The sequence below is a fragment of the Lithobates pipiens genome, unplaced genomic scaffold (assembly GCF_037356315.1).
Source record: "Lithobates pipiens isolate NorthernLeopardFrog02 unplaced genomic scaffold, aLitPip1_a1.2 Scaffold_16, whole genome shotgun sequence".
Classification (NCBI taxonomy): Eukaryota; Metazoa; Chordata; class Amphibia; order Anura; family Ranidae; genus Lithobates; species Lithobates pipiens.
In genome coordinates, this window is record NW_027507748.1 from 366,581,684 (window position 1) to 366,653,772 (window position 72,089).

General features: G+C 43.3%; 1 protein-coding gene across 1 annotated transcript; it reads right to left on the reverse strand.

The window, feature by feature from the left end:
* Positions 1-22,351: 22,351 nt before the first annotated feature.
* On the reverse strand, positions 22,352-56,452 carry MFSD2A (MFSD2 lysolipid transporter A, lysophospholipid). The gene is made up of 14 exons (XM_077482079.1): positions 56,242-56,452; positions 48,661-48,789; positions 48,378-48,502; positions 39,050-39,173; positions 38,869-38,947; positions 37,449-37,621; positions 35,301-35,391; positions 35,062-35,183; positions 32,422-32,505; positions 31,866-31,949; positions 30,792-30,904; positions 28,249-28,392; positions 27,335-27,511; positions 22,352-23,347 (listed from the first exon to the last, which is right to left on the reverse strand). Exons 1-14 carry the CDS (start codon positions 56,314-56,316, stop codon positions 23,293-23,295), a joined length of 1,575 nt encoding a protein of 524 aa, XP_077338205.1. The 5' UTR covers positions 56,317-56,452; the 3' UTR covers positions 22,352-23,292.
* Between the last annotated feature and the right edge of the window lie 15,637 nt (positions 56,453-72,089).

A 72,089-nucleotide genomic window follows, 5' to 3' on the forward strand; every position in this document is an offset into this window, starting at 1 on the left:
TAGACGCATACACCAGTTTCCAGTGGCAAGAATCAGCAGATTTTTGTGGCTGGAATGACAGGTGTATGCAAATAGCGGCCGCCACTCAGCCTGTACAAAGTATTGATTGCATTCAGGCTTGAACACCTTTCCCTTACCACAGGTAACTGCTTGGTGTGCAGCTACATATGAACAGTGGTGGTTGCTGTCAGCCTGTCAATTCTATGTATAGGCTGAGTGGACAATGCCTTTCTCATGCACCTGTCATTCCATTCATGAGAATCCGCTGATTCTTGCTGCTGGAATGCATGGGATGTGTGTAAACAGTGTGGCAGTGGAACTCCGTGCTACCTGGAGGATTGCTGGTTTACGCCAGATTTTGGAGAGACAGGCATGCTGATTGCACAGCTGTGTGCTGGGCTATTTAGTTGTTACCTGACTATGGCTCAGGGCCCCACCCAACAGACAGGAAGTCCGTGCATGGGAGTCAGGTGAACTCCCATTCCTCTGAGAGGAGTCAGAGGCTGCATGGGGCAGCCAGAGCATGCATGTCTGCAGGAGGCAGATGTAACTTGTGACAAAGCAGCAAGGAGCTGATCGGGAGTAAGCTAGGAGAGGGCTTAATGCTGCGTACGCCCAGTTGGATTTTCCGACAACAAATGTTCGATGGAAGCTTGTTGTCGGAAAAATTTCGACTGTGTGTAGGCTCCATCGAACATTTTTTGTTGGAATTTCCGACAACAAAAATTTGAGAGCCGATCTCTAATTTTTCGATAACAAAATCCATTGTCAGAAATTCCGATCGTGTGCACACAATTCCGACGTACAAAATTCCATGCATGCTTGCAATCAAGCAAAAGAGCCGGACTGGCTATTAAACTTCATATTTCATTGTATGCATTGTACGTCACCTCGTCACATTTGTGCGAATGTATGTATGCAAGACAAGCTTGAGCCAACATGCATTGGAAAAAAGGATTTTGTGGTCGGAATGTCCGATCGTGTGTATGCGGCATAGGAAACTCTTTTGGTCTGAGGAGCTGACCTTAGGCTTAGGCTTGAGGCCTGAAGCAGCCATGTGGCAAGAGAGTAAGCCAGGAGGCTGAAGTATTTTGATTGCGCAAGATATGTAATGGTGGAACCCCCTGCATGGGCTACTGATGTCTTGTGTGCACTTTTCCGTTCTTTTAAATAAAAGTGGGCTACCATGCCCTAAAAAATACAGTTTTGGACTAGCGCACTCATTGAAAATGCACCTACCGCTTGAGTCTGATCACCCCAATCTTACAACAGGTTGAAATAACCAGTTAGGTGCTGTCCCAGTGGGGAGGGTAGGAATTAATGCTTTTCCCATTTCCTTGGTCTTTTGGTGGGTTTTTCTCTGGGTTTTCGGCCCACTAATCCTGTGATATATAAATATGGGGCAGTGGTATGAGGAGTTTCTGCCCCAAGAGCCCATGGGGAGGCCTGCAATAGGGTCCATAGAGAGATCCAGTGAAGAAGGTACAAGAACCCCTTGGTAGAGAGACGAGAAGTCCAGGACTCGCATCAAGTTATCTGATGTCATAAGTCAGGGGTGCCCAACCAGTGGCCCGGGGGCCACATGTGGCCCATGGAGCCTTCGGATATGGCCTGCGACCTCCTTCTGTGGGATGGCAGATTGGCAAGCTTAGATCATGGGTTGTAGACTCGCCATCCCAGAGCATCTGTGTTGTTAATGAAGCCGGCAAAGCAAGCTGCTGTGGAGCAGAGCTGTATAAGCTGATGCTTCCTGTATAGCGCAGTCTCTTGCCACAGGCGGAGTGATACCAAATGCACTCTGCCGGGGACAGCAACAGCAGGCGATGCCTGAATGGAAGACTGTTATTAAAGGTCAATTTATTACTAAAATTGCAGTGTATATATGGGCATATCTGCGCAGTGGTTACTGGGCTGCTTTCAAACTGATCTCCCAGTGCAGTGCACTTTCAGTTTACCTGCACTGAGCCATAGAATTTTGTTATTACGTGCAGGTTTGGTGAGCTTTCAGACAGTGCACCACACCTGCAGGATATAATAGAAGTCTATGGCAAAGCGTAGCTAACCCACAGGAAAGAAGCTGCATTAGTGTGAAAGGCCCCTTTCACACAATCGGTCCAACTCAATCGAACCCTCCATTCACCTCTATGAAACGGCAGATATAAACAGATTTGCGTCCTTTTACACCTGCCTACCTCCAATCTGATTTGTTAAAAAAAAAAAACAGAAGGGGATCAATCCCCTTCTGTTAGGGCAAATCGGATCGGAGGACCCATAGAATAGAGTGGGCTGTGTCCGTGTCCACTCTGCATGGACCTGTCATTTCCCTGCTCTGCTTATTGTGGCCCGTGACCAGTTACCAAGTCGCTTAAGTTGCCCTCGCTCTTCAAAAGGTTGGGCACCTCTGCCATAAGGGAATGAGACAAAGAACAATACTCGAGAGGAGCAGAAGGATGTCATTTGTCACTGCCTGGATGTAAAGTCATCAGAACCTCGGGTTTCCCCCCCGAAGACACCAGCTCTGGAAGAATGCCACTGTTGGACTCTGTGTTACACAATCACTACCCTTGCAAGTATGCCTGGGGCAGCACACAGCCGTTAGAGTTAGGGAATTATGGAAGACTTATACCTTTGAATGTTGAACTCTGTAATTGCTTTTGCACTTTTCTAAGTAAAGCATTTGAAAAATTGGTAACCCCTTTGAAGTTACTGAAAGGGGTGTAATGCAAGTAACCAGCACACAAAGCCCACCGAGTGGGTCTTAAACACATTTGGGTATGAAGATATCGGTGTGGAGTAGTGTGAAGACACAAGTGGTTACCTAGGGTAACGGAAGTTTTACAGCAGCCTGTCGATAATGTGTACCTGTTATAGCTGACAAAGCCTCTAGTAGCGGAGTCAGATGTTGTTGGCACTCCTTCTGTCAGCAGAGGTTCCCTTTCTGTACAAAGGTACGGAATTTCAAGAGTTAAGTTAAATGCATGTGTGAAACCTGTGCAGGGTGCACAGTGGGGTCCACTCCACTACTGGGGAATGGTAGTGGAAAACAATGGACAGGTGGATGTGGACAAGGCTCAGCATGTCCCACCTAAATGCAGATTACAGAGAAAGTGTACATTGTCATAGGGAACCGAGCGGTAACTGGAGAGCAATTGCAGTGCCAGTGTACATGGAATATGTTCATCTCTAAGAGTAGAGGCCCACCTTAAGGCAGAGTATTCCCCCACAGCAGCCTTAGGCTTGTCCCAGGCCATTGATGAAAATAGTACAAAGCAAAGCTACTCCATGTGCAGTAAAGTGACCCTATATAATGTGCTTAGCGTAGCCCAGAAGAGGCCATCCTAGAGTAGGCCTCTCATGTGACCCTTGTTTGGTTCTCAACGAGGAGGGAAACATGGAAGCCGTGACAAACAACTATCACCTGCCTATTCTTGCTACATGTGGCTAAATGAGGCCTTACTGAAAGGTGGCCTTTCTGAATAATCTGAGGCTAGAAGCTAATTGGTTACTATGTGAAGATGCTCCAGATTCTGTTTGCTCTGTTTCCACCCATGGCATGTTCTGCTGTCTTCATCTGTATATATTCTTTAGAAAGTGAACATGATGTTACAGATGTTCTCTTCCTGCTCAGTGCTGGGAGTGGATTATTTGCATACAGCCAAGACAGCTGATTGGAGGAAAGGCACATACCCACACTCCACATTGTCAAAGGAAGGAAGGAATGTGCAGAGCTCTGCTCTGAATGGAGCAGCACTCTGCTAATCTATTTATAGCAACCTTCCAGACACAAACTTCAGGCTGCTTTTGTCTCCTGTGTGGTAGAACTTGTCAGAAGTTATCAGGCTGATAAAAGAGCTAGGGACCACTGAACTCGTGCTTTGGAGAGAGATAAGAAAACACTACAGATATGTGTCCAGCTCAAAATTCATGAATTGGGTTTACATCCACTTTAAAGCTTTAGAGTGCAATAAACTGAAGAACAGAAGGTTAAGGCACAGGATAGCCAAAAATTACTCCAGCTGTTTCCACTAGCAGCAGTCAATACAGAAAAGGGAACCTTGAATGGCTCACGTTCAGCGGTGGTACTGTCCACTAAACGTGCCACTGGGTATAATATATGTGTCCAGCCACCATTGCAGGTTAAATGTGAATGAGCCCTTAAAGTGTTGTTTACCGTTACAGAAAAAAATGATAAGGTAAACTAACACATCCTCAGGTGTCAGATTGGGCCACTCTTGGCTGCACCCTCTTCAGGTAGCAGGCCTGGGAGTCCGAGGCCTCCAACACAATCACCTTTTCTGGCAACAGTTCAGGTTGCAAAGATAAAGGACCCCCAGCATGCACCACTAACAATAAAACTGCTAGTGGTTGGCTAGAATGGCGTTAGACTACATAGCTCAGCAAAATAGTTTCTTACTGCACTATCAGCTGAAGAACACTCCCCTGCAAAAGGCATAAGCAAACAATACCCCGAGCTTAGGGAAAACCTAATGAAAGCAGAGTTAAAACAATTCAGGGCTTAGGCTTACTACAGTCTAGTTAGCAGTAACAATAGGAGTAACAACAAATTTCAGCTCAGGACAACTCTGCTTAGGGGCAGGGTCTCTACACTTCCAAATACAGTTTAATGGTTGTAATCAGTGAGCAGCTTTCAGTTCTTGGCACTAAGCACACCTCTAAGTTTCCCTACATTTCTCACACGGCTTCTACATTGTGCTTGTAAAAATACTTATAACAGGTAACTTATCTAGTGTTCATTCCAAATATCCAGTCAGTTGAGGGAAATTCAACTAAAGAATACATTTCTACTGTATCGCTACCCCCGACAAGGCTGTTGTACTATACCAGGCTCTGTCCCAAAAACAGTGCAAAGGCAGCCAGACACACAGCGCCATCCATTCTAACTGAACACTCTAGGGGGTTGTTTTTTTACAGTATATTTGCTTGTAGAACCTTGTAACAGGAGGGGATTTGGGGTGATGTGAGATACTCCAAAATGTATAAGTATTGTTAGCAGAAAATAATTTTCTTTCAGTTATGCCGCATACACACGATCGGAATTCCGGCCAGAAAAAGACAGATGAGAGCTTTTCATCGGAAAATGCGACTGTGTATGCTCCATCATAATTTAGCTGTCCGAATTTCCGCCAGCCAAAAATTGATAGCATGTTCTCAATTTTCCAGACAGAAAAACTTTCTATCGGTAATTCCGACATGCCAAAAATCACGCATGCTCAGATTCAACTACGAGACAGAAGCTATTGGCTACTGGCTATTGAACTTCCTTTTTCTAGTCCCGTCGTACATGTTGTACATCCCCGCGTTATAAATGATCGGAATTTGATGTGACCGTGTGTAGGCAAGACAGCTTGAGCCGAATTCCATCGGAATTCCGTCTGGAAAACCATCAGAGCTTTTTCCCACGAGAATTCCGATCGTGTGTATGCGGCATAACAGTAGCATAAGTACAGGTAGACTGGAGACGTCTATGGGTTCAAGGCTGGGGATGATTAAGTAGGTTTGAGAACAGGTAAAGGCAGACTGGAACAGTCCACTGGTTCATTTGTGTTTTTTCTTACAGGAACTGCCCATTTCAAATCCCTCTACAAGTTTTCTATGTGATTCAAATCAGGGATTTGGCTAGGCCAGACCATAACTCTCCTTTTCTTCTTTTTTAGTCATTTATTGGATGATTTACTAGTGTGCTTTGGATCATGAATGCGTTGAAAGACCCCTTTCAGGTTCAACTTTCAGATAGATGGCCTCACGTTCTCCTCAAGCACACTTTTAATGAAGAATTCATAGCTGATTAGATGATGCCAGCTGCATGGACCCTGAAGCAGCAAAACAACATCAAACTGTAACACTTCCACCACCATGCTTTACAGTTGGTATGAGATTCTTCTATTTAAAAGCTGTATTTGGTTTACACCAAAAATGTCTGCTGTTAGGCTTTATTATTTAATGGTTCACAGCACATTGTTTCAGAAGGCCTGGATTTTCCCACATCTATCACACAGAGTACATTGTAATTTGGTGCAATCAGCTCAAAGATTATAACAGGGAGATGGCTATATTGGTGTAATGCAGGGCCTGGTTGTCTCTCTGACAGCTGGGAGCCGATCCTTATATCAGGAGCTGCTGACAGAGACTCTTTATGCAGACAGCAGGGCTAATTGCCCAACTGAAGGCTAAGCTTTGTAGGACTCCATTCCAGCTGTCACTATAACATCTGAGACCTGCTGATATGTATACAGAAATGCTGGCACAGATCGGAACATGGCTGACAAACTGACAGCTCTGTCCCACATATTAAACTGGAACAGTGTCTATCCCAGTGTAATCTGAGATCAGATTGACAGCTGGGATCTGCCCTGTCTCATGAGTGGCTATCAATGCACCTTCATGAATGACCTCTGAAAACAGTGTTTACAGGCTTCATTCATAAATGCAATTTAACAGTTCTGCTACAATGTATTTTAATTAGTGTGTTTAAGGCTGTTCTTCTTTAACCCCTTGTTAACCTTTAGGTAAGCATGTAGACCTTTAGTTAAAGAGGAAGTAAAGTCCTGTTTTCTTTTTTTCTGACCTGCAAAAGTAAAGGCATAATGTGCTAACATGCATCGCATACTAGCACATTATGTTGAACTTACTTGCAAACAAAGCCCTTGTTTTCCCACTGAAGGCCACATCCATCTTCGCCCATCTTCCTTCTGGGTCTGCGGAGTCCGGCTTTGTGACTGGCCGGAGTCGTGTGACGTCACTCCCATGCGTGTGCGCAGGAGCCACTGGTCAAGGCATAGGCTTCTTAAGAAATGGCACGGGTGACAGTTCCCTCAGAGGCTCATGGACCGTTGATGTATTGGGCTTCATATACAGTAAATATCTCTTAAAACGGTGCACGTTTATGAGATATTTACATTACCTATAGGTAAGCCTTATTATAGGCTTACCTATCGGTTCAATATATGCATGGGAGTTTACTTCCTCTTTAAGTTCTTAACGCCTTCCATCCATGATACTTTATTACAGATGTCAGTGGATTCTTCACAGTGCATTTTTTTCTGTGAAGCTGTCATATGTGTGGTCATGTGGTTTGATAATAACAAGGTACCAAGGTAATAGACACATAGACCAAGATAATAAGGTATCATATTCAGTAGACAGAGCCATGTTTGAGGAAACCATAAAATGTTTATACAGCCTAGATCAATGAAAGTTGATACCTAGTTGTTATGCGTTACTGTACCTTGCGCATAGCCTTGATAAATATAGTGTTATAGTACGCCTATTGTACTGCCAAAGTATAGGATTGGAGATACTGGTACCACAATAGATCATAGCTTCTCTCAAGCCTTGCCAACAGTATAGGTTTAGCCACACATGTTACAATCTGATTGTACACTATTCTTTAGGTTTGACAATAACTATTTATTATGAGACTACTAAATATTGAGTATAAATGGAATGGTTTATATTGGCAGTCCCAACCATTACAAAGTAGTCATTATAAAAGGTTTACATGGTGATTGAACAATCAGACTCTTAGCATGTGGTCGACTTTAGGTAACAAAATATTTTTAACCACTTCAATACAGGGCACTTAAACACCTTCCTGCCCAGACCAATTTTGAGCTTTCAGCACTGTCGCACTTTGAATGACAATTGCGCGGTCATGCTACACTGTACCCAAATGAAATTTTTATCATTTTTTTCCCACAAATAGAGCTTTCTTTTGGTGGTATTTGATTACCTCTATGGTTTTTATTTTTTGCGCTACAAATAAAAAAATACCGAAAATTTAGAAAAAAAAATGTTTTTTTTTGTTTCAGTTTCAAAACTTTGTAAATAAGTACGTTTTCTCCTTCACTGATGGGCACTGATGGGGCTACACTGATGGGCACTGATAAGGCGGCACTGATGGGCACCAATGAAGTGGCACTGATGAGGTGGCATTGATGGACACTGATAGGCGGCACTGATAGGCGGCACTGATAGGCGGCACTGATAGGCGGCACTGATAGGCGGCACTGATGGGCGGCACTGATGGGCGGCACTGATGGGCGGCACTGATGGGCGGCACTGATGGGCGACACGGACGGACACTGATAGGTGGCACAAATTGGCACTGATAGCTGGCACGGATTGGCATGGATGGGCGGCATGGATGGGCGGCACAGATGGGCATGGATGGGCGGCACAGATGGGCATGGGTGGGCACTGATAGGCGGCACAGGTGGGCACTGATAGGCGGCACAGGTGGGCACTGATAGGCGGCACAGGTGGGCACTGATAGGCGGCACAGGTACAGGTGGGCACTCATAGGCGGCATTGGTGTTATACTATAGTAATGGATGCCAATCAGTGCCAAACAATAATGCATGCCAATCAGTGATGCCCATTGTGGGCACTGATTGGCATCCATTATGGGCACTGATTGGCATCCATTGTGCTGACTGGCATCCCTGGTGGTCTAGGGAGGATTACCTTTTCCCTGGTGGTCTGGTGGCGTCCCTGGTGGTCCAGTGTGGGCATCCTCGGGGGGGGGGGGCTGTGCTGATAATCGATCAGCACAGACCCCCCTGTCAGAGGAGCAGCCGATCGGCTCTCCTCTACTCGCGTCTGACAGACGCGAGTGAGGGAAAGCCGATCACCGGCTCTTACCATTTACAATGTGATCAGCCGTGATTGGACACGGCTGATCACGTGGTAAAGAGTCTCCGTCGGAGACTCTTTACCGAGATCGTAGTTGCCGGGTGTCAGACTGACACCCTGCAACAACGATCGCCGCGATGCGCGCCCCCGGGGGCGCGCAGCGGCTCATAATCCTGATCACGTCATATGACGTCCGGTCAGGATTATGCAACCACTTTGCAGCCGTCAATTGCCTATAGGGCGGGCGGCAAGTGGTTAAAATAGATAAATGTAATTTTTTGAAAAAATAACACAGACTCCTATAACAAAATGGACCTCATTAACGTATAAATATATTGTCTCCAAAACTGGTAGCATTATGCATATAACAGAAAAAGAACTGTCTTCTGCTTTGTGGTTATATAATGACACTTCCTGTAAAAAAGAAGATACAATATCTAATTAGTTTTTTTTTTTTTTTTTTTTTTTTTTTACAACATTAAAGTGTTACTAAACCAGAACAAGGAAATGCAATTATTTTCGTAAATTTAAACTGCTAAATACCATTTATCATCAGCAGTATATAACAGTTTTGTGACTTCTATCAGTGTCTGGTTAAAGCTTGTAGGAGGAGTTTTCATTCTACTCTGACTGATCTGTGATGCTGCAGGACCCCTGACCCTCTATCTAGATAGTGCTGATTGGCCCTGTACTGATCACATGCACCCTCGCAAGAAAAAGTACTGTATTTATCGGTGTAAAACACGCACTTTTTTCACCTTAAAATCAGGGAAAAAGTGTGGGTGCATGTTATACACTGATCCCTGCTGATCCCCCGCGAGCACCGCAGATATACACATAGCCAAGTGTATTTGGCTAGGCTCAGCTCTGCTCACAGTCACGCTCAGTCCCACCCTATGATGGACATAATGCAGGGACTGGGCGTGACTGCGAGAGGAGCCGAGCCTAGCCGAGTACACTTGGCTATGTGTATATCAACGGCACTTGGCTCCGCTCACAGTCCCACCCAGTCCCGCCATTGGACCTGTGTTATGTCCATCATAGGGCGGGACTGCGAGAGGAGCCGAGCCTAGCTGAGTACACTCGGCTTTGTGTATGTCGTCAGCGCTCGCTCCTCTCCGCTCACAGTCAGCGGAGATCAGTGCCAATTTTAAATAATCAGCCTGCAATGAGGCTGGGCAATGCTGCAAAGACACCGGACAAGGGTGCAATGATGGACATGGCTGCAGATGGACACTGAAAAGGCTGCATTGATGGGTATTTAAATGTAAGTTTTTTTCTTAAACTTGGGGTGCGTGTTATATGCCGACACGTGTTATACGCAGATAAATACGCATGGTAAATAAAATTCTCTAGCAATACACACCAAACTGTGCATGTACAAGGCTCTGTAATGTTGAGACATGGACTGGGGACAGTGGAGGAAGGGGAGGATCAGAGAAGGCAGGATCACACAAACTTTTTACACAATGAGCAGGATTAACCCCTTAGGTTCCACAGTGAGTATAACAAGAATACTTTACTACATATACAGACTGATTTTACTGTTGTGGGTTTAGTAACACTTTAAGTATTAAATGAGCTTGATAGTTTAATGAGTTGCTGATACAGCTTGCATTTTAAACTTGGAAAGACTATTCGAAATGGCTGGAGAAACATCACACGTATATTTGTGAAATGCGGAAATCTAACCTTGCTGCAATAGCTGGGGATGAGGCACTTGCTGCTGAATGTGTTCACTCTTTACCGTAGATCTTTCTTTACAGAAATGTGGAAATGTCTGCACTGTTTGTAAAAGATCTGACAAACTTCCTGCAGTCTACATCCTGTACCAACCACAGGGCATGCAACTAAATATGGAAAGTTTAATTATGCAATATGAATGTGGCATCCGGAGGGGAGACAGCTCATAAGGAATACAAGACCAGTGCCTTAAAAGCAAACTTGAGACAATATAATTGTTGGATCTATTTAAATATGGGATATAAATACATCAAAATCTTTGGCTATCTTAGTGTGCTTGTGTTTGTTCTTATATTGTTATACTTCTCTGTTTTTACTTAGAATTTAAACCCGCAGTTATCTTTCACAAAATGTGGTTGCCTAGGTTTGTAACATCTGCCTGATGGAAACTACTTTGTAAGTATACCACCCTCTAGTGCTAGAATTGTAGATAGGGTTTTTTTGTTGTTTAAAGTAGGAAAATGTGTGCAGGCTCAGCTGGTAGCCAAACCTGTCTGTGTTTTTTTCCTGGTTTGGGCAAAGATCTAGGGAGAGCTGGTTTACTCACAGGCAGCATCACTGAGACCTCTCCCCTATTTATAAAATGTGTTGGAAACTTCTAGAAAGATTGGAGGGGAAGTAAGGTGGAGCTGCCTGGAGTATTCTGAGGGCCCTGGTGAATCCCCAACTTGGATTGACAGGGGGAAGGCCCCCCTCAAATACTCTGGATAAGCCCAGCTGGGGGGGAGATTTTGGGTGGAAGCTGGAGATGGAATGTTAGGCTGTTGTCACCTTTGAGGGAGCTCCCTAGTCTTTGGGGGGGGGGGGGGTGACCTTGGGCCTGGGCTCAGGTGCGGATGGGACCTTCCCAAAGCCATGGAGGTGTCCTGGCAAGGAGGCACTGGGAGTAATCAGGACAACAGGAGAACACTGTCAGGCAAGTCTTCAGGAACAGCCAAGAGGGCTAGTGAGTGAAACACAGTCATAGGAGGACTAGGAGGCACGCCTGAGAGGACTGAGATGGCATCGTCTGGGATGGGTGCAGAGCGAGCCAGTCAGGAGGACTGTGGTGGCATGGGCAGTGGAAAGAGGCAGCTGCTGCCAGGAGGGCAGGCAGTGCCCGAAGAGGTGGTACTAGGAGCAGTAGCCACATTTAGGACAGCTAGCACTAAGGACTACCATTATTTTGGTACACCATAGGGCCCACGGTCCCTGCCTGCAAAGTGGATTTGCTTTGGGCCTGACAGAGCCAATGTTAGATCTCTACATCAGTGTTAGCTGGTCCTAGCAGTGGTACTCTGTAAGCAAGGGTATGTGCTGGAGGTTAAGGAGAAGAGGTTGTGTATATATACTGGGAGTGTATATAGTTAAGTCCCTACAAATTTTCTTCAATCAAGTGAGCATCCCATATGCACCCTATCCCCATCCAAGTTCTATTCCCCTAATAAAACAAACAAAAAAACAAAGTGCAAGGACTGCTTCTTGACTCTATGGGGGTATTGCTACATAATAATTAGTGCAGGTACCTACATTGCTCTTAGCAAACCATGTTCCTGCACTTTCCACATATAGTAGTTTGGTATAAGACACAGTGATGCTGGTGGATGATGACAAATTCTTGGCTGCCATTGGAAGGAAGGGGGTATCAGAGAATGTGTTTCTTTTTAGTAATCCCCTCCAGTGCTGTGCTGTCAGCGCTTCTATCTTTTGCCGGTCTTCATCCAGAACCTTTGACCACTTGCCATGATGTGACTCCAGCACATGTGCATGGGAATCCACATCATCATGGCAGAAAGCAGTGCTATAAATATAAACTGAGCTGAGTATATGTAGCCCAGTGTACATAAACGCTGACAAGCAGGTAGAAGCGTTTATGACAGAGACCAATAGGATATTTTCTGTCATAAAAATCCTACCCGTCAGAGTTTTCTCCTTTTTTTTCAATTTAATTTCACTTAATCAACTTGCCAATCGAACCAACGCTTGGGGGGTATTTGTACTGTCCTGGCTTGTTGGACTGGCCATACATGTTCAATTCTCTTGTACAATTTTCCTTTAGATTTACCTTAAACTATGTAGTGCAAGGGCCTGCCTAAGTGGATACAATTGAAAGCGGTTTAATTTGTTTGACCTCATATTATATGGTTTTTGGTAAATCTAATGGAAAATTGTACAAGAAATTCAAGAAATGCGATAGGCCGACAGTACATCAGGTGTGATTAATTTTCAATGATTGGCACCATAGCTTGTAGACTCACAAAATAATATACAGTGATTTAGTAATTTTTCACGAAAGATATGTAGCAGTATTTGTCCAAAATGTATAAAGAAAAGTTACTAATTTGCAAAATGTTATAACCGAAAAATGCATTTTTTTTTTTTACTAAATTGTCAATCTTCTTTTGATTTATAGCTCAAAAATAAAAAACCCAGTGGTGATTAAATACCATCAAAAGAAAGCTCTATTTTTGGGAGAAAATAACAAATATGTCATATGGGTACAGTGTTACATGACTGAGTAATTATCATTCAAAATGTGAGAGTGCTGAAAGCTGAAAATTGGTCTGTTTAGAAAGGGGGTAAAGGTGCCCAGTGGGCAAGTGGTTAAGTGTGCAAAATCCTTCTTTGCTGGTAAACGGCTGCCGGTGCAATTCAGGGACCTAAAACTTCCCCTTTGGGCAAGATGACAGAACTTTCTAGTGCACTCTATTGCTGTCAGAAGAAAAGAACAAGCTGTCTTAGCATTATTTCCATAACACAATCATTGACAGCCCATTCTTGCAGAGGTCACACCAGCCTGAAGATGGCAGTGTGCCTCCGTTTAATACTGTAATGATTACAATGTAGGAGTGGAGAAGAGAAGCACTGTCAAACTAAAAACCAGAAGCAGGCTCCTCATTAGGAAATACAACATGAAGCAAGATTGCAAGCTCTCTACAATCTCCAGCACTGATGACAGAGGCTCCTTGGAACCCCTGAAACATGTTGACTCTACAGTTACTATATGAAAAAAACATTTTTTTCCCCAAATAGAACTTTTTTTTTTTTTTTGGTGGTATTTTATCACCTCTGCGGTTTTTATTTTTTGCGCTATTAACAAAAATAGAGCAACAATTTTGAAAAAAAATGCAATTTTTTACTTTTTGCTATAATAAATATCCCCCAAAAATATATAAAAAATTTTTTTTTTTCAGTTTAGGCCGATACGTATTCTTCTACATATTTTTGGTAAAAAAACAAACAAAACGCAATTGGCGATTATTGATTGGTTTGCGCAAAAGTTATAGCGTTTACAAATAGGGGATAGTTTTATAGCATTTTTATTATTTTTTTTTTACTAGTAATGGCGGTGATCAGCGATTTTTGTGACTGCGACATTATGGCGGACATATGGACATTTTTGACACATTTTTGGGACCATTGTCATTTATACAGCAATCAGTGCTATTTAAATGCACTGATTCCTGTGTAAATGGCAGTAAAAGAGTTAACCACTAGGGGGCGGGGAGGGGGTTATGTGTGACGTTGTGTGTTTTTTTTTTTTTTTATTGTAGGGGGCGTGGCCTGGCATGTAACGTCACTGATCGTCTTCTCCTATAACAGGGAACAGACGATCTGTGACAGCCACAGTAGGAAGCACGGGCAGAGGTTTGCTTACACATACCTCTCCTCGTTCTTCAGCTCTGTGATCCGATCACGGGACACCAGGAGTGATCAAGTCCGCTGGTCCCGTGGCCACAGTCACGGAACTCGGGACCGGGTCGTGAACGAGCCGCCGCGGCGCGCTTGCAACCCATGGCTGGGCACTTAAAGAGCAACGTACCTGTACGTGCTTGTGCCCAGCCGTGCCATTCTGCCAACGTAAATGTGCAGGAGACGGTCCTTAAGCGGTTAAAGTGTTTTTAGTTTAAAATATAAATAAAAGGCAAAACATTTGTGTATAGATATAAAAAAATTATAAATACCGCCCCTTTTTTTTTTTTTTTTTTTTTATTATCACATTTCCTCTGCTCTTAGCTGCATAAGAGCTGAGGGGGGGAGGGGGGAAGAGAAGCAGCAGCACACTAAGCTTCCCAGCGAATAGCTGTGCTGGAGAAGGGGGTGTCAGGACAAGTCCGATCATTGGAGGAGAGCACACTGAATTCCCAGCATAGCTAGAGAACTGGCCATGCTGTCCTGCTTAGCGTGGTCAGTTATTTAATATGAAAGCAAAGGGGCTGTCAGGAACACCAGGGACAGGACATTGTTTCATACAAGTACATGGTAGAACAGGCACATTTTAGGAATATGAAATGTTGAGTTTACATATTCTTTAAAAATATAATAAAAATCAGAGCATGGGTTTTCATTAAAATGTGTTCCAGATGACCTCCTCAGGTCTGGATGCGCACAAAAGCCCACCTCTCGCCTCTACTCTCATTTGGTGCTGACCTCCCTGCCCACTATGGAAAAACTTAGGAACAAGTGGCTACACGACATACCTGACTTTGATAATGATGATTGGGACGACGTATGGGACTTCCCTTTTAGATCCCTCGTCTCCCTGAGAGACCGCCTGATACAATTTAAAATGGTCCACCGTGCATATTTCACCCCGCATAGGCTGCACAAAATGAACCCCGCCCCCCCCCCCCCCCGGCTGCTGGCGATGCGGAGCGATACCAGGTGACTTCACCCACATTTTTTGGACCTGCCCACCCATTGTTGACTACTGGAAAGAGATACTAAAGGTCATCTCACAGGTCACCACCATATCGCTCCAACCCTCCATGGCAATATGTATACTGGGCCTGGTGGAGGAACTAGTTCCCACTGTGGCTAGCCGCACTCTGGTCGGACTGCTCCTCTTTTATGCCCGCAAAGCCATAGCCCTTAGCTGGCGTAAGCCCACTCCTCCTCCTCTATCTTTGTGGAAACAACTAGTTAACAGTAGCCTGCCCTTATACAAGGATTATTACTAAGGTTTGGTCCAAATGGCTGGCTGATCCCTCCACAGCCTCTGACTTGCACCCTTCTTAACCTGATATTTTCCTCCAAAAATAGGAACATGCAAGTGTGAATGTAATTGTATTTTGGTGGTGGATGCTCTGGGCCCACTGACGTCATCCTGCCCACAAATGCCACCTGCGGGAACCATTATGAGGTCTCTGGCCCACTGTTATAATGCACGCAACTGTTTGCCTCTTCTCATGTCTCTGTAGATACCGAAGTCCACTCTAGTCGTGACCAATGTTTGTTGTTTGTTTTTTGTTCAATGGTTTAAAACTCAATAAACAGATTTTCAAAAAAAAAATAAAAAATGTGTTCCAGATAAAATTTATATATGTTATTATAAGGGCTCTTGCACGCAGGTGTACATTGTAAAATACACTTTCTATAATGCATCTTAATGAACACAAATTTGCTGCAGTTGAGGTTCCCTAGATGCCACAACAACAAGCATATTTTGTTATATGCCTAATGTAGTGTAAGCATGCAAGGGGCCCAAAAGTATAAGCAATACTTTGACAGGCAAATTAGTCCTAGTGTTATTATCAAGTAACCAATGTATACTAATACTGCCAAATTTGATCTATGCATCTACTTATAAATGACTTCTGGGCATGAGCAGGATTCAGACTTCATTTATTAAAGGGCATCTGTAAAATAGGTAACTCAAGTACTTGCACAGCCAAGGATTTTCTGGCATTTCCAAAAATAACAAAATTACAGTTTTAAGTGCAAATTTCAGTATTTAGGCTACAAAAAGGTACAATATGCAATTAGCAATGTGATTTAGGGTAGATATTAAGGCAAAAAACATATTATTTATTTTATTTTCAATATAGTAATTAGGTAGCTCAGGGCCAGGACTCAGGAGGGCAAGAAATTAGAATGGGAAGGCACACACACATGAAATTGACTCTGAGGCCGCGTACACACGCGCGGACTGTTCGCCCAACTTTGTCCGTCCAACAGTTTCGGCAAACAGTCCGCTCAAACTTAGCATGGACGGACATGGCCACACACGACGGACGAACAGTTTGCTGAAACCGTGCGCGATGACGTGAACGGCACGTACGACGGGACGAAAAATACGACGTCCTATACACTGCATTATAGCTTTCGGCGTGAAAATCCTTTCTGAGCATGCGCGCAACTTTGTTTGACGAACAAGCCTACACACGGGCGGACTGTTCGCTCAAACAAGGTTTCAGCGGACAGTTTTACGGAATTTCCGAAAAACCTTGTCCGTCCAACTGTCCGCTGAAACTGTCCGCTGAAAGCCCACACACGAGCGGACTGTCCGCCCAAACACTGTTCAGCGGACAAAGTTGGGCGAACAGTCCGCGCGTGTGTACGCGGCCTCACAGTGACATTGATAGCAGTGTGCAGCAGCACAGATGACATGTCCTCTCCTAAGTCACAGTGACAGTCTCTCTCTACGCCATGTGGTCCCTTCAGTCCACTCCATTCCAAACTGCACTGACAGTCCCACTCCTGGCTTGCCTTGCTCCTATCCCACAGACCCACACATAAGGTTCCAGCCTCTCCAATCAGCTCCCTTACACCATGACATCACACAAAACACTCAGGCACCGCTTCTGCCAGACCCAATGGAAACACCCGAACACACTGTGGCAGGCACTGGGATGACTTAGCACTGTTAAGTGTGAAACTCGTCAGCTCGTTTATCCCATTTTTTGCTGTGGCTTGTATCTGTTGGACTTTTTACAAATAAAGGCTATATTCTGGAGTGCGACTGTCCAGAACTCCTTTTTTGCCTCATGTTGCTATATGCTTAGCCAGCACCTGGTGTTCCAGTTCTGAGGAGAGTTCTGGACCCACATTTCCACCTGGAGAGGTGATCCCCTTTCCATTTGGATGGTCTCTGTCGGCTCCTGAGCAGAACTGTGCAGCCATATTTTTAACTGGCAACCTTTCCCTGCCACGGACGTTTACTGGCAGAAGAAAAGTGACCGTATTTTACTAGCTGCCAGAAAAAATACTGACGGTTGGCAACACTGATGGCCAGACTGGTTCGAGATGATAGAACGGCAACAGTAACTCAAATAACCACTCGTTACAATCAAGGTATGCAGAATACGATCACAACGCATCAAACCTTGAAATTGAGGCTACAATTCGCACATGCTCTCCAAAATTGGACAATAGAAGATTGGAAAAACGTGCCTGGTCTGATGAGTCTCAATTTCAGATGTGACTTTCAGATGGTGGGGTCAGAATTTGTTGTAAACATGAAAGCATGGATCCATCCTGCCTTGTATCAACAGTCAGTTCAAGCTGGTGGTGGTGGTGTAGTGGTGTGGGGGATATTTTCTAGGTACATTTTGGGCCCCTTAGTACCTACTGAGCATCATTTAAACATCCCTTTTGACTCTTTACCCCTGTACTCATTGCCTTGGGAGTAGGTGTGTATTGGGAGGCCCCCTATTATAAAGGGGACTAGAAATGTTACCTTGGGGAACGCCACATTTTTGTTTTTTTCAATTTTGTTAAAGCACAACCCTTGAAGACAGGATCCTGTTGATTGTCAAACCTCAGCTAAATGGACTAGGGCAATGAACAAACAGAAATTGAAGAGCTGGGCATCAGACATATTAAAGCCTTGATTTTTTTTTTTTTAAATAACAAAGGTTTTATATTTACCTGCTCTGTGCACAATTTTTGCTCAGAGCAGCCTGGATCCTCCTTTTCCCAGGTCCCATGCTGGCGCTCCTCCAGATGAAGAGACCAATGTTAAAATAGGGTCCTGCTCCAGTGCAAGGGAAGCATGGATGCTGTTGAGCAGTTTGGGTGTTTTGCAGGCCTTCCGCAGAGCAAATGTTTGCATGGGCTTTTGCCACTGATAGCAAAGCTTGTGCCTGGTTTCACCATTGCGATCAGTGAGCCTATTCCCCTATGGAGTACTCAAAGTAAATGCAGGTAAGTGTATCTGAGAAAGAATACACAGTAGTCTGGGTGGTGACCATCCTGTAGCAAAAGGTGCGAGGAAGAATCAGAGTTCTAAAAAAAGGGCTTTAGGCAGAAGTGGCAGTAAAGTGTGCGACCTATGGTATGAAGTAACACCTGGTAATCCACCTAAGGCTAAGCTATGAGTGGTTGAATTTAGCTCCAAGTTTGAAAAGTTCAACACTGTATACGTTTCAAACACATTCCTGGTTTCCTGATAGTTTTTACATATAAACACATACTATTCAGGATACACAAACAATTTAAAGCTTGTACTGTATGTAATATTACTTGTAATTGAACTACAATCAAAGAGACCAGGTGACCCTGTCTTTCCTGTCCACGTGACTAGTTCCCATATATAATCCAGGCTTCATCCATCACGATGAGCATACTGTTCCAGAGAGGTCTTTAAGGTCTGGGTTCTATAGTAATAAATGTGAACCTAGCCTAAGACTTTCTAAATGATATTCTTGTTCAAGTTCATCAAGAAGGTATTAAAGCCCCAGATAGCCAGGAAATTGGCATTCTACAAATGGGGTCAGGAATGATAGCCCTCATATTTCTAGAAGTAAAGGTTTCCTTGAAACTGCATAAATATCAGTTCCTTGCAGATGTCCATTTTCTGAGCTCTTCCTGCTGGAATGCTCTTGGAGCCAGCAGTCCAAGCCTGATGTCACTATGAGGCAGTGCAGGCACCTGACTGAAACGTGGCCACGTAGCAATAACCCTTGTACAGTGTGCTTACTGGAACATTAGAGGCCTATAATTAGGCAGGATTTTACAAATAGTGTAATGCATGTGCAAGAAGCCTTGGATGGAGGCTGCCATTTTTTAATCTCATGGACTGCCTACGAGGCTGTGGCTAATATGCAGTGCAGGAATCTTTGTATGGTACCCTTCACTGAGAAGTCTCATTCAGGTGTTTTGCTTTCAAAAAGTCCCTTCAAACTAATGCCCAGAACACTCAGACCAAAGAGCTGCCATACGTGCATTTTAGCAGTTTTCCTATATATTATATATATATATATATATATATATATATATATATATATATATATATATACATACATACATACACACACACACACACACACACACACACACACACACACACATACATACTATATATATATATATATATATATATATATATATATATATATATATATATATATATATATAAACCTGTGAGATTCTGGTACTTCTGTACACAGACTGCATTGTGTACTCTGATGCTAATTGGGCTATTCTTTATCATAGGTAATAGTCTCCAGCACAGTCAATTCTATAGAGTGGTAATGAGACAGGCAGCAGCAGGAGGTATGGTAAGCATATTATACTGCTGAGGCCAGGATTATATTTTCCATTTGCTAGAATTCTCCATAGCAGGCATAACACATAGCTACATTCCACTGTTAGATTGCATTGCCAATCTGAACCTGATATGAAACAATTTACACATCAGAAATAAAGTACACCTTATTTAAGGCTGGAGCTACACCTGAAGTTGTGTTAGCAGGGCTTCAGCCACATCAACTTGAATCAATATATTGCCAATACAGCAAACAAAGAATGACATGTTGAATGTAGCCCTAGTCTAAAAGGCAGTCCATAGACATGAAAGGACTGTTGCAAAATTAGTATAAATTGGGATAGCTGCATCTCGTCTTAAATCCACCAGCTCTGCAGGCACCCCCAGCCAACTGATTTTAGGGAAGAATTGTTTGGTCAAGATGGATCTTCTCAGAGGTCCACATTTCCCTGAAAGAAAGCCATGTCCGGGGGTGTCTACCTAAACAAACATACGGTTGATAAAATGGCTAGGCTTTTACAGTCATGTAATAGAGGGATCTCTTGGCTTCCAGCTTAATGGATAGGCAACTAAAAGTCTTTTCATAAGACAAATGGTAAGCTTTCTTTCCTTACCTATAGGCAGCCCCTGGTTTCTTGTATAATTCCATTAGTCTCCCTGACAATATTCCTGACCAAGCTCAGCATCTCCACATTATAAAAGTCAATTAAAATGTAACGGGAGAGTGGGAACCCCTTATAATAGCCATGGCTTTAAGGGTCAAGAACTGAAGAGTCCCTGAGACATAGAATCAAGTGGATTCATTGTTTAGCATCTACTAACAATAGAAAAATCTATTTTGGGCGGACTGACACTAAAAAAGGAATCCATACCCTCCAACCATTCTCACGTGGCTTATTTTGTAGCTGCTGCATGCTTTTGACTATTTTGTTTTTTCTGTATCTGAAATGAACAAAAAAAAAAAAAAACTTACTGCTCTAAGGCAGTCAAAACTGAATGCCATCAAAGCCCCACAGATTTGGATCATTGCCATTTTTGAGTGAAGCTGCACAATACATATGGATGTGTCCCACTCTGGTCAGCATATACTGTGTGCATCTGTAGAGGCAGCACATAGCCAAAAAGGTATCCACCGATATTTGATAAGCATCATCTGAAACCTTCAATGTTGGCAGATTTAAGTGGACAATATATGATAACAGAGTGTATGATGCTGAATCAAAAGAGATGGAGATATCTGTGTGGGCCTCTATGGAATACCAATTATGGCTTCATGTACACGGGACGTTTTAACAACCTCTCCTGAACGATTTAACTTGACAGATAGTAACCCACGTTTAAAACTTCAGTTTTGCCGCGTTTAACTGCTTCAGCCCCAAAAGATTTTAGCTCCTTCCTGACCAGAGCACTTTTTGCAAATCAGCACTGAGTTGCTTTAACTGACAATTGCGTGGTCATGCAACGTTGCACCCAAACAAATCCCCACAAATAGAGCTTTCTTTTGGTGGTATTTGATCACCGCTGCGGTTTTTATTTTTTGCGCTATAAAAAAAAAAAGCGACAATTTTGGGAAAAAAAAAAAAGAAGCAATTTTTTACCTTTTGCGATGATAAATATCCCCCAAAAATATATTTAAGAAAAAAATTTTCCTCAGTTTAGGCTGATATGTATTCGTACATTTTTTTTTTTTACCAAAAATATCGCAATACACGTATATTGGTTTACGCAAAAGTTATAGCGTCTAAAAAAAAAAAAAAAAAAGAAAAACTATCCCTGATGGTATTTTTATTATACATTTTTTTTTTTTTACTAGTAATGGCGGCAATCTGTGATTTTTAATCAGGACTGCAACATTATGCCAGACACATCGGACAATTTTGACACATTCTTTGGTACCATTGACATTAATACAACGATCAGTGCTATAAAAATGCATTGATTACTGTAAAAATGTCACTGGGAGAGAAGGGATTAACACTAGGGGCGATCAAGGGGTTGTGTGTGTGTGTGTTCTAACTGAAGGCAGGAGGGAACTGTGTAGGGGAGATGACAGATTGTTCATATGGAGTATGAACAGCAAACTGTCTCTTCTCCCCTCAGAGAACCCAAAACTGTGTTTACACACACAGATCCCAGTTCGTGTGTCAGCCACGATCGCAGGAGCCCGTGGGCGATTGTGGCCGCCGGGCACTCGCATTGGCTCCGGGGGCGAGCATGCCCCCGGTGGCCACAGGGCAAAGCGACGTTACATAAGTAAGTGGTTAGATGTCGCATTTAGCCTTGTTTAGAATTATTTATCAAAATTAGCCAAAAATGAAAATGCCTGCAAACGAAATGCGGCTAAATGTGAGTTACTGTGTTTAAAAGCGTTTGGCGCTTGAACTGCCTGTAAACTCAGCTTCTGAATCCATTTTTTTGCGTTCCAAAAAAAATGCTCTAAACTTAACTGCCTAGAAATGACTGTAAAAGACCCTGTGTACATGGACAGATTAGATAACAGAGGCGAGTTCAGGGGCAGTTGAAAAAAAAAAAAAAAACTCCCAACTGCTCCTACCAGCAGCAGTGTACATGAAGCCTAATAGAGAGAAGTGTTGCCGATTTTAGAGCGAAGCTCAGAGACACTAGCATTTTCTCTTGCAGTAACCATATGGAGCCCCATTACAAAGTTTAATAAAAATATTACACACAGCATAAAAAGAAGTCAGGAAATTTGTAATTTTCCAAGTATATTGGAGCACGTTTCAAAAATTACAGAAAAAGGCTTAAAAACAGGACAACACAAAGCCGCCCCCCAAAACGTTGCCAAATTTAAATTATACATTCTACAAATGAGCATTCATCCATCGACACTGGAACAAAATTCATGAAAACAGACGATTATGAAAAACGAGCATTTTCCAAACATGTAGAAAATCTTGCACACATGTACAGTTGTAAACATACAGGCATATATTGTCAGATAGTCATTTTAAAGCAGCAAAACCATACAGGTCGAGCTCCAATGATAATGCATTCTGTGCTCTTGGAGTCAGACGATGGTCCATGTGTTTGTTACTTTGGTCATTCAATCAATATGCAGCTTCTCGTAATACAATTAAAAAAGTATGCTTACACAATAAGTGTTGCCCATGTGCTTTATGTAAAATAAATACGAAATACAGTATTAGGATGTTCGAGAGTTGTTTGTATATAAATTACAAATACTTATGTACTGTACATAGCAAGATTCATAGAATATACAGCAGCATATACATTATAAACACAATCGTCCACTTTTATTACCATACATACACTAGTTAATCTCAGTGGTTTTTACAACCTGCCGAGACAACTTTTTAACCACATATACAGTATTCAAACAACTACCTTCTCCATTCCTCAAACACATGGGAAAAAGTTTTTATATACAAAACCTAGTGAGAAATATACAGTTAAATTAATATATTTGCCCTATGTTAGTGCAAAGTTCAGTAGGATTGCAGCATTCAGTGTGTTCCAAGCACAGATAGCACCAAGGGTTGGCACTTGTCCCCAGAGGGAAAGTTAAGAGCGTAGTGCAGATAAGTCTTTCATTGGCTGGTACCTCCCCTCAATGGGGGAAACTGAATGTCTCTACAGTTGTGTAAACTTTAGGAAGGCAAATGCCTGTGTCATAAATTGCTTGCAAGTTCCACTGAGTCAGAATCTGAGTCTCGGTCATTCTCTCTGAAAAAGATAAACAGACCATGAGTAAGCACAGTAGCATATGCAAATTTCATGCAAAACAGAAGCAAGGTTTATATATAGCCAGAGCATGTCCATTAATTTTGATGATCTTTTACCTGCTGGATATGTTGCCCTTCCCAAATGCTGGCACTTAGAGTTTCCAATAACCTTGGAATCTTTCCTTTGCTAGACATCACTAAGGCCGCGTACACACGGGCGGACTGTTCGCCCAACCTTGTTCGCTGAACAGTGTTTGGGCGGACAGTCTGCCCGTGTGTGGGCTTTCAGCGGACAGTTTCAGCGGACAGTTGGACGGACAAAGTCTTTCGGAAATTCTGAAAAACTGTCCGCTGAAACTGTGTTTGAGCGAACAGTCCGCCCGTGTGTAGGCTACTTTCGAAATGAGCAAACTGTTCCCGCTCGGAAAGTCCGCCCATTTCGAGCGCGTGTACAGGTAGGCGGGGCCCGCGAAGGAGACGTCGCGGGCTCCGCCGCCTGGAATGGGCTTAAAGGGGAACCCCAACGCCGAAAAAAATCGGCGTGGGGGTTCCCCCAAAGTCCACACCAGACCCTTGTCCGAGCACGCTACCCGGCCGGCCAGGAAAGGGGGGCGAGCGAGCGCGCCCCCCTCCTGAGCCGTACCAGGCCGCATGCCCTCAACATGGGGGGGTGCCTTGGGGAAGGGGGGGCCGCGCGGCCCCCCCACCCCAAAGCACCTTGTCCCCATGTTGATGAGGACAAGGGCCTCTTCCCGACAACCCTGGCCGTTGGTTGTCGGGGTCTGCGGGCGGGGGGCTTATCGGAATCCGGGAGCCCCCTTTAAGAAGGGGGCCCCCGGATACCGGCCCCCCACCCTATGTGAATGAGTATGGGGTACAATGTACCCCTACCCATTCACCTGTGAAATAAAGTACAAAAAAAAAACACAACACAGGGAAAAAATATTTTATTGCACAGCTCCGGGGATCTTCCGTCTTCGGGGGTCTTCTCGCCGGACTCCTCCGCTATCTGTGTGTAGCTCTTTTACTAGCGGAGGAGTCCGGCTTTCTTCCTCCCCGCCGCCGGCCTCTTCTCCCGACTTCGGGGGTCTTGTCCCCCTCTTCGGTTCTTCTGCCGGGCCACCGCGCCTTCTTGTAGCTCTTTTGCAGGCGGTGGCCCGGTCTTCTGTCGCCGCTGCCTTCCGTTCTTCTGTCGCCGCCTTCGGTTCTTCTGCCGGGCCACCGCGCCTTCTTGTAGCTCTTTTACAGGCGGTGGCCCGGTCTTCTGTCGCCGCTGTCGTCGCCGCCGCCGCCGCCTTCCGTTCTTGTTCTTCTTCTTGTTCTTCTTCTTCTTCTCCTGGAGATGTTGACTCGACGAGCTCTCCGGCCGGAATGCCAGAGCCGCGCTGTGCGGTCACTTATATAGTGACAATGGGGCGGTGTCACATGGTATATGTCACATGGGTTGGTCACATGGGTTGATGTCACATGGGGACTATGACATCGTAAGGGGGCGGGGTCACCATGTGACCAACCCATGTGACATATACCATGTGACACCGCCCCATTGTCACTATATAAGTGACCGCACAGCGCGGCTCTGGCATTCCGGCCGGAGAGCTCGTCGAGTCAACATCTCCAGGAGAAGAAGAAGAAGAACAAGAAGAAGAACAAGAACGGAAGGCGGCGGCGGCGGCGACGACGACAGTGGCGACAGAAGACCGGGCCACCGCCTGTAAAAGAGCTACAAGAAGGCGCGGTGGCCCGGCAGAAGAACCGAAGGCGGCGACAGAAGAACGGAAGGCAGCGGCGACAGAAGACCGGGCCACCGCCTGCAAAAGAGCTACAAGAAGGCGCGGTGGCCCGGCAGAAGAACCGAAGAGGGGGACAAGACCCCCGAAGTCGGGAGAAGAGGCCGGCGGCGGGGAGGAAGAAAGCCGGACTCCTCCGCTAGTAAAAGAGCTACACACAGATAGCGGAGGAGTCCGGCGAGAAGACCCCCGAAGACGGAAGATCCCCGGAGCTGTGCAATAAAATATTTTTTCCCTGTGTTGTGTTTTTTTTTTGTACTTTATTTCACAGGTGAATGGGTAGGGGTACATTGTACCCCATACTCATTCACATAGGGTGGGGGGCCGGTATCCGGGGGCCCCCTTCTTAAAGGGGGCTCCCAGATTCCGATAAGCCCCCCGCCCGCAGACCCCGACAACCAACGGCCAGGGTTGTCGGGAAGAGGCCCTTGTCCTCATCAACATGGGGACAAGGTGCTTTGGGGTGGGGGGGGCGCGCGGCCCCCCCTTCCCCAAGGCACCCCCCCATGTAGAGGGCACGCGGCCTGGTACGGCTCAGGAGGGGGGGGGGGGGCTCGCTCGCCCCCCTTTCCTGGCCGGCCGGGTAGCGTGCTCGGACAAGGGTCTGGTGTGGACTTTGGGGGAACCCCCACGCCGATTTTTTTCGGCGTTGGGGTTCCCCTTTAAGCCCATTCCAGGCGGCGGAGCCCGCGACATCTCCTTCGCGGGCCCCGCCTACCTGTACACGCGCTCGAAATGGGCGGATTTGCCTCCTCCTTACGTGGGCGAGTCCATTCATTTCAAAAGTTGAGCGAACTGTTTGGCAAACAGTTCGCTGAAACAGTCCGCTCGTGTGTGGGCAAGTCCGCTCATGCAAATTTTGAGCGGACTGTTTGCCGAAACTGTTTGACGAACAAGGTTGGGCAAACAGTCCGCGCGTGTGTACGCGGCCTTAGACTTAAAAAATATGTGCCTCTAGCAAACACATGAAAATGAAATGCAGAAACTAACTGGAATTCCCTTAGAGAGAGGCTTATAAATAAGGTCCACTGAATCATCTGTCATTTTCCCTGTTTAATAATAAGTATAGAATAATAAAACCCAAGCAAGTTTGTTTTTTTCTGGTGTCACATTGTGTGATTGCCCTTCACCTCCTGTCCCAGAGACACAACAGGTAATGAAAGTAAATATTCTGACACTTGTCATTAGATCAGAAGTCCTCACTAGACGATTTCTTCTCTTTTCAACAATCATATACATTTTGAATTTCCCACTGCTTGAGGTCACCGTGACAATGATCACCAGGACAAAGAGGGTAAATCCTCCAAGCCAGGACACAGACAGCAACATACATTTAGGTTTAACAATTTCATAATCCCAAAAAAAAAAAAAAAAAAAAAATGTATGTATGTGTATATATATATATATATATATATATATATATATATATATATATATATATATATATATATATATATATATATATATTTATTTATTACAGATTTTCCACATCGTGACATATTTCACGCAATGCTTACAGTTCTAACGTATTCAATGCAATTCATTTTCGAAGAACAGAAAAGGCAAAAAAGATCCATGGCTGGCCATAGTCTTTCATTCAGCCAGGAGGCTGAATGAAAAATGAACAGATTCAACACAAGCAAGGTGGATGGAGGAATCCCCACCCAGACATTGTATTCAGACAGTGGCTACCACTGTAAATGTAATTGACTTCTGTTGAACAGGAAGGGCTACACACAGATCCAACAGTCCCTGCTTAACCAGCTCTATTTCAGTCCTCCTTTGCCCAGCTTTACTAATTTAATGATTGTATTCACCAAGTTTTTGTTAGGTTGACTGCTCATCAAGGTGTTATTGTGGAAAGCTAGTAGTGGGGGTAACGTGCCTCAGTTATGAATGTGCTTGTGTGAAGAAATATCTAAGGCAGTATGTATGTATGTGCTACACAGCAACCAATTTGATTTTGACTCTGCAGTGTGAAAAAACCTAGATAATGTGGGGCAACCTAGACAAGCAATTCTGCTCCAAGAGGTTTTCAATAAGTATTCCATATATCCTTTTCAATATTTCTACTTTTCTGTCTCTGAAAAGTTTATAGAGTTTAATTCCCAATTCTAAAAGTGTTTTATTAGGACATATGGCAAAAACTAACCAACCAATCATCATAGGCACACTTTCAAAAAATATTTAAAATTCACCTGATAAGCTGAAGAGCTTTTCTGTTTTCTTTCCTCTTCTCTTCATCGATTGGATACAGTTTAAATAGTAACAGTCCAATGAGAATCAAAACGATAGGAGCAGCACAGACCAACAACCTTAGTGTCACATTCACATCTTTTGGCTGAGAGCAGGAAAGGGCCTGATAGCCTGCATAACTGATTTGGGGGGAGGGGGAAAGAAAGGAAAAGGGTCATGAGCAACTAAAGCACAGATTGAAAAAAAGGATTGTCAATACAAAATACATACCTACATATTCTTATCCCTATAGCTTGCCATCCTGTACCATACCATCCCACTGTGCCACCCAAGGAAACACCCTAACACTAAGGCTGCTTTCACACAGGGGCGTTGGCGGTAAAGCGCTGCTATTTTTAGCGGCACTTTTCCGTAATTTTTGCAGAGGTTTTCATTTGCTTTTAACCCATGCTAGTGGCCGAAAAAGGGTTAAAACAGCTGCAGTGGCGCTATGCCGGTGCTGCCTATCGATTTCAATGGGCAGGGGCGCTTTAGGAGTGGTGTATACACCGCTCCTACAGCACTGCAAAGATGCGGCTTGCAGGATTTTTGGCATCCTGCCAGCGCACCACTCCAGTGTGAAAGCAAGCACTCGAGCTTTCACACTGGAGTGAGAGGAGAGGTGCTTTACAGGCGCTATAGTGCCTGTAAAGCGCCTCAGTGTGAAAGCAGCCTAAAATCTTCCCTGTTGCAGCCACTATGAACACTGGAAAAGCCATGCAGGAAAGCACCAAGATTCAGCATTCCGCAGCAGAAAGCACAGGTGAGCATATACCTAGTGACATGTTGCTGCTAAAAGACAAGATAATTACATTTCCTTATGACAGGACAGGATTTGGACTAGTCTCTATTCTGGCCTTATTAAAGGTATACTTACTCCAGACTAAGCGTGGATATTCCCAGCGATACCCCAGAGGCAAATTTGGTGAAGAAAACATAAAAAGAGAAAAAAATTGCTTCATGTCCAGGAGACTCTGGGTTATTCAGAATAAAGTCATCAATAACATCGGGAAGCATAGACCTAAAAGGGAGGAAAGAAAAAAAAAAAAAAAAAAAAAAAAAAGCGTGTGATGGAATATACAGACAAGCAATAAAATGTAGCGATCAGAATGTCTAATTTTATTTAGATGTACACATTAGATCTTTAGGATGCAAAAAAAAAAAAAAAAAAAATGACCCAAAGCCATTTTAATGACAATCCTGACAACAATCTTGTGTCTATAAGGGCCAGACTATGCAAACCTCCCAAATCGCTTGGATTTTCCCACGTGTTCAGAAAGCAGCAGGGCAGCACCTCGGCACAGGACCCGGAGCAAGTGGTATATGCACAGTTACATTGGTCCAAGCTGAACCAATGTGGCTATGTATAAAAATATCCATAACTTACCTGCAAAGATGCCAAGTTGGCCAGGGCCGATCCTGGGTGGGTGCACCGCGCCCCAGCGCTGTAATGTGCCAGCATTCAGAGCGTGCCGCGGCCACAGCTAGTGAGCAAGCTCTGCCCACCTCTGCCATGTTCGGAGCTGGAGTGTGTCTGAAGAGAGAGCTGCTGCTGCACCTTGCTGCAAGTGCCTCCAGTCTGCAGTCCCAGCACCAAGCCAGTCAAGGAAGTAAGTGACAAAGTTGTGCCCAAATGCCCACTGTGCCATACGCAGCCACTGTGGCCATAAAAACAAAGGGGGGGGGGGGGGGGTTGAACACACAGGGAGGGGGGTAATTGTGCAGACTAGGGTAGGGGGGATTGTGTAGACTGGAGGGGGGGGGAAGAGAGAGAAGTTGTGCATTGGGCAGACGGGCGGGGTGCAGACTGGGGGTAAGAGGGAGTTGTGCAGAATAGGAGGGGGTGGAGAACTGAGAGCAGCACAGAGGAAACTCCCAGAGTGTTGGAGGCAGGCAGAGGCAGGGCACATCAGGGAGTCATGACGCACGTGACTGGCTCAGGTTGTGGGGCTAGACACTGGTTTGCAACAACTTGACCCCAGGACCAGGAGCTTCAGCCCCCCAGGAGGCTGTGCAAGGACCTGCTGAGCTGACATCGCTAAGGTGAGAGACCCTGACACAGCTGACCCCCCACATCAGGCTTCATTGACGGGCACTGATGGTCACTGATGAGGCTAAGCTCATGGGCACTGGTGAAGCTGCATTGATAGGCACTGATTGGGCAGCCTCTGATCATCCTCTAGCACGTTTGCAGTCTCTGACCATCTCTTGTATTACATCTGCAGTCTCTGACCATCTCCTGTACTATGTCTGCAGTCTCTGACCAGCTCGTTCTCTATTGTTAAGCAGTCATGGGAGTATCCCAGGTTAAGAAAGACTCCTTAGGGGAGCATATCTGTGTTTGAGTCATTGCCATAGAAAAATTTGCAAAGGGGAGGAGTTAGTAAGATGACCACGCCCATATGGGGGCGCCCAAAATATTTCTGCACCCAGGCTTCTGTGACCCTAGGATCGGGCCCTGAAGTTGGCCTTATTTCATTGTCCGATCCTGGGCCTTTTCTCCTATCAGCAGAAATTGGCCACCTATTTATCGCTGCTAAGCAAGGGCCTGGAATAAAGCCGGCTGTCTCGTTTGCGGCACTAAAGGGCATCAAAACTCATGATTAATAACATTTTTCTTTCCTATCCTACACCTCCTTTTCCTTCTCAGTCTTCCCTTATCTCTCGCCTCCCTCCTTTGCCATCTGTATTTAACCACAGAGTAACTTGAGTTTAGTCATTTGTTGACAAGTGTCCAATTTGCAACACATTGAAAATCAATGTTGCAAATTAGGTGACTGCCAATAAAAGGTTATTCCTGAGCTAGTGTTTAAAATCCCTTGTGATGTTTATGGTTTAAAGGCTGCTGTAGACAGAGAAGACGTGTGGCATCAATCCAACCACCCTCAAAGCATCTGCATCTTCCAGTGCCAGTGGAGTCATAAACAACTGGATCAATTAGTTATTTGTGAACAGCCTATTAAAAGGTAGAGGCATGCTGCAGCCATCTTCACAGATTATTAGGGGGAATGACAAATGGCAATCAGAAATGTTTTTCAGTTTCTAGAGATAGAGAGATATAGAGATTTTTTTTAAAATAAATATAATATAATATAATATATATATATATCAGGGGTTGAGTTTATAATCATTCAAGGGTCACACTGACACATCCACAGCTTTTGACAATCACTATGAACAGAATGGTAAGGCCAAATTGGTCAATATTTGTCACATATGGCCACCACTTAGGATTGCCTAAATGGTTACAGATGTGCACATGTATGGGCAGAAAAAAAAAGAAATACAAAAAAGGTAGCGCCTTTTGTTACCCTTTTAGAATTGTTTAGCTCTTCTCAAAGTACAGTTTCTAGTCCCAGAATGAGAAAATCACTGTCCCGCCTAGCCCATCTTGATCCAAGGCTAAACAGTATTACTTACCATGGCAGGAGGAAGGCTGCAGCCACACTGAGTCCAGCAGCTACCGCAACTATGTAGGTTACAATAACGTTGATTTGTACAAGGCCAGCAACAATCATGAATGGGATAACGGACTGTAAAATAGACAAGGTAGAATATTACAGGTGATGAAAAATAGCTACGAATACAAGATTTATGCATTTAACAGGGATACAAAAAAAAAAAAAATACAAGGTCCTATTTATACAAGTACAGACCCAGTCAGTCATTCTAATAAGCATTAATGGAATGGTTTAATAAGCAAAAACTCTGTACAAAGTGATATTTCCCATAACAACCAAAAACACTAGAAATTTAGGCTGATTGCTGGCTAAGGATTACTACACTTTGCACATTAGTTCCGTAAATACTTAAAAAAATAAAAATAAAAAAAACACTTTAAATACATACGAAACAATTTAAAATAAATAAAATCAGGAAAACATAATAAAATGTTTTGGGATAAGAGAGTGGTTTACTGACTAATTTGAGACTTGGGTGATAACCGAAATAATAAAGTCATAGGTGCAAGCAGTGGAATGTGTCCCTGCTAATTTGTTTGGTTTACTGTTCACAATAGAGAGCACAGTGGCAGCCTAGAGTGTCTTGGAAGCTGCTGTTACTTCAAATGGAGACATGCTAATTGGAGGTTGTTAAAGCATCTTAAATAGATGACCCCAGAGAGGTTCCCCCAGGAGCTGTAATAAGTGGGTGGATGCACCAGCTACCAAAGGATCTTATGCTGCCCCAAAAGGCGTTTGATCTTTCAGTCACTGAGCTGAAGTTTTGAACTTCCTCTGACTTGCTGCATGCTGGTTATATTCTGGTGACTCAAAGCAGCCAGGCAACTATCATTTTTAGGAGATTAAGAGCTTTCTTTTAAGAACAATGAAAAATGTTGGCTTTTCTGATATTCTAAAAACCACCACTAGATGGTAGCAAAAGTCAACACTGATCAAATGCCTGACATTCCATTATATACTTCACTGTGCCAACCCTGTGTCATTCCTTCCATGCATATGCTAGTTAGATTACGTTACCCCTACTTTTACTCACCGATATCCCAATATAGACTGCAGTTTTCTTCCCAAAGCGGGTCAAGAACCACTGCCAAAAAGGAACTGTCAGCGTAGCAGAAATCTGTGGGAGAAAGCAGTAGAAGAATAACTGAGGCTTTTCATAACCCAGTAAAGAAACTATGGGAAAGTGGGTGGACAAGAAAAGAAAAGTGAGAAAAAAGGAAGATTTGTGTGTTACATAGTTTCAAGGGATTCGGGCTTCAGCAATCTTTCAAAAGGGAAGGGAGGAGGGATACGGGGCTGAATATTATATTCCCTAGCTTACAATGACTTTCTGTCTCCAAGCCGACAGAACAAAAGAGTCTTTGTGTACTTGACTTTGAATGTTAAGTATCTGGATCAGTTGGATATATGCAGTTATAGCTGTAATCAGTGTTAACAGCTAATGCTGAAATCACCAGCTTGTCATACTGTGCTCAGAACATTGGCAAATGTAACTTGGAATGGAGGGTGAAATGACACTGGGGACCTGATGCTGATGAGGAGGAATTCACTGACAGTCATAAAATTCTTCCTGCAGATCTCGCACTCACCATTATAACCAACAGAATATTCTGATAGTCGTTGCGCCGTTGAAGCGTGTACTTCAAAAATAGGGCAAAGTTTCCTTCCAGAAGCTGAAATACAAAAAATGATCATAATTCATATCAATATTTTTTTACCTCCAGGACACCAATTGCCATTTTGATAGCAGGTTATGTAAGGTTGTGGATTTTTTATTAGAATATATATATATATATATATATATATATATATATATATATATATATATATATATATATATATATATATATATATATTTTAGTATTCAGTATAGCGATTCAGCTATTCATTGGATAAAAGTTTCTAGCATACTTATATAATCAAAGGATTACCACATGTTACACGCCTCTAGTTGAGGTGGTTCTTCATATCTGTTACAGTAACATAACAATACCGAGCCTCATTAACATAAGAAAGAAGAACCTGCTTTTCACGTTTAGGTTGCTTTTAAAGGAGAACAAAAATTACCACCATAAAAGAAAGTCCATTGTTGTAACAGATAAAAGGAGAGTGGGAATTGGTCATAACCTGCAGAATGTATGCATGTAGGCAGACAAACAGCAGTCAAATGCAAGGCCTCATACAAACGGACGTTTTTACATTTTGCATTAAGCCTCGTCTGGCTTTTCTCAGGTTCCCTATGGGAGCCCATTGATTTGAATAGAAGTCGCACCAGAAGTTGGATCAAGATGATGCAACTTGTGTGCTGAGAATCCTGAAGGTGAACCCCGCCAAAATGCGTGAGGCCCCCCCCCCCCCCCCCCCCAAGACGATACCAGACCCTTCGGCAAATTTCTTTCCTACAGCCATGGGTTCCAGGAAAGAAATTTGCACGATTCCCCCATCAACCCAGACAGCGCTGACAGGGAAATCTCTCCTGTCAAGCCATAATTTTCTCCATGTGGGGGGCAGAAGCGGGAAGGGGAAGCCCTTCACACCGGGAGAAGACAGTGATTATCACTAGTGGCTATAGCAGCTGCTTGTGATAAGCGGAAGTAAATCCAGCAGGCTGGTTGTACCCAAATTGAGCGATTAACTTGGTACATTCAGCCTGCCCATTAATGGTTAGAATCTTGGCTGGTTCCTGCAGAACCGGCCGAGATTAAAACCATGTATGGCTGGCCTAAGGGACAAAAAAAAAAAAAAAATCACAAAGCATGGAGAGATGCAGGAAGGATGTACAGACAGAAGAAAAAAACATTTATACATTTTTAAATCACACAAAAAATGTACCAAAAACAAATAATGCTGTGATAATGATATAAAATGTATCCAAACTTTTAGTATATCAATATTATTGTGCAATAGTACAATGAATATAAACTGTATCCAATCTCTTAGTGCATCAATTTTCCTGTGCAATATGTGCCAACCTAAATAAAATCTGCCAGTATACAGTATTGTGATATATTCATATAATTCGTCTCATAATAGTCCAAATATATATCCCATGCCTGAATGAGATCAATTGATTACAGTGTCACACAACTCATTAGGGGGATGAGTCGCGTGATCCTGTGATGCAACACATAAGAGAAGGGCAGATTTGTTTGGCAAGACACTCGTATCTTTCACGGAGAGGTACGAAGTAGCTGCAGCATTGTGATTTTATATTGATATACGTTGTATACCGTAGGTGCACTGGAGCACCCAACTAATGTGAGTTTTAGGCACAAATTTTATTAAATTGATTAGAATTTTAAAACGATATTAGCACAATTTGGAGCTCTCTTTTCAGATATACCGCGTCACAATGGGGGAAAACATCAATGTAGCAACAAGCAAGAAAGCATGATCTGTTAGTCCAGAGTGACTAAAAAGCACATTCTGACCAAACTGTGAGGTCACACTTTGTGAGGTGAGTGCATTTCTAATGGGGGAGCACTGAGGTGGATTCACATAAAGCATGGCTTTAGAGGATCTGTGAAGATTAAATAAGGTTTCATCTTAATCCTGATACCATTAATCAATTAGTTGATCACATTCAAGAACAGGAGAGCTAATTATATATCATATATAAATAAATCTAAGAATGATATGAACATATCCCAATATTGTATATTGGCACATTTATGTTGGCACATATTGCACAGGAAAATTGATACACTAAGAGTGGAGTGGATACAGTTTGTATCACATCATTGTACATTTTGTATCTATTTTGGGCTTTGTTGCACAGGAATATTGATACACTAAGAGTTTGGATGCATTCTATATACTTAGCACAGCATTACAGCATTTGTTTTTAGTTCAATATTTCATATTTAAATTGGGAGTGTAATATTTGCTGCTTGCTTACAGATTACCTTATTTTCATTTTATTTGCTCGCAAGACATTCTAGAATTGTTAAACACACACACACACAAAAATATATATATATTATATAATAAATGTAGGTTTTCTATATTTGCTTATAAATATGTGTGCATGACCTTCTAGATTGTAAGCTCTAAAGAGCAGGGCCCTCTGATCCCTCCTGTGTTTTAATTGTATTGCAACTGTACTGTCTCTCCCCCCACCCCCATGTTGTAAAGCACTGTGCAAACTGTTGTTGCTATATAAATCATGAATAATAATAATAATAATAATAATAATAATAATAATAATAATAAATGCCTTCTTGGCCTACCATGAAAGCCAATGATGTAAAGAGGAAGCCAGCGATCAGTTTAATGTATGGTCTGTGGCTCATAACAAGTTTCAGGCCCTGCCAAAAGGATACCGACTGTTCAGAGAGAAGTTCACAGGACTCTATAGAAGGCGGAAAAAGAAACATTTGGTGAAAAACTATAGTGAAACATTTGGTGAAAAAAACACAACATAAAATAAAACAATAAATAAAAGAAAAAAAGACCAAGGTCCACTTACCTCTCTCTTCCCGTACACCAAGTGATAGTACAACAGCGCATAGTATATAGATGCCACATATGACACCTGCTGCAATCATGTAGGCCACTCTCTGCAAAACACACGTGGAGAAAGTGAATTACTTTTCATGCTTACTATATGCAGATATAAAGGGCTGTTCACACAAATGGATTTTTTTTTTCTTTTTTTTTTTATACATTCGTTATTTTGATTTATGAAAACATGGGTAAAGAAGCTTTAGTACAAATAAATTGAAGATGAACATCAATGCCTGGCGCCAACAGTAAATACACACTCAAAATCCAGCAAGAAGACGTGGTATAGAGGTCAGTAGTTCTTACTTCATGGAAACACTTCAAGGCCAGGAGCAGAGAGTCCCCAGCTATTAGTACTAGCACCTAGCAGTTTATGAGGGGGTGAGGTTTCACGGTTAGCCCTACAGATTAGGAACTGGGTGGTAAGATGGTTGATTGAATGTTAGGGACAAGAAACAGTCCAACAGAATAAAGGTAGGGAATGCAAAAAGAAAAGGGAGGGCAAGAGTGGGAATACAAAAAATAAAAAAATAAAAGGGTTGGTGGGGGAACCAGGGAAGGGTGATGTCCACTAATAGAAGAGTTAGGGGAGGGGAAACCCCTGGTGGTTGTGCACATGGTCTTGTCTGTGACAGATTCTAAATGAGTTTGGTATTCCTCAGAGAATGTTAAATCCTATGTTTTTCAGAAGTTTTTTCATTATGTTTGAGTGAAGAGGGAATATCTTCCAAGGTTTTGAGGTCATTAATCTTTGAAAAATACAGCATTGGTGGTGATGGGTCAGATTGTTTCCACTATACTGGTATGCATGCTCTGGCTGCATTAATATTTATCAGGAGGAATTTCTTACATTTATTTATAATCGATATTTGGACAAAGGAGTAAGTTGAATCTAGGGACAGCTCTAGATCACGTGGAGCATCAACCTTCTTGCAGAGGGGAGAGCACCATTGGAACACTTTAAAAAAGCCTGAAGGGGCCATAGTACCATATGAAGAGGTTTTTGTCCCCTCTTTCATGAATGAAAATGAGAAGAAAAAAAAAAAAATTGCCACTCATCTCTCATTTAGGCAGGTATTGGTGGGGGGTAGGGGAGTGCAACGTGAGATTAGATGGATTAACCAACATGGTGTGTCGCTTCAAAACTAGAGAGTTGCTGCAAGGGGGTACATTCACAGTTTACATACTATAAAATGTGGGAGTTTTTATACACAGATATTTAGTTGCCCATAGCAATCAATCAGGTACCAATAGTTAGCTTTGTTCAGGCTAACACAAAAACAATAAATACATTCATGTAATTGTAGGTCGAGTTCTGTATGGTCTTTACTATGCTTTTGTATAAGGAAGGACAATAGAAAGTGAAAAACTGTGGATGGGAGGACGATTGTGGCATGTTCTCCAGGTTGCCTTCCAATCTGAAAAATGAAGGGCTGTCCCTTGTGAAGATTCTTCTGTTCTTAGTTTTAGATAAACTTAGGTTTAAAAAAATAAATAAAAAAAAATAAAAATAAAAAATAAAAAGAGAAAGGAGTTCCAGTCTGAAAAAATAAATAAAATAAAAAATATTAGAAGTCAGCAGCTACAAATGCTGTAGCTGATGACTTTTAATATAAGGACACTTACATGTTCAGGGATCCTGCGACATCGGCATCCCTAGCCGATTCTTCAAACAGCTTTGGTTGAAGGCATCTGTAGTGAGGGAAACAGGAAGCCCGTTTCCTGCTGCGAATGGGCGAGTCTTGGAATGTGCTTTCTGAATGGTCTGACCATCTTCTAGGACCTCTGTGTGTCCCAGAAGGCAGCGTGGGAAGGAGAAGGTGCTGGAAATTTCACAGATCGCTGTGTGGGAATCTTACCCAGGAGTAGGAATGGGTATATGTGAAAACCAGGTAACCGATTTAGCCAAAAAGTGCCAAATGTGGCGGTGGAGGGAGAGGGGAAGGTGCGAACAAGTAGAGCTTCTCATTTGGGCGGAGCTCTGCTTTAACTGTACTAATTCTTGGTAAATCTAAAGGGGATTGTAAAATCACATTTGGGTAAACGCATTTACTTTCTGGTGGGACAATTTCACATGAAATACAGCTCTGGTTATAAGAATGTAGAAACTCACTGTGTTGGTAAGAGACCCAGAGTCTTCTGAAACTATGGACTCTTCTACTGAAGCCACAGAAGTATTGACAGATGAAGCCTGGAGGGAGTTAGGCACACAGGTATCCGCATTACCCACAATCTGTCCTTGAATCGCTGTGCCAAGTACAGTGCCCAAGACTTCCACAGTCATACCTGTAAGAACAGTATGCAAAGAAATTAGGGACACACCAAGAGGCAAAAAAAAACAAAAAAAAAAAAAAACTACCAATTAAAAACAAACACCTTGTCCAATCAGAGAATGCTTTGCATTCATTAAGAAAATTGAGCGTTCCTTGAGATGTGCCCATGCCAAGCTACCTCCTGTTTCCCCAACACAGCAGGGCAGACACATGCCATGGAACAGAAGCTAGTCAAAAAAAAAAAAAAAAAAATCACTGTAATAGCGGTGTCTTCTACAGGAATTCCCAACTGCCATGAGGGAGAGGGGTCTCACAGGTGTGGCACAAATACTTATATTGGTCCAAGCTGGGCCAGTGTAACTATGAAAAAAATTGTCATACGTGGAATTAAGCTTTAAAGAGTTTGCTTCCTTCATCAAGAAAATGCTACTTCTGGTCATGCTACATGTAAACAGAAGATAAGAAAAAATTTCCCCATTCAAGCGAGCAAGCCCTTTTACCCAACACCCTCTGCACACAAGTGCTTGGGAAGAACGTTACTGGTAGTGGATTAAAGTATTACATAACACCGACTTTTTATTCCTAATCGGTTCCATTTTCCTAAACACAGCCGATATCAGTAGGCCAGCTACAATGCAAACAGTTTATTTCCTACCAGAACACATTGCATAAAAGGAGACCCATATAACCTCCTTTTAAAGTCGTCTGCATACATTTGTAAATGTTGCCTCGCCTTACCTAAAAGAGGGGGGGAGGAAGGTGTCAGGGGAGGAATCTCCAGCTGACTTGACAGCCTCAGCTCCGTTCCTGTGTGCGGTGTGGTTGGGGGGGGGGGGGGGGGGGGGGGAATGTAGAGAAGACTGCAGATAAACAGGTACAACTTATGTAGGATGTATTTCATCTCAGTGTATGACCTAAGGATAGGGACTTCACTGGGTATATGTAAGGGTTTACAACCATTTTATAATAAAGCAACTTGCTTTTGAAGCTTACTGGCCTATCTTTTCCTCCATTTGCATATCAAAATCAGGGTGTCTGTTTGTTTACATATAACTTACGCTGCCCACTAGCTATGCCCCTTCTTGGGCTCAACTTGATTCTTGCACGTCTGTGGCCACACAGACAGGCACTGACCACAATTACATAGGAATAATAGCCAACTGTGTGTGTTGCATTTTAGGAAAATTACTGTCCCTGTATGTAGTAAAAAAAATTCATCCGTCTCATGCCATATAAAAGGCAGCATGGGAAAATACTTACGGTATCCTGTGGCAGAGTCACGATCACTTTGCTCTTTGCTGATGAACATTGTAAGGGCTGAATAAGGCACATGGAAACACTGGAGAACAGAAACATCAAGTTAGAGGGACATACAGAATCTCTCTACACGTTAACCGAAATATCAACATAGGCCAACACCATGCCCTGCCCCAATCCTCACCGTCACAAGGGTCTGGAAAAGGCAGTAGAAGGTTAGGTACCACACCAGCTGACCACTAGAGATGTCGGGCACAAGCCAGATGAGGAAATAACAGATGACAGCAAAGGGTGTGGACAGAATGATCCTGCATGCAAAAAGAGGGGGGAAAAAAAAAAACAGAAAGAATGAGAAACTAATTATCAGAAAAATATTTCTCTAGCAAGACTGGTGTCTCATTTAGATAAACGTAAACCAAGTGCATCTGCTGTGGTGCATTTTTAATAAGAATTAAAGTCATTTTGGCAACATCTGTTTTTTATTGATGAGAACCTCAAACAAACAATAAAAAAAAAATCCACACCACACAAACACCCACTGCAACAAAAAAAAAAAAAAAACACAAAACACACACACACACGCAGAAAGAACTCTGCACTGGTGTTTCCAGATTCATCTTAGCCCTTGTACACACGGTCGGACATTCCGACAACAAAATCCATCGGATTTTGTCCGAAACTGGTGTTGCATACACACGGTCCGACAAAGTTGTCGGAAAATCCAATCGTTCGGAACGTGATGGCGTTAATTTAGTTACGACGGGACTACGTTCAGGCTAGTAGCCAATAGCTTTGGTCTAGGAATTTGATCTGAGCATGCGTGGCACTTTGTCCAATTGGAATTCTCTACAAACAATCGGACAGAGTCCGATCGGATCATGTTTTAGGAAAATTTTTATATCCAGCTCTCAAACTTTGTTGGTCGGACATTCCGACGGAAAAAGTCAGATGAAGCCCACACACAGCCAGATTATCCAACAACACCATCCGATCTGACATTTTCCGTCGGAATGTGTGTACAAGGGCTTAGACCCCATAGATTTTATTAACTCTACTGAAGTTTTCTTTAGAGTCTAGAAAATGCACCTGGGGGGTTTGACTATGCTGCTGGGACGAGCTGGATGGGCGAGTGCGTGATCCCACCAATTTATTTTCCTTTTTACTTGTTAGGGTTTTAACTTTTCTGCCCCAAATAAATAGATTTTTTCTTAACAGATTTCAACTCATCACAGGATCTCAGAGTCTACAATAGACCATGCTGTGTACTCGTTATGGCTTTTATGTCAGTCCATGTCATGTAGTCTGCAACCGTTATACAATGCGTGGCAAAATAATTTGCTAAAGTGAATACAGCTTCTAAAAAATATGTTGCAAGACACTATTTCTCATGCTTGTATTGGTGCGACAGAAAGTCAAACCTAGCCACAAGCTGATCCATAGCTATTGCAAGGTGAACAATCACACAGAAAAAAAAAAAAAAAAATATATAAGTTATTTTTTAATGATGCCATGTTTAAACATATTGCCATGAATCTCTCCTGATATGGGTCATAAGTGGGGTGTACATGCCAGGAAGAACAAGCATATTTCAAGTTGAAATTCCCTCCCCCCCCTCCCCCCCATTTATCTCTCGGATGCGGCAGGTGATTAATAGGACAAAAATGTAAAGGATTCTCACCAGCACAGACAGCGGTGATCTTGTCTTAGGACAGAAAGGGAGGATCATTTTCCCCAGTAGAAACAAAGCCCTGAAGTTTTAACCCCTCATTAGCAGACTTTTTTTTTTAAAACTGCTGACTAGGTCCCTGCTGCAGAGTTTGCTCCTTACTTCTCCTATAGACCACGTTTCAGAAAGTATTTTTATGCAGAGCTGACATTTTTCTGTATGTATTAGAGCAACTGGTTTTTTGGTTAAAAAGATGAAAAACGACAGTATTTACTGCATTTTCATGATCAAAAAAAGCATTTTCCTTATGGCAACATGTGCTGGTGTGCGGGAGGGAGAAAGATTTTCCTGAGATATACCAATCCTTACAATTACTCCTGACAGATGTAGATCTGAGCAATGCGTACTTATTGTTATAGGTTAAGTTGTGAGTTATAATTAATCTTATGCACATTTACTAGCCGGGGTATGCCCCGCTGGCTAGGTTTTGTACCCCAATATATAATCTCCAATAAAGAGGATCAAAAAAATCCAGTTGACTTTTGATGCTAGAAATGGCCACATTTAAACAAACAAATAAAATAACACCACATTTTCTGTAGGTTTTACACTTTTGACTATCTATTGTTTTAGACAACAAACTACAACATTAAATAAAAAAAGGCATTTTCATTATCCCAGATGTTTGCATCATACAGTGTTTAACTTTAATATTTGAAGGTACCCAGGTCAGTGATCAGGATATAACTAAACAAATATTGCACATGAACTATATAGAAAGGTTTATGTATGTCCTATATTAGTGCTTTATTACTCAGTATAACAGTCATCTGCTGTGTGTGTGTGTGTGTGTGAATGGTTTCTACTACTCTTATATACTGTGCCCTGTAGTAACCCCGAACACAACTGTCGTTTGCAGAGGCTGGTGTACACACCCAGCTCATTGGATTGGCTGAAATAGGTGGTGTGTTCTACTTCAGAAATAATCCCGCCCCCCTTTCCATTTTTATACGTTAACTCATTTGTGAGCCATGCCTTTGTATGATCAGGCGAGGGACACGTCAGAAAAGGGAAGCAGGTCTGTTCTGAGGAATCACCACGTCCATGGCCAAGTGGTTAACCCCTCGAGCACTGAATCTAGTCAACTGCCGCAGTCTGTGAATCAGAACAGCATTTATCAATGAAGCACAACATTTTGTATTTTTTGGCGCAGAAGTGACTTACTAATTATTTCTTATATTTCATAATAAAGGAATGCAGTGCAACCCTTGTAACCCCCCCCATTCACACTAATTAACCTTTGCTACTATAGGAAATACAATTATGCTATTTTTAGGCATACTATGCAACACTGAATGAATGACCTCTACACAGAGGCACATGTATACTACAAGTCAAACAGTCTGTAAAAATATATAATGTGTACATAACAGTCAATGCCCTTGTCCTTGAATGATCTCCATTTACCCATAACACACAGGCCTCTAATATCTCAGGACTTAATACACTTTCCTTATCGCTTCTACACTTCTAACGTAATACACATTCCGCTCTTCCAACTAGCCTGTGCTTCTATACATTACCCTATTCTCCCTCTCACCTCAAACATCTCCAGCACACATAGCCTTCCTCTAAAAACATTTTTTAAATTCTTTATCGGCAGATTTATAAAATCCACTGTTCAGCTGGCAAATGTCATCACCCACCCCACAGGCCCCTGCTCAATTGGTTGCTATGGGTTACCACACTTAGCACCTTGCTCTTTTTGCTGCTCATAAAATCAGCCCAGTAGTGTTACTGAACAGCCAAGATCACATGGGCCAAAGCTGTGGTCAGTGTCAAGGCTGCATAGCAAATGGTTTTCTTGGTTAAAACAGCTTAAAGGGGCATTCCGGCCAATACATTTTTTTTTTTTAAAGTCAGCAGCTACAAACACTGTAGCTGCTGACTTTTAATAAGGACACTTACCTGTCCAACGATCCTGCGATGCCGGCCACCTCCATCCTAACGAAGGGAAAACAGGCAGTGGAGCCTTGCGGCTTCACTGCCCATTTCCTCTGCGCATGCGCGAGTCGTGTGGCGCTTTGTGAATCGCCCCATTGTTTTCTAGGAAATACACATGTCCCAGAAGGCAACGGGCCACTCACCAAAGAGGAGTAAGCACCACAGGATAGGAACAGGCAGATTAGGAAGACTGCCTAGCAACAGTGTTTCAGATAAGTGACATTTTTTTTTTTTTCTTATTAATTAATTTTTTTTTTTGGGGTGGCCCTCCACTTTAATTATGTTAAAGTGGACCCTTCAGTCTTTTTTTTCCCAACTTTCCATCTATTAAAGTGGTTGTAAACACTTACAACACACAGTGACCTACAGGTAAGCCTAGATTAAGGCTTACCTGTAGGTCCAAGGAATATCTCCTAAACCTACACGGTTTAGGAGATATTTGCCAAAAGACAGGCACTGCTGTCTATGGCGCATTTGCCGTAGACAGCGGCGCACAGGCGCACTGAGCACGGCATCGTCAACGACGAAGATGCTGCGCGTGTCGGCTCCCGTGCGCATGCACGGGAGTGACACCATCTCGGCTTCGCCGAATGACAGCGGCGGAGCAGCAAGACCCCACCGAGAAGATGGATGCGCCAGACTACAGGGGACAGCAGTGACTTCGCTGGCTCCTGTGTCAGGTAAGTGACACATAATGGACTACAATGCGATGCATAGTAGTCCATTATGCTTTGCCTTTGCAGGGAATGAAAGAGGAAGTAAACTCATCAGGGTTTACTTCCTCTTTAAATCTTGTCCTTGTTGTTTTAACTTTGGATAGTAAAAAGTTTGTTTTCCTGCCAGTAAATACCTTACATAGTAGGTGAGGGTGAAAAAAAGACACAAGTCCAACCTATGTGTGTGACTATATGTCAGTATTACATTGTATATCCCTGTATGTTGCAGTAGTTCAGGTGCTTATCTAATAGTTAAAAAAAAAAAAAAAAAAAAACTATCAATGCCCCCTGCTGAGACCACTGCCTGTGGAAGGGAATTCCACATCCTTGCCGCTCTTACAGTAAAGAACCCTCTATGTAGTTTAAGGTTGAACTTCTTTTCTTCTACTTTTAATGAGTGACCAAGAGTCTTGTTAAACTCCCTTCTGTGAAAAAGGCATAGTTAGAAATACCATCACCGGTAAGTCTAAGAGCCTTTCAGGACAACCTTGGAGAGAGCGTAGGGCCACCTTCTTCACAGGAAACACATGCCACCTTTAAATCCCTCCTCTTCCACCATGGCCTCAGTTATTGTAGTCTCCGACAACTGGAAAACAAAGCACAGAAAACCACCAAACCACCATGATAGACCCTTAAAACCCACTTCTAAGGCCGCGTACACACGGGCGGACTGTTCGCCCAACCTTGTCCGCTGAACAGTGTTTGGGCGGACAGTCCGCTCGTGTGTGGGGCTTCAGCGGACAGTTTCAGCGGACAGTTGGACGAACAAGGTCTTACGGAAATTCCGAAAAACTGTCCGCTGAAACAAGGTTTCAGCGGACTGTTCGCTCGTGTGTAGGCTTGTTCGGCCAACTAAGTCTCGCGCATGCTCAGAAAGGATTTCCACGTCGGAAGGTTGCATTGCAGTGTATTGGACGTCGAAATTTTCGATCCGTCGTGCGTGCCGAAACGTCATCGCGCACGGTTTCAGCAAACTGTTCGTCCGTCGTGTGTGGCCATGTCCGTCCATGCTAAGTTTGAGCGGACTGTTTGCCGAAACTGTTGGACGGACAAAGTTGGGCGAACAGTCCGCGCGTGTGTACGCGGCCTAAGATAAACAAAGGGAGGCAAGTAACGGTTGTCCTGAAAGGCTCTTAGAAATACTGCCACCGGTAAGTCTAACTATGCCTTTCTCAAATCGCCTTTCAGGACAACCTTGGGAGAGGATAACCAAGAAACTTACCCTAAGGGTGGGTAGGACTACTGCCTGCAGTACCTTCCTGCCGAAGGCTTGATCTGCAGCGGACATTAAATCCAATTGATCGTGTCAGACAAATGTCAAATAATTGGACCAAGGAACAGCCTTAGCCCTTGTACACAGGGTCGGACATTCCGACGGAAAATGTCCGATCGGACCGTGTTGTCAGATAATCCCACTGTGTTTGGGCTCCATCAGACTGTTTTAGAGCTGGGCTATAAAACTTTCCAACAACCTTATCCGATCGGACTTTGTCTGATTGTGTGTAGAGAATTCCGATTGGACAAAGTGCCACGCATGCTCAGATCAAATTCCTAGACCAAAGCTATTGGCTACTAGCCTGAACGTAGTCCCGTCGTAACGAAATAACATCATCACGTTACGTACGATCGGATTTTCCGACAACTTTGTCCGACCGTGTGTATGCAACACAAGTTTCGGACAAAATTCTACGGATTTTGTTGTCGGAACGTCTGACCGCATGTACAAGGGCTTACAGATTTGTAAAGGCGTAGCACCAGCCCTTTCAGCCCAGGAAACTGCCGTAGATCTTGTGGAATGAGCAGCAATACCTGAAGGGGGTATTTCTCCTTTTGCTTTATAGGCCTCTGTGATTGCCAATCTAAGCCATCTGCCCAGTGTACTTTTGGAAGCTTTCTCCCCCTTGCATGAGCCTGAGAAAACCACAAAGAGCATTCGATTTTCTGAATTGTTTGGTTACTGTAAGAGTGTCACAAACATCTCCTCATGTCCAGTGTGTGAAAAGCTTCTTCTGGATTGATCGGAGTTGAAGAGAAAGTGGGCAGGATTATTTCTTGTGAGCGATGAAAGGTTGACAAAACCTTTGGAAGAAATACTGGGTCCATTTGAAGGACCACTCTGTCTGCAAAAACTTTCAGGAAAGGTTCTGTAACTGCCAGAGCTTAGAGCCCACTGATTCTTGCAGAAGTGATGGCCACCAGAAAAATAGTTTTGAGAACCAGATTTTGCAAGGATACTTCTAGTAAGAGTTCAAACGGAGTTCCCGAGAGACCCTGCAAAACAATAGACAAATCCCAACTGGGAAAATCTTTAAGGGCTACTGGCCTATTTTGAGCGAGTGCCCTGAAAAATCTTGAAATTAAAAACTTCTTTTGATAAAGTTCTTTCATAGAAAACAGATAAAGCCGCCACCTGAGTCTTCAGGGTGCTGGCTGCCAGTCCCTTCTCCATTCCCTCATGGAGAAATTCAAGAACAGATACTAAACCTTACTTGGAGGCCTTTAAATGCACACCAGGAGTTCAATTTTTTCCAGACCCTTATGTATCTGGCCCTCTTGACTTCTTTCCTACTTGAAAGTCTTCACCACTTTATCAGAAAGTCCTTTTGCCTTCAAGAGGTCTTCTTCGGAAACCAAGCTCTTAATTGTAGATAATCCACATCCGGATGGTTCACTGACCCCTGTGATAGAAGATCTTTTCTGGATGGTAACTTCCATGGAGGTTCCGTGGCAGAGCCGTGAACAAAGGCCTTTTTGGCCAGAAGGAGTGACCAGGATTCTCTGAACTTCCTTAGGACCAGTGGTATCAGAGGAAAGGGGGAGAGAAAAAAAAAAAAGCATAGCACAGCTGGTAATGCCACGGGTGGGCAAAAGCATCTATGCCTACTGCTTGGTCTTATCGATGGAGAGAGAAGAATTTGCGTACTTTTGGAGTTTTGTTGGTTGGCAAACAGATCTATTTGGAGGTTGCCCCAAGCTTTGGAGATCATCAGGAAGACTTCTTGACTTAGGCTCCATTCTGCTTCCACCAGCTTCTGTCTGCTTAGAAGATCTAGCAGATTCTGTGAACCTTTCAGGTAGACTGCTGTTAATAAGGCCACATTCTGTTCCGCCCAGGTCAACAATTGACTGGCCAACTCTAGGAGCCTTTTGCTCCTGGTTTCCCCTTGTTTCATTATGTAGGCTACTGCAGTTGTGTTGTCTGACAGTACCTGAAAATGATTGCCCTTCACTACATGTTGAAAGGCTAGGAGACCCAGAAAAATTGCCTCCAGTTCAGTGGTGGATTTACATGTTTAGTTTTTCCTAATGCTTTTTCCTGCAACGACAAACAATTTTTAACTAAACCTAGTGTCCCCAAAAATACCAAACACTAGTGTCTAGCAGACCCACCACCAAGCCAGAAAATCCAAGCAGAATTAATAGTGAGGCACCTAGTCCACACTGCAGGGTCTGAGTGAAGTAACCTCTGACCCTGCAGCTACAGGCTCCCCTCAGGGAGTAAACAAAATCAACAAAGCGCACAGGGATCAGGAAAGGGCACCACTGTACCTCTCTTACCTGGGCTTGACCGGTGCTAGGGGCCAGAAACGCAAGCGCCAGTCTTCTGACTCACCCCCTGGTCTCTGCATTCCAGGCGCTTGGAACCAACAACCCCCTCAGGAAGCAGGACATGCCGCTGACCAGCAGCGCCCCCCGCCCGACCACCAAAGCCATCTTTAGGGTCAAGAGCAAAGCAGAATCCAGGCAGAGAGACAACACACCTCCCAATGGCCCGGACTCCCCTGAGATGGAGAGATCGGGGACACCCCCTGCCTCTGGGGTGGTTGTTGGGATGGTTGATAAAGACAAAAAACAAAAAAGCAAGTCTGACACTCTCCAACCTTGGAGAGAGTGCAGCTCCCTGGTTCCAGGCACATGCTTTCACCATGGCGGAGGAAACACAATAACTGAGGCCATGGTGGAAGAGGAGGGATTTAAAGGCGTTTGTGTTTACTGTGAAGAAGGTGGAGCTACGCTCTCTTCAAGGTTGTCCTGAAAGCCAATTTGAGAAAGTTTTAATCACTATTGTGGGGTCACCAGTTTGGTATTTGTAAATTGAAATCATATCCCCTCTCAAGTGTCTCTTCTACAGAGAGAAAGTTCAGTGCTCGCAACCTTTCCTCATAACTAATATCCTCCTGACCCTTTATTAACTTTGTTGCCCTTCTTTGTACTCGCTCCATTTCCAAGACATCCTTCTTGAGGACTGGTGCCCAGAACTGGACAGCATACTCTAGGTGCAGCCGGACCAGAGTCTTGTAGAGCAGGAGAATTATTGTTTTTATCTCTGGAGTTGATCCCCTTTTTAATGATGCCAATATTCTGTTTGCTTTGTTAGCAGCAGCTTGGCATTGCATGCCATTACTGAGCCTATCATCTACTAGGACCCCCAGGTCCTTTTCCATCCTAGATTCCCCCAGAGGTTCTCCCCCCAGTGTATAGATTGCATTCATATTTTTGCCACCCAAATGCATTATTTTACATTTTTCTATATTGAACATCATTTGCCATGTAGTTGCCCACCCCATTAATTTGTTCAGATCTTTTTGCAAGGTTTCCACATCCTGCGGAGAAGTTATTGCCCTGCTTAGCTTAGTATTGTCCACAAATACAGAGATTGAACTGTTTACCCCATCCTCCAGGTCGTTTATGAACAAATTAAATAGACTTGGTCCCAGCACAGAACCCTGGGGGACCCCACTAACCACCCCAAATCAGTTTCTTTTAGGGCTCATTCACACAGCTTGCAAACTAAATCGTGTGCACGCTGTCTAGAGATAGCAAGGAGTGGAGCAATGCACTGTTGCAACACATTGGTTGGTTTACCCCCCTATGCAATGCAGCTTGTTGCAGAGCACTGTAGTGTGTTACATAAAATGCACTTTGCCTGTATTTTTACACAGCGCACCTAACGCAGTGTTATGGTTTTATATGTGCCCTTGCTTTGATCTATGTAGCTAAACACGCTTGCAAGAACAGTACACATAGATAAGGACCTCTTACTTGCCACTTAATCATAAATCTCTAGTACTGATCTTGATTTTTATATATTCAGAAAGTTTTTCATTTAATTTTATTGCACTTACCATGGCATCAGTCGGCCCAATGGGGTCCACGAGCTCCTACTGACAAAAAACCCAACCAGTGGGTCGGTGATCGCATCCCACACCCTTCCAGTAAAAAGGATAATGGAAGCATTAAATGGGGTCATCTGCAAGAAAACCAAGAGGTTGTTTTTGGGCATTACTGTAAATTAATATAGAATATAACTAAATATGTCACTTTTATATTTATGTAAATGTACTTTCTATAGTGGGATAGTTTGAGATTCTGTGTACATACGCCATAGCCAGCGAGGGCACCATTTACCTGTACTACATCAAGTAGGTACATCTGCAAGAAGAATCCTAGGGCACATCCGGTGATCTGATATGGAGCGCCTCCAATGGCAAAACAGATCTTACTGCACACCGACAGTTTATGTTTCCCTCGATGTCTCTGAAAAGAACAAATCCACAAATGTTGTTTTGAGTACTTTATGCACATCGTGTACTGCAATACACAGCTGTAAAGATTGTAGTGGTGGAAGCCAAATATGTAAAAGGCACAAGAATGGAAATATTAATACCCTTCCAGACACTGTGCCAAGGTGAATTGCGTATGCCAAGAGCCGATTATAGAGTGGCTTGAAATAACCGGGCACCAAAAAGGTAAACTGAAACTGTGCCTATGCACTTTTGACCTGAATAACTTTATTAACCCATCCTACCAAGGGTAATCATACATTGGGCTTTAATGACATGTGTCATTTAAAACATTGGTAAAATAACTCCATTCTGCCCTACATATAACAGTTAAACGGTGCAGAAGTTATTACAGGTCCATTTAAACTAGTTAATGTACACGCAGTGCGTTAAGGCAGTCTATTTGCTATGAATAGGCTATCAATGTGCCACAACTGATGGGGGGAAAAAAAAAAAAAAGGGCAGTGCACCACAATGCACGCATGCAAATTTTGCTTTGCTGCAGTGTTTGACTCTACCATAACGCACTGCACATTAAGCAGGTGCATTGTGGCAGCACAGGTAGGCACAAATGTAAATGGGCGCTCAGGCCAGTGCAAGTATGCGGCAGTAATACAGGAACAATGACTATTTCGGACTTACATACAAGAGGAAGGGATTGTCATCAAGCTTTCTGTAACTGCCCAGGTGGCAGGAAGTCGCAACAAAAATCCAAACGCACCTTGGTAAACAATAAATGTGCTTTCCCACAATATTATAATAGCAACTTCTTTAGAAACACAACCAATAACCTGTTTACTTAGGTACACCCTAGTCCTGCTGTTTGTAGACAAAGCATACAACAGACATACCCAAAATATCAGGATTGTTGTTTCCCCCCCATTTTAATTAAATAGAATTCAATATAATACCATCAAAGCATATACAGAAAAAATAAAGCCAACTGCATGCTTTTTATTCCTGCGCCAATTCCTTTATTCCTGGTGGGAATATCTTGTTACCTGCTGATCAGCACGGATTTCAAAGTTAGACAAACAGGAAATACTGTTTTATTTTCTCATAATTTATAACTGGCCTTGTATAAAAGTCATCCTGAAAATACCTGTCACCTACAGCAATCATATTCACAATCATAAAAAGTACAGCAGGAAGGAAGGAATGTGAATTTTCTTTTCACTACTCTTTGAAATCTAGAGATAGACAGAATATAAAAATCATATAGGGGAGCGGACCTCACTCCAATTACCCCGACGGCCAGGTTTGTATTCAGGGCATAGCAAGGAATGTCTCACCTTGAACTGAATATTTAAAGAATAAAATACACCAACAGAGTAAGGCCCCTTTCACACATGCGGATGGTATGTCCGTATTTCATCCATCCGTTTGTGGATGAAATATGGACATCCATTCATCCCTATGGGATAGCGGGTGTCTGCGGATGAGCATCCGCAGACACCCGATTTCGTCCGCCTCCGCAACAGTCCGATTCTGCAGATGGAGGAAAATCCTATTTTTCTATCCGTCTGCAGAGCGGATCGTATGAACACGGACACGCGGTCCGTGCTCATCCGATCCCCATAGAGGAGAATGGAGAGCTGACAGGGCGGTCCCCGCACAGTGTGCGGAGACCGCCCTGTCCGCAGTCAGCTCAGCGGGGACAACGGAGCGATCCCCGCTGAGCGAGCGGATCTTCACGGGACGGATCATTACTGATCCGCCCCGTGTGAAAGAGGCCTAAATAGTAGGACAGCCAAAACTTAAGGCCTGATTCCAACCGTGTGGTTTTTTTTTGTTTTGTTTTTTCAATTTTGGAGTTGCGAATATTATTTTATAAAGTTTAGTTTGTGATCACCTTGTAGAGATTTCGCCTCATTAAAGCCGAAACACAGCAGGGCCAGGCCAAGATTCGAACCACGTATGGGCAGGTTGAATGTACCCAATTGATCAATCAACTTGGGTACAACCAACCTGTCAGATGTTACATGCGATTGTTAGCATTAAGGTGAAAAAACATGAGGGTTTACAACCACTTTAAGCTGGCCATAGACAGAACAGTTGTCTAACAACCATTGTGTTCTCCCGGTGGGGGGGGGGGCCACCTCCGCTGGGAGAACACAGTGATAGTTAGCAGTTAATATAGTCGTTGGCAGTAATCGCAGGAAAATTAGACAGGTTGTACCCAAGTTGATCGATTTCAGCATTCTGGGTCTATACACGCAAATGCTGGACTCAGGAGCTTGCTCCCGCACGGAGGACCCCCAAGGACAGTGCTTCTCCTAGGTGGTTTCCCCGATGCGGAGAGGAGCCACAATCGCCGTTGAGGGACCCCAGAAGATCAAGATCGGGGCCATTCTATGCAAAACGAACTGCACAGTGGAGGCAAGTATGATATAGAGATTTATATATATAATATATATATATATATATATATATATATATATATATATATATATATATAAATTATTATTTTTTTTTTTTAAATAACAGACTGTTTAGTAACCCCCTAAGATATGCATGGTTCTAACAGATTCCTACATCCACACAAACAGTGCAAATTGACAAATCCCTTCTGCTGAGCTATTACACTGACAGCCGTCACCTGGCAGCAGCTGTCAAAATGCCAGATTAGCACCTGCATCTGACTGGATGCAGCCTGCCGATTGGCTGACAAATTTTTGGACTTTTCATTCCCAGGATGTTGGGTGGGAGTGGCCGACAGGGCCACCTATGTGGTGAATTTCATCCACATTGATCAGAAACAGACCAACATTTGCACAGGGAATGTCCCTGTGACACCAGGGCAAGAAGTAGAGGATACAGTTGTCAATGATAAAGGAAAGAATAGACAGCAATAAAAAGCATAGTCAGTGGTTTTATTCCTCCTCCACTCTGTTAAAAATATGGTTGTCTGACTCTTTGTTGGAAGAGAATTCCTATCACTTGACAGGAAATTTTCCCAAAAAAGGTACATAGGCAGCAATAAAAGCTTGCCAGAGGCTCCAATCCCCTGGTGCACAACCTGTGACCTGAGGACCACATGTGGCCCTTTGATATATGATGAGTGATCTTTACTAGACACATGTAACATGTTCCCAGTTTCATATTGTCTTCTGCAACATATCCCCAGTCATAAATGTATTCTGTCCAAACTCTCTGACTATCATTTCCTCTATTAGGTTTCCAGGTCCTGACAGTCCTCTCAAGCATTACATATATTATTATGTGCGGCCCTTTGGTGATACCAGGAGCTGCAGTTAAGGTCCCTATAGCTCATAAGTTGAAAACCAACTCCCTAACCCTTCCAAGACACAAAAATCCTGTGGCTAACATTGAGCTTTGGAAGAAACCCGTACTGGTAGAGTAAAAAAAAAAAAAGCTACCACTACTTCTGAAAATGCTGGTTGCCTGGCTGTTGTGCTGTTCAAAAAGCTTCAGGACTTAAAAATTACTACCTGGAACAAGTATGCAGATAAGTCCTCGCTTCACTCTGACTTTCTGATCTGCATGCTGCTGGTTAGTGACTCAAAGGGAGGTGTTTAGTAAAACTGCATAGTGCAAAATTTGGTGCAGCTCTGCATAGAAACCAATTAGCTTCCAGGTTCTATTGTCAAAGCTTAATTGAACAAGCTGACGTTAGAAGCTGGTTGGCTACCATGCACAGCTGTACCAGATTCCTGTGCTCCAGTTTTAGTAAATCTCCGCCAAAGTATTAAAGCCAAAAAGACAGCCAGGCAGGCAGTCAGCAATGGCAACCTCCAGAATTCTCTCGCTTCAGGTTTCTGGATTACATTGTTTTTAAACGACCACTTCTATGAAAAGACTTACAAACATAACTGTAGAATTTCCTCCAGATTAGAAATGAAAAAGGCTGGCCATACACTGAAACGTTTGGCCCGCTTTGATTGACTTTTGTTGAAGGATCCTATTGGAAAATTTTCAGCTGAACAGTGGCTGCATCCAATCAGATGCAGCCGCTGTTCAGGTATTTTGAAAAGCAGCTGTCAAAATACAGTAGCTGCAGTGGGAGATTCATTCATCTGACTTAAATAGTGTGGATGAAGGAAACTGTTCATTTTTCTTCATGAAGCCCGAAAGCCAAATTTATGGTAAGCTTTAGATTCAAGGTCGGAGTGTGCAATCTACTTCTAAAAGAATGCAAGTTCCTTGTGTATGACATATCAAAAGATTAGAATAAGTTAAACAAAAAAAAAAAAATTCTGGATTTACAACATAGCTTTAAAAAGGAATGAAGTTTGTTATATGTGATCTCTCCAAAAGTGGACTATGGGTGAAATAGAAATCAAAGTGTTGCATAAAAAAAGTCTTCTACCAAGCATGTCTGACCAGTTCTGTGCAGGAACCAGCACACACCCCTTTTAACTGAATGCAAGTTCCTTCTAGGATACCTTCAAAAGATCAGAATGAGTTAAATAAAAATCAGGACTTATAAAACATACTTCAAAAAGGAATGCAAGTTCGTTCTGTAAGAGGTCTCCAAAAGTTTACTATACGTCAAATAAAAATTAAAGTGTTTTATATAGGTGTTGGCTTACAAGCACCTCTCTGACCAATTACCTGTCACTATCAGACACATCCTAAAGCCCCGTACACACGATCAGAAAAATCGTACGAAAAATGCAGATTTTGGAGCGATTGTACGATAATCTGATCGTTAGTATAGAGCAGGGATATGCAATTAGCAGACCTCCAGCTGTTGCAGAACTACAAGTCCCAAGAGGCATAGTAAGACTGACAGCCAAAAGCAGGACACCTAGAGACAGAGGCATGATGGGACTTGTAGTTTTGCAACAGCCGGAGGTCTACTAATTGCATATCCCTGGTATAGAGCTTTTGAGAGCCGATCAGGACCGTTCATCCAATATTATTTGAGTGGACATGCACAAATATTTTTTTTGTACAATGACAGATCCTACGATTTTCGTTGAATCAGTAGAGCTGTCCTTCCAAAATGCAATACAACACATGACATCACTTCCGAATTTTTATGGCTTGTTGTGGCTCAGTATCATTTGCTTGAATGGGTTAGGTCCGGTGGTGGTACTGCCCACCAAACAATAACATTTTGCCACAGCCACAAATATGAAGCATCGTGCCCGCTCTGCCTGCATTTGCAGGTTTAGGGTGGGGGGTGGTAAAACCATGACTCAACCACCTGTTTTACCACCTCACAAACAAGTGTAAAGTAAGTGGGCCCAAACTGCTGGTGCTCTATAAATCCTGTACATTGTTCGTATGAAATCTATGTGCTCAGGCTAGTCACTAGACTAAGCAAAGGTCCCTCAAGATTATTTAGCCCTGGACAAATCCTAAATGTGGTTGCCATAGTAACGGTCTGGGAAATTAGCCAAACTGAACGTTGATACATGTGCTATAATACAGTATTAGTGTTCTACTATGCCCAGATAATGAACAATAGAAAGGAATGCAGGGTCATGTGCCCTAAACCTGAGCGCACTGCTATTACAGACAGCCACTCATTCCAGAACCCGGTCATGTGAAGAAATCTAGAACCAAGTTCCACGAGTGCCCTTGTCTGCAGGTCTTTCTACACACGACTACGTGGGATCTTTATAATGTATGACATGCACATCCTGTTTTATGAAAAGCAATCTCTGGAAAGCCTGATGACTGGAAAGAACACGGTGGCCGTGATGCAAGCATTGAACTATAGGAAAGAACTTCAATGACACAGAGCAGGGGAAGGACACGGCCACTCTACTGTCACATGGACTGAGCTTGTATATAGAAATTCCTCATGGTGATGGAGGGGGAATACCTCCGCCCTGGAGACATCTCCTGATACCATGAGATCACATCCTGGGCGACACTTCTCACCCAGCCAGCTAAAGCTACGTAGTGTCAGGGCTCTGGTGAAAGGCATGTTAATCAAGGGAACCTGGCTCTCCTGATCGCATACACACCCATAGATCACAGCTTTATTGGACAAGGAAAGAGTCTGTGGTTTAACGTGGCTCTCAGTGTAGAGTGTACCTTGCATTATACACACACACACAAAAATAATAATAATAATAATAATAATAATAATAATAATAATAATAATATTTAGGATTTATATAGTGCCAACAGTTTGTGCAGCGCTTTACATGAGTGCAGACAGCACACTCTTACAATACAAATCAATATAGGAGGGATCAGACACACACGTATACACAAACACACACCTACTATACCTAGCTTGGATGTGCTTTGTTACCAACATAAAAGACTAACAAAAAAGAAGAAAAAATACCCCCATCAAGACTGGGTTCACACTGATGCAATTGCAGACGTCGCATGCGATTCCCACTGCATTCCGCATGCAATGCCTGTGCGCAGTGTGAATTCAGCCATACAGTTTGAATGGCTGAAATCGCATTGCATTTCCACCAAAATGGTGGAAGCAGATCACAAGGCCGTTCAGACCCCGGCGATCGGATTTCAAAGTTTGCACCCCTGATTTGGTGGGGGTGTCAATAAACTTTATGTTGACAGCTGCAGCGGTGCACAGTGTGAACTGGCTGTGATTGTGATGCGGTGCAGGAGCCCATACAGGACCCGCTGTAGTTCTCACAGCGCATCAGTGTGAACCCAGCCTCAGGCTAGGTTCACGCTGCTGCGAATTCTATTGCGAATTTGAGCCGTTGCGATCGCTCAAATCCGCAAAGTAATTTTATTAACATGAGTGGCGTTGGCATCAATGCGTTGCGAATCTAAGCTGCGTAAAATAAAAGGGTCTTGTCCAAGTTTGAACCGTGTGCGATGCAAATTCAGCTCCATAGACTGCAAAATTTGCAGTCGAATCGCAAGAACACAAAGAAATTGCAACCCAAATTCGCAACGCAATTGGATCGAAAAAAATCACACGAAATTTGGACCGCAGCAGTGTGAACCTAACCTCAAAAGAATATTTATATTTATTTTCTATACACACACAATTTTTATTTCCTCATTTAATATATATATATAACTAAATGAGGAAATAAAAGTGTGTGTGTGTGTGTAATTAATATATATATATATATATATATATATATATATATATATATATATATATATATATATATATATATATATTATACACACACTTTTATTTCCTCATTTAGTAATAAATATATATATATATATATATATATTAGTGTGAGTGTGTATATATATATATATATATATATATATATATATATATATATATATATATATATTATTTTTCCATATAAAACAAATTTTCTTTCTACACATTCCCATTTTGTCCCCCCATCCTTTTCCTTATTAGGAATATTTTATATATACAGTATTATTTTTCTGTATACAGACACATCCCCGTCCCTTTCCATATTAGGACTATATTATAAATAAATAGAGGCGGGCAGAGGAGAGTAGAGAAGGTTGCATGTAGCTATAGACATACCTCGCCTTTGATCTTGGGCTGCTCTTTCTCCCCCAGTAATCCGGTACACGAAGCGCTCTCAGACTGCTTCTCCATCCCGGGAAGAGGGAGCAATGTAATGTAATGTAATGTAATGAGAAGTGTGCCGGCTGTAGAGGAAGGGTCCAGTAATAGACTCGCCGGCTTCTCGCACTGAGCGACTCCTCTACTTTGGATGAATGTCGCTATGAATGAAAGCGCTCTTGTCTGGACGATCAGGTGACACGCCCACCTAAAATGTGCCCGCTATTACTGGTGCGACGAGACGATAGGGGCTGCGTCACATCAACTGGAAAGACACACCTTCGTCTGAAGGATGACAGCTCTCAGCAGAGTTTGTTCTTTTAACAGCGGGTGCTCTCCGTATATTTACATAACGACTGCAAGTCATTACATTGAATTTCCTAGGAAGGGGCCATGGTTTGATGAGGAAATCAGCCGAAAAAGGACAATTGATAGCAGTCTTCATTGCCTGGAGAGAAGACACCGTGCAAGTTCTACAAAGCACACAAACTAGTTTAAATCCTAAGGACCCTTTCGCTCCACAAAGCGCACATTTGGGCATATGGTTGGAATCCACTCACATTCTTGCTCCAGCACACGCCTCAACCTCTCTGTGATCCACTGAGAGCCTGTGCCGACTGCTTCTGGCCCCTCCACAGCCCAGAACTCCAGTGAGCACTGGAGGGGGTAGAGCAGACAGCAGTGACTGACAGTCACCAGCTCTCTGCTCAGGGAGGTCTGAGAACCGAGCGATCAACGATGTTTGCTCAATCAGTTCTCAGCCTAAGACTCCTTTCACACTGCTAAAACACCGCTCATTTTAGCTACTTTTCAGCCACTAACGGGGCACTTTTAACCACAAAAAAGGGGCTAAAAACACCTGCGTTATGGCACTTCCGAATCGCTTTTCAGGCATTTTGGAAGTGCTGCCCATTTATTTCAATGGGGAGAGCATTTTGGGAGGGCTAAATACAGCTGCTTGCAGGATTTTTTCTAATGTCTCGCAAACGCACCGCCCCAGTGTGAAAAGACACACTGAAATGAATGGGAGGCGGTTTTCAGGTGCTATTTAGAGGCTATTTCTAGCGCTAAAATGCCTGAAAACCGCCTCAGTGTGAAAGGGGTCTTAGAGCCGATGGGGGACAGATGCTGCTTCGGCATCCACCCAAAATAAAAACGATTCCCATACTTTTCTTTAAAGCGGTAGTAAGCCGCCAGCAATTCATTTTTTTTCCTTTAGCCCCCTTTCACACTTGTACGACTTGTCCTGCGGCTTGGGACTTCAAAGTCGCATGTCAAGTCGTTCCCCATGATTTCCAATGACAGCCATTCATATTAGTTCGACTTCAAGTCGTGCCAACTTTAAAGTAGTCCCTGCACTACTTTGGTCCGACTTTGATGCGAGTTCATATACCTCAAGTCTCCGTGAAATCGTGGCGAAATTGCAGAAAAGTCACGCAACTTTGAAGTCGCGGCAGTGTGAAAGGGGCCTAAGGCTGGGTTCACATTAGTGCGGTGCGAATTGCATCTCTGTTTTCTTTGTGAAGAAAAAATTGATTCATTCAGCGGTTCCTCTCCGTTGTACTGTATATATTTGGAAACTTCTGCGCTCTATGGGAAATAGAAAAGTAACTAATGGAAAAAAAGCTGCAATCACTAAATGAGTTGTCTCTCACCACTAAGAAATTGAAATAAAGGATGTGATGCGCTGATTTCCAACCATACAATGATCGCAATAGGCCACAGGTATGCGATTATCAAATAAAGTGCAACTGTGCATAAATTAATCAAGTGATGCTTCTGTGCATATATAACAGTAATAACTAGTGCATAAAACCATAAGGTGACTCTATGTGCAAACAAACGCAGATTTGTCATATAGACCAAAATACTTATATGAAGTGTGTAAACTTAATTACAAAATGTATATAGTGAAGCAAAGACAGATTCTGGATATAAGTTATAACTGGATATACGTTAAAGTGATAACTGGTGCAAAGACCATAAAGTGACTGTATGTGCAAAAAAACACGCAAGTTTGTCATACAAACCAAAAAATTTAAAAAGTGAATGTTACTTATCAAAAAGTGTGTAAAATGGAGCACAAACAGGTAAAGAAAGAAAAAATATAAAATATTCAATTCAAGTGGCCAGCGTGATTGAAGGTAAATGTCCCATACACAGTCAGATCATGCAATCCGGTGAATACACTAAGTAAAACGTGCAGCGTGCTGGCCAATTAATCCATCCGTGATGATCCGTGCAAAAAAGCAAATATTATGCAATTACCTCACTGCTGTGAGTGAACAGCAGTATAGATGATGAACACCAGGATGATTGCAAAAAACGGCTGTGTAACACAATCTATAGGAGACTTCTCTCACTTCCTTGTGAATGGCAGGTAAACTCAGAAAAATAGATTAAGAGGGACCGCCATAGTGTAGTATTTAAAGCATAGAAGTTTTATTAAACAGGTTTAAAAACTACTCACAAACGAAGCTGATAAAAGCACATCTGACAGACAGCATTAAAGTAAGACCGGATATGGACGTCATATGGAACCCGGAAGTGACGTCCATATCCGGTCTTACTTTAATGCTGTCTGTCAGATGTGCTTTTATCAGCTTCGTTTGTGAGTAGTTTTTAAACCTGTTTAATAAAACTTCTATGCTTTAAATACTACACTATGGCGGTCCCTCTTAATCTATTTTTCTGAGTTTACCTGCCATTCACGAGGAAGTGAGAGAAGTCTCCTATAGATTGTGTTACACAGCCGTTTTTTGCAATCATCCTGGTGTTCATCATCTATACTGCTGTTCACTCACAGCAGTGAGGTAATTGCATAATATTTGCTTTTTTGCACGGATCATCACGGATGGATTAATTGGCCAGCACGCTGCACGTTTTACTTAGTGTATTCACCGGATTGCATGATCTGACTGTGTATGGGACATTTACCTTCAATCACGCTGGCCACTTGAATTGAATATTTTATATTTTTTCTTTCTTTACCTGTTTGTGCTCCATTTTACACACTTTTTGATAAGTAACATTCACTTTTTAAATTTTTTGGTTTGTATGACAAACTTGCGTGTTTTTTTGCACATACAGTCACTTTATGGTCTTTGCACCAGTTATCACTTTAACGTATATCCAGTTATAACTTATATCCAGAATCTGTCTTTGCTTCACTATATACATTTTGTAATTAAGTTTACACACTTCATATATGTATTTTGGTCTATATGACAAATCTGCGTTTGTTTGCACATAGAGTCACCTTATGGTTTTATGCACTAGTTATTACTGTTATATATGCACAGAAGCATCACTTGATTAATTTATGCACAGTTGCACTTTATTTGATAATTGCATACCTGTGGCCTATTGCGATCATTGTATGGTTGGAAATCAGCGCATCACATCCTTTATTTCAATCCTCTCCGTTGTAGCTGCGGATCAGCTGACCAGGGAGAGGGGGGAGGTGTAGGAGGAGGGGGGGGGGAGCATTCATGTTCAGAACGGAACACATCTGTGAATCAGATGCGTTCTCATTGAAGATTATGTGCCTGCAATTTGCACTGCACTGCCTAGAAAATGCACACAAATTTTGTGCAATGCGGAGTGCTGGTGCAACAAACATATGTGAACCATACCCATTGAAAACAACATGTATTCAAGTGTTCTGCCAATTGGATGCTGTGTAATACGCATCAAATTCGCAATAGTGTGAACCCAGCCTTAACCTGCAAGGCAAAGTTATAATGTGGTAGTATGCATCGCATGCTACCACATTATGTGAAACTTACCTTAGAACGAAGCCCTTCCAGCGGAAAGCTGTCACCACTGACAGGGCTTCCTCTTCACCTGTCTTCCTTTTAGGTTCATAGACATGTGCCGGAGTCCGCATGACGTCACTCCTGCGCAGGAGCCTCCGTTTACGGCACAGGGCTCTGAAGGAACACCCTGGGTGGCCGTTCCTTCAGAGCACATGCGCCAGTAATGTCACCGGCTGCATGTAATGTAAATATCTCCTAAACGGTGCACGTTAGGAGATATTTACAGTACCTATAGGTAAGCCTTACCTATGGGTAAAATTAATTTATGGGAGTTTACTGCCACTTTAAGGTCACTTCCATTTTCTTTCTTCTTTGGGCTTCGATGTGTCCTGCACTGAGTTGAAGTGCATTTTCATGCTTTTACATGCATTTGCAAGCATTCCTGTGCATTTGCAGTGCTGAAAAATGCAGCTTGCTTTTCACTGCAGTGCACTGTACAGTGTAAACTATGCCCATAGAATAACCTGAATTTGGACTGTCTATGCAGTTGGAATACAGACAAAAATGCATCTCACTGCATCTGGCACGAAAGAGCCCTAAGGTCCGATTCACACCTATGCAGGTTGCATATTACAGGTGCATTTTTCCTTTTTTCAATTCACGCTTTTGATTCATTGAAGTCTATGGAACCAAAAACCAGAAAAAAGCCCCTAGCCCTTTCCATAAAATGCACAGATGTGAACTACATCCTTAGGAAACCATGTTAAATGGACTGTAGTATGTTTCTGCAAAACTGAAAATGTACAAAAAAAAATGCATAGGTGTGAACCAGGCTGCAGGGCTGCAAAGGAGAAAGGGGGCTGGGGAATGCAAAGAGGGCTGCCTAATAGAGGGAGGACTGCAAAAGAGAGAGAGAGGGTTCCCCATAGTAGAGAGAAGACTGGGGAATAGAAAAGGGGGCTGTGAAGAAGACAGAAGCCTGGGAAGTAGAGAGAAGGAAGGGGACAAATAGAGGATTGCAAAGCAGAGAGGGAACTGCACAATAGAGAGAGAGGTGGGAAATAGAGAGAGGGTAGCATATTAGAAGGCTGAGAAGTCCAGAGAGGGCTGCCTAGTAGAGAGAGATCTATGAAGTTGGGAAAAAGCTGAAAAGTGGAACAATAGTAGCAATGTAGAGAGGGAGCTGCAGAGTAGAGAGAGAGGGCTGGTAAATAGAGAGAGGGCTGTGTGGTAGAGAGAGCTGGGGAGTATTGGCAGGGCTGCAAAGTAGAGTTATGGGGGGGGGGGGTATTTACGAAAGGTAAATCCACTTTGCACTGAAAGTCACTCTAAATCTAAGGGGTAGATCTGAAATGAGTGGAAGCTCTGCTGATTTTATCATCCAATCATGTGCAAGCTAAAATGCTGTAATTTATTTTCCTTGCATGTCCCCCTCGGATCTACAGTGACTTTACTTCTAAGTGCACTTTGAAGTGCAAAGTGTATTTGCCTTTCGTAAATAAACCCCCATGGTGTCAAAGTTTAGGTAGAGTTGGAAAGTAGGGAGATGGCTGCAAAGTAGAGAGATGGTTGCATAGGAGAGTAGAGAAAGAGATGCAAGGTAGAGAGAAGAGTGCAAAGTATAGCGATGGCTGAGAAAGGGAGGGTTGCAAAGAGAAGACTAATGCCGCATACACACGATTGGACTATCCGGCGGACTTAGTCCGGCAGACCAGAGTCTGCTGGACAATCTGCCCGTTTGTGGGCTCCGGCTGATTTTTTCTTCCCAAAAGTCCGGCGGAATTAGAAAGAAGTTTTGACTCAAAATTGACCAGCGGACAGTCCGCTTGTCTGTATGCTAGTCTGCCGGACTTTTGAAATGAACGGTCTTGCCCACACATGAAGTAAAGTCCGTTAATTTTGAACGTGGCTCCAGGTAGACGAAACTAGCGAAGGAAGTCAATGTTGCCGCCTCCATTGGCGAGATTGACACCTTGGGAGCCCCGTCACCTGGTATGGATTTAAAGGGGAAGCCCTACGCCGAAAAAACTGTGTGGGGGTCCCCCCAAAGTCCATAGCAGACCCTTATCCGAGCATCCAGCCCGGCTGGTCAGGAAAGGGGGCGGGGACAAGCGAGTGCCCCCCCTCCTGAGCCCTACCTGGCTGCATGCCCTCAACATGGGGGGTGCTTTGGGGAAGGGGGGCCCTGCGGCCCCCCCACCCCAAAGCACCTTCTCCCCATGTTGATGAGGACAAGGGCCTCTTCCAAACAACCCTGGCCGTATGCAGGCAGGGGGCTTATCAGAATCCGGGAGCCCCCTTTAATAAGGGGGCCCCCAGATCCCACCCCCCACCCTATGTGAATGAGTATGGGGTACATGGTACCCCTACCCATTCACCGGGGGGGAAAAAAGTGCGCATAAAAAAACACAACACAGGTTTTTAAAATACTTTATTAGACAGCTCCGGGGGTCTTCTCTTCATAAATCTTCAGAGGTCTTCTCGCCAGACTCCTCCGCTATCTCCTGCTCTTTTGCTAGCTCTTTTACTAGCAGAGGAGCCCGTCTTTCTCCTTCGTCGCCGCCGCCGTCCGGGGTCTTCTTCCGACTTCAGGGTCTTGTCCCGCTCTTCGGGGGTCTTGTCCCGCTCTTTGGTTCTTTTTGCTGAGCCTCCGCTTTCTTCTTCCAGCTCTTTTACTAGCGTTGGCCCGGTCTTCTGTCGCTGTCGCTGCCACCTTCTGCTTCTTCCAATGTTAACACAACGCTTTCTCCAGCCTTAATGGCAGGGACACGTTGTACGGCGACTTATATAGGGACAAGGGGCGGGGTCATCGGGTGATGTCACATGGTGACCCGCCCCTTATGATGTCACAGTCCCGGAGGATGCTGGGACTGTGACATCATAAGAGGCGGGGTCACAATTTTCCAACCAGGAAGTGCGGGCGGCACACGAGTCCGGCCGGCTCGTTTTTTATGTGATCGTTTTTTCTTTACGTATGTGAGTGTAAATTTTTTTAAATTCTACTTTATTAAACCAAGTGGTTTTACGCTATGCGAGTGTCTTTGATCTTTTATATATGATCCACGATACCCTCGTTTCCTGATTGGAGGCTTCGTACTGGAGATAGAGACAGCGTGGTGTCAGCTATCTACGACACCTTCGTTCCCCGATTGGAGCCTTCGTATTGGAGATGTAGATGGTGGGATGCCTGTGACGGTTCACCCAGAAACCTCTGTGCTGTTGCCTTACTGATCTCACTAACACTGGGATCTAAAGCTCTGGTAAGCGGCCCCTCTTCTCACTGGTGGAGGATTGTTTTGAATATTTTCTATATACACGCATTTGTGGATATTTTTGCACCCTAATATCAAGTTTGAAGAATCAATAATATTTTTGGACTAAAAAATTTTTTTTTCTTCATCACATATGAACTTTTTATGGTTTTTGAATATTATTTTTGTTAATTTTATTCGTTTAGATTTAGCACACATTATTATTTTTTGTTTCAATTTACATTAATTATTGTGGGTTTTTTTCTATATTATTTATACTAATTTCATTTTAGATCTAGTATACACTTTATTCACTCTATGATGATATGATAGTATTCATGTATACTATTTACTAATCACATTTTTTGTCAATTCAATATTGTTTTTCACGTTTATTGGTATAGGTTTTGATTAGGTTTTAGGTGTTTGATTAATTTTTAATTTTTAATTTTTTGTTTTTAGCGCAGCTCATTTTGTTCACCTATTTAGTTTGATATCGGAGTATTACGATTAGGGTTGCTGCTTATAGGTTGCTTTCTTTTGTTGTTTGAGTAGCGCGGTTTACCCTTTGTACCGTGTTTGTTAACCTTATACATTTACTGCAGCTACTTTATTCATGGATATTTTTGATTTTCGTGCCTCCAGAGTGGTAAACACAGAAGGGGTTTTTGAACCCTTTGCTGAAGGCGATGGGGATTTGGGTGGTCTCTTTACAAGGCTAAAAAACCTAATAGTATCTGAGATCCACACTCAATGGGACATTGCGTTTCTGGAAACGTATATAAAATTACAGATGGTCCCACGCAGCTTAAGGTGGGGGGTTTGCCCCCAGAAAGGTGAAGTAGATCTGGAGGGATGGTATAAATATTTTAATGAAGCTGGTGTTGCCTTTCTACGGTTCCTCGTGGAGAGGAAGAATTTGAAACTTAACCGTTTAGATATTGAGATCAAAAACTTAAAAGATAAAATATTGCCCTTTAAAAATAATGAGGAATATTTAGATAGATCCAAAGGTCTTCTTAAACTGTTGGAGAAAGAGGATAGAGAACAAAAACTAAAAAAGAAAAAGAAGTATAACCGAGATATCTTGGACTATCAATCTCTGACTGTTTTTGAGTGGCAAAAGAGATTACTGATAGAACAAATTGATGTCTCCGGCCCAGCTATGGATACTACCCCGGTGGCTATGTCCCAGGGTGGGATACCACCCCAGAATGCACAAAACCAGACAGTACCATCTGCAAATTCTGTAAATTCTCGTTTCCGCTCCCCTGGCGAGGGAAAGAGAAATTACAGCCAAATGAGAGGTGGCAAACGAGGACCCCCTCAGGGGCATGACAATAGAGGAAGGGGACGAGGTGGGCAACGTCAGAATGCCCCCCCTCTCCCCCACACATATGCCCAAGCCCCCTCTCCTTATTATGGTCAGGCTGCCCCCCCTCCAAACTGGGGACAGGAGAGACCTGTACCTCCCCCTGGATGGATGGGAAGCTTTGCTTCTAAACAGGGTTATTTTCCATCTCCTACTTATAATCAATTACCCCTCCCTTCTCAATATCCAAAACCTAACCCACCAACAGCTTATAATAACAGCCAAGTGGTACATTATGATGTGGACTACCAATCTCAATTTAATATTCCTACACAAAACAGCTTTTTGCCTTTACAGGATTCGGGGTTTCCACCTATGGAGGGTATGACTAACCTGAGGCCCAACAATATGGGTCCCTACAGTGACATTCAGGGAAACTCTGGTAATGGCAACTTGGGTATTAACCCAAGCCACAGCAATTGGGGTTTTCCCAGGCCAAACCAAGGCATCAAAAGAGTGGTCGAGCTAAGAGAGGAACTAGAGGGGGGAGGCGTACTCAGCCCAAAAAGACCAAGAACATAACTGGTGCAGGTATCTTTAACCTTAGCTCGGCCACTCTTAGTAATTGCGAACTGAGTGTCCTGGATAAGGGCCTCAAGTTTGCCCCAGCCAAAAACATGAATAAGTTCCAAACATACATGGATATTCATAGGTATGTGAGAAAACTTAATATCCAAAGATATGTAGCTTCAAACCCTACCAATTTTCTTAGAAATGCCTCTGGTGACTATTGTCACTCGGGGCTTTCTAATCCATCACTTTTCAACCCACCTGGGCATCTGTGTCCCTCTTTAAAAGTCTTTCGTGATCTGGCCCTCAAAGACCTTGAAGACTTGCGTATAAAAAAAGTTAGAAATAAAGAGGTGATTGATGCTGGCATTGAATCCCTCTGCAACAATAAAAATGTGGTCATCCGCCCAGCGGACAAAGGGGGGGGCATAGTCATCCTTAATAAGGATGACTATATAGGCGAGATGAATCGGATTTTGGGAGATAGGGCTACTTACATCTCCCTACCCTCTAATCCAAATGCACAATACAAAAGAACTTTGGAGTCCCTTGTTGCAGAGGGATTCGATCAGGGAATCTTAAATAAGAAAGAAAAGGCCTTTCTTGTCCCAAAAACTCCTAGAATCCCTATAATTTACTACTTACCTAAGGTCCATAAGAGTCTAACCTGCCCCCCGGGACGACCCATCATTAGTGGGATCGATTCTATCACTTCCCGGGTGGGCAGGTATATAGATTTCTTTCTACAACCTCTAGTGCGTCGAATGCCATCATTTATTAAAGACACGAGGCATATAATTAACCTTCTCGGGGGATATCATCCCAAACAAGGGACTCTGCTGGTGACTGCAGATGTTGCGTCACTTTATACAAGCATACCCCAAAATATGGGCCTAGAGGCCGTCTCGGATTCCCTAGAGAGGTTTTCTGATCTCCCCTCAGAACAAATAATTTTTATTATGAAACTTTTAGACTATGCGGCTACGCATAACTTTTTTTGGTTTGGAGGGGATTTTTTTCGCCAGATTAAAGGGGTCGCAATGGGGGCAAAATATGCCCCTAGTTTGGCGAATTTGTTTATGGCGAAATGGGAGGAGGATGTCGTCTATGCTCGTGTCAGGCCGCAGCTGACCTTTTGGGCCAGGTACATAGACGACATCCTCCTCCTATGGGATGGGAGTGAATCGGATCTCTCCCTGTTTATGAGTGAGCTTAACGCCAACACCAGGGGTATACACCTCACTTATGAAGCCAGTCTTACCAAAATTAATTTTTTAGACCTTACTATCACTATTAAAGGAGAACGTTTTATTACATCAACTTTCTTTAAAACCACCGATAGGAACTCCTTTATACCTACTACTAGTTGCCATCATCCATCTTGGCTCAAATCAGTACCTAGAAGCCAGCTCTTAAGATTGAGACGTAACTGTACAGAACAGGATGTTTTTATACAACAGGCCCGTGTTCTCACTCAGAGGTTCATTGATAAAGGCTATCCATCTGAACCCTTGACACGTCTGATAGATGAGATTAGTCAAGTTGAAAGATCCGATTTACTAAAGGAACGAGAAGGAGGTCGTCAAAACAATTTTCGTTACCCCTTCATCACCAATTATTCTTGCCAACACACTAGGATCAAACATATACTTAAAAAACATTGGCATGTACTTAGGAACGACTCGGTATTGGGAACTATTTTGCCTGACAGACCCCAAGTAGTATATAGAGGCGTAACATCTTTGAGGGACAGGGTGGCCCCTAATGTTTTGGACCCACCCACTAATCGTCCGCATTTTTTCTCGAACCTTACTGGGTACTATCAATGCAGGAAATGCACGGTATGTAGCTTAAATGGCTGTCGGTCTAGGAGAAGTACTACCTTTAGATCTACGGTCACATCTAGGTCTTACACCATAGAACCTTTTATCACTTGCTGCTCAGAGGCAGTGGTCTACATGCTGGAGTGCCCTTGTGGCCTCCAGTATGTAGGGCGGACCAAACGTGCTTTACATGTACGTTTGAACGAACATATTGGGAATATCCGTAGAGGATATACCCAGCATTCGGTCTCCAAACACTACCTGCTGGCACACAATAGAGACCCTACCAACACAATCTTTATGGGAATTGACAAGTTCAATCCCCATTGGAGGGGAACCCATTTGGTAAGAAGCATTTCCAAGCTTGAAATGATGTGGATACACAGATTAAAAAGTTACGTCCCTCATGGTCTTAATATTGAAGTAGACGTAAATGCGTTTATTGACAATTCTTGAATAATATATGATTGGTTGGAATAGTTTATATAGCTTAGGCTTCCTGTGGTTGTTGTTGCTTTTTTAACTGTAAACTTGGTGTGAGTTCCATGAGTCCTTGATGAGGTTTTTTGCCTTTATCATTTTTTTCTGTATTTGTGGTCTTACTACTAAAAAAAGTTTCCAATTTCCACTGGTATATAAAAAATTTTTTATAACGAAGAACGTATTAGTATCTGGACATACAAGACAGTACATATCTTTACTACAAAAGCTGTTTTGTTTATTCGTTTGGACTGTTTTGTTTGTGCCTAATATTTTTTATTATCTCATTGGATACCTTCTGATAAATATACTTTTCAATTGGTATTTGAAAGGAATTTTTTTAATTCCTTTTTTCCCTTAATGTACTTTTATGATAATTTTGTATTTTTAATTTATGGTTCTTAAAAGAATCTGGAGGGTTATGATTATGAGTTTGCCTCTGCGTAATGGTAGGGCAAATTTTTACCCTTTTCTCCTTATGTAAAATGGTGGACTGGGTGATAATATGGGCATTCCAGTCCTCTTTCCCTCACCTAACATGGTGGATTGAGAGGACAACATGGAGCTCAGACCGAGGCTGTTTGTTTAGGATTTTGTATATAGGCGGTGCGTCAGAACGCCGTCCCGCATCCCGTGAACACGTCCGTTCGTGACGAAACGCGCGTAGGGAGATAGGCGTTCTGACGTCTCCGCGTTCTACGCCCAACCAGGAAGTGCGGGCGGCACACGAGTCCGGCCGGCTCGTTTTTTATGTGATCGTTTTTTCTTTACGTATGTGAGTGTAAATTTTTTTAAATTCTACTTGATTAAACCAAGTGGTTTTACGCTATGCGAGTGTCTTTGATCTTTTATATATGATCCACGATACCCTCGTTTCCTGATTGGAGGCTTCGTACTGGAGATAGAGACAGCGTGGTGTCAGCTATCTACGACACCTTCGTTCCCCGATTGGAGCCTTCGTATTGGAGATGTAGATGGTGGGATGCCTGTGACGGTTCACCCAGAAACCTCTGTGCTGTTGCCTTACTGATCTCACTAACACTGGGATCTAAAGCTCTGGTAAGCGGCCCCTCTTCTCACTGGTGGAGGATTGTTTTGAATATTTTCTATATACACGCATTTGTGGATATTTTTGCACCCTAATATCAAGTTTGAAGAATCAATAATATTTTTGGACTAAAAAATTTTTTTTCTTCATCACATATGAACTTTTTATGGTTTTTGAATATTATTTTTGTTAATTTTATTCGTTTAGATTTAGCACACATTATTATTTTTTGTTTCAATTTACATTAATTATTGTGGGGTTTTTTCTATATTATTTATACTAATTTCATTTTAGATCTAGTATACACTTTATTCACTCTATGATGATATGATAGTATTCATGTATACTATTTACTAATCACATTTTTTGTCAATTCAATATTGTTTTTCACGTTTATTGGTATAGGTTTTGATTAGGTTTTAGGTGTTTGATTAATTTTTAATTTTTAATTTTTTGTTTTTAGCGCAGCTCATTTTGTTCACCTATTTAGTTTGATATCAGAGTATTACGATTAGGGTTGCTGCTTATAGGTTGCTTTCTTTTGTTGTTTGAGTAGCGCGATTTACCCTTTGTACCACAATTTGACATCACCAGGTGACCCCGCCCATTGTCCCTATATAAGTCGCCGCACAACGCGCCCCTGCCATTAAGGCTGGAGAGAGCATCATGTCAACATCGGAAGAAGGAAGAAGAGAAGAAGGAGAAGGCAGCGGCGGAGACGACGGCGACAACGACAGAAGCCCAGGCCAACGCTAGTAAAAGAGCTGGAAGAAGAAAGCGGATGCCAGGCAAGAAGAACCAAAGAGCGGTACAAGACCCCCGAAGAGCGGGACAAAACCCCGAAGTCGGAAGAAGACTCCCGGACGGCGTTGGCAACAAAGGAGAAAGCCGGGCTCCTCCGCTAGCAAAAGAGCTAGCAAAAGAGCAGAAGATAGCGGAGGAGTCTGGCGAGAAGACCCCCGAAGACAGAAGAAGGGAAGACCTCCGGAGCTGTCTAATAAAGTATTTTAAAAACCTGTATTGTTTTTTTTTTTATGTACACTTTTTTCCCCCAGGTGAATGGGTAGGGGTACCATGTACCCCATACTCATTCACATAGGGTGGGGGACTGGGATCTGGGGGCCCCCTTATTAAAGGGGGCTCCCGGATTCTGATAAGCCCCCCGCCCACATACCCCGACAACCAACGGCCATGGTTGTCGGGAAGAGGCCCTTGTCCTCATCAACAAGGACAAGGTGCTTTGGGGTGGGGGGGCCTTGCAAAGCACCCCCCGTGTTGAGGGCACGCGTCCTGGTACAGCTCGGGGGGGAGCACTTGCTTGTCCCCACCCCATTTCCTGACCGGCCGGGCTGCGTGCTCGGATAAGGGTCTGCTATGGACTTTGGGGGGGACCCCCACACTGTTTTTTCGGCGTAGGGCTTCCCCTTTAAATCCATACCAGGTGACAGGGCTCCCGAGGTGTCAATCTCGCCGATGGAGGCGGTGACATTGACTTCCTTCGCTAGTTTCGTCTACCTGGAGCCACGTTCAAAATTAACGGACTTTACTCCATGTGTGGGCAAGTCAGTTCATTTCAAAAGTCCAGCGAACTCCCGCCATAGTTCCGCGGATTGTCCGCCGGAAAAGTCCAGTCGTGTGTGGGCAGGTCCGCTCTGGAAAGTCTGGCGGACCTCCGCTGCAAAGTCCGGCGGGTTGTCCACCGGATAGTCCGATCGTGTGTACGCGGCATGAGAGGTACAGAGAGGACTGTGAAGTAGAAAAAAAGCTGCAAAGTATAGAGAGAACTGGGAAGTAGAGAGAGGGCTGCAAAGTAGAGTGGTGGTACCAAAGAAGAGGGAGAAAGGCAAAGTAGGGAGAAGGCTGCAAAGCAAAGAGTTATATGCATAGTAGAGGATGGCTGCAAAGTATAAATAAAGGCACAGAGAAAGGATTTCAAAGCAGGGAGAAGGTTGCAAACCAGAGAGAGGGTTACATAGTAAAGAGAGGTCTGCAATGCTGAAAGTGGACTGCAAAGTAGAGTAAAAAAGTTGTGAAGTAGAGATGAGGTTAGAAAGCAGAGCAAAGGCTGGAAAGTAGAAAGAGGACTGCAAAGTTGCCAGAGGTTTGCAAAGTAGGAAAAAGTCTGAAAATTTGAGAGAAGTATGTGAAGTAGAGAGAGGGTTGAGAAATAGAGAGAAGGCTGGGAGGTAGAGAGTAAAACCTAGAACACATGTCCTGAATGTCAGGTGGTATTGGACAGTTCAATAGAAACTGTCCAACATTCAGCCAGTGTGTACTGCAGCTTGTCCGACAGAAGCCCGGCCGTTCAGCTGACTTCTGTCAATGGGGCATGACCGAAAAAGGTTTGCTGACCGACTCATGGCTATGGCTGAGAGTGCTGACTGGAGTGTTCCGGCAGAGGGGCCGTTCCCTTGTCAGAACACGATAGAACAGCAGGAGAGATCGCTGATCTAATATTGCCTAGTTAGTACAGCGGCTCCTTCTGAGCTGTCAGTTTTTTTTTTTCATTCAGCCCTGCTGGGTTGAACAAAAAAAAAAACTACTATTGTGTACTAGGCTTAAAGTGGTTGTAAACCTTCAATTACTTTTATAAAAATAAAAAACATGCCTATACTTACCTGCTCTATGCAATGGTTTTTCACAAAGCAGCCACAATCCTCTTCTTCTGGGGTCCCCCGCCAGTGCTCCAGGCCCTCCTCTTCATCAGGTGCCCCCAGGGAAAGCTGCTGGGGGCACCTGTGTGGGCTTGCTCCTGAGTCCCGCTGTTGCATCCATTGACACAGACAACAGGACTCAGCCCGCCCCCCACTCCAGTGTCACAGGATTTGATCGACAGCAGCGGGAGCCAATGGCTTCTGCTGCTATCAATCTGTCCAATGACATGGAGAAAGCTAGAGGCAGGAGCCACTGTGCCTGTGCACATCGTTATTCCTATTCCACATTTTTGCTGTGTCCCCCACATGGCTTATTGCAAACTGCAAACAGGACTTCTTATGGTTTTCTTTCAACAATGATTTTCTTCTTGCCACTCTTACATAAGGCCAGATTTGTGGAGTGCATGACTAATAATTGACTATCAGGGCTGGACTGGGACAAAAATGTGGTCCTGGACTTCATCCAGACAGGCCTAGGGCACAACACATCAGGGTACAGTGCACATCAGGGCACAGTACAGAGCCCAGCACATCAGGGCACGATACAGAGCCCAGCACATCAGGGTACAGCACATCAAGGTACAGAGCCCAACACATCAGGGCATTGTACAGAACCCAGCACATCAGGGTACAGAGCCCATCAGGGTACAGAGCCCAGCACATCAGGGCACAAGGCACATCAGGGCACAACACATCAGGGTACAGAGCACAGCACATAAGGGTATAGCACATCAGGGCACAACACATCAGGGTACAGTGCACAGCACATCAGGGTATAGCACATCAGGGTACAGGGCATCAGGGTACAGGGCATCAGGGTACAGCACATCAGGGCACATCAGAGCAGGGTACAGAGCCAAGCACATCAGCGTACAGGGCACATCAGGGCACAGTACATCAGGGTCAGGGC

Coding starts and splice junctions, on each gene's coding strand:
- MFSD2A (XM_077482079.1), bottom strand. CDS start 56,316: ATGGAGAAGCAGTCTGAGAGCGCTTCGTGTACCGGATTACTGGGGGAG. Junction 30,905..31,865: donor CAGTCTATATTGGGATATCG/GTGAGTAAAAGT, acceptor TCTATTTTACAG/TCCGTTATCCCATTCATGAT. Junction 28,393..30,791: donor GCAGCCTTCCTCCTGCCATG/GTAAGTAATACT, acceptor CCTCCCTTTTAG/GTCTATGCTTCCCGATGTTA.